Source organism: Rhinopithecus roxellana, chromosome 12 (genome assembly GCF_007565055.1).
Source record: "Rhinopithecus roxellana isolate Shanxi Qingling chromosome 12, ASM756505v1, whole genome shotgun sequence".
NCBI lineage: Eukaryota > Metazoa > Chordata > Mammalia > Primates > Cercopithecidae > Rhinopithecus > Rhinopithecus roxellana.
In genome coordinates, this window is record NC_044560.1 from 38,156,382 (window position 1) to 38,228,470 (window position 72,089).

Here is a 72,089-nt window from a genome sequence, read left to right on the forward strand (position 1 = left end):
CTAGAAGTAAGCTGAGTTTTTATTTTCCTCTGACGCCTTTCAAGATTTTTTTTCTTTTTCTTTGATTTTGTGCAGTTTGAGTTTACGCCTTGGTGTAGATGTTTTTGGTATTTATCCTGCTTGGTGTTCTCTGAGCTTTCTGGATTTGTGATTAGGTGTCTGTCATCAATTTTGGAAAATTCTTGGTCATTATTGCTTAAATATTTTTTTCTTCTGTTCCCATTATATGTATGTTACACATTTGGTAATTGTTCCACATTCTTGAATATTCTTTTCTGCCTTTCATTATATTTTTTCTTTGCATTTCAGTTTTGGAAGTTGTTAAGATGATTTCAATGTGTTTCCCAAATTAAGTGTTGGAAACTTAATCCCCAAATTCACATGTTGATTGGAAGTGGGGCCTTTGTGGGGGTAATTAGGCTTAGATAGTCATCAGGGTGGAATTTCCATGATGGGACTGGTGGTTTCATAAGAAAAGGAGGAAAGATCTCAGCTGACATGCACTCTCTTACCATCTCACCATGTGATATCTTCCACCATGCTATGATTCAGTATGAACACTCTCACCTTATTCTGCTGCCGTGACCTTGGACTTCTCAATTCCAGAATGTAAAAAAAAAATTTATTTTCTTTATAAATCAAGCAGTCTGTGCTATATTCTGTTATAGCAACAGAAAACAAAGACAGTTGCTACTGAAATTTCCTCAAGTTCAGTGATTCTTTCATTGCCTGTGTTCAGTCTATTGATGAGCCCATCAAAGATGTTCCTCAGTTTTCTTATAATGTTTTTAATTTCTAGCATTACCTTTTGATTCTTCCTTAGCATTTCCATCTCTCTGCTTAGATAATTTATCTGTTCATGTATGTTGTACACTTTTTTAATTAGAGTCCCTAGCATGTTAATCATTGTTTTAATGATTTTATATGTTTATCACAGCCATATATGAGTCTGGTTCTGATGCTTGCTCTGTCTCCTCAAACTACATTATTTGTTCTTTAGTATGCTGTGTGATTTTTTTTGTTGTTGTTGAAAGCTGGCCATAATGTACTGGGTAAAAGATATTGACATAAATAGTTCTTTAATGCGAGGTTTTATGTTTACCTGGCTGCAAGTTAGGCTTTGTTTACTGTTTGCTGTGACTACTGGTGTCAAAGGCTAAAATTTTCTCTAATGTCCTTATTTTTATCTCCCCTGTTATGTGTAGGGTCTTCCAGAGACTTGTTAAATAAGATCTGAGATGTGCAGTTTTTTCAATTGTATTCGCATGTTATTATACCAGAGCCCTATTGATATGACAGTAGGTATGGAGTGAGGGGAAGGATGCTCTAGTTTTATCACTAAATCTCAATCTTTTCATGAGCCTATGCCCTTAGGTAGTGACCTTCACAAGTGCTGCTCAGTACCCCCGACTCAGGTGAGACAAGAAGGCTAGAGGTGACTATAGTTGAATGTTTCCTTTCCCCCATGTGGAAGGCTATGAAGGGTTAGTTATGGCTTAAATTGTGTCCCACTGAAATTCATATATTAAAATCCTAGCCCCCATACTTTGGAACATGACCTTATTTAGAGATTTTATCTTTAGAGAAGTAATCAAGTTAAAATGAGGTCATTAGGATGGTCCCTAATCCAGTATGATTAGTGTTCTAACAAAAAGGGGGAAATTGAACAGAGAGATATGTGTTGAGGGAAGATGATGAAGACACATGGTGGGAGATGGTCATCTATAAGCCAAGGAGAGAGACCTGAAACCAATTCTTTCCTTAAGGACCTTAGAAGAAACCAACCCTGCTGATGCCTTAATTTTGAACATCTAGCCCCTAGCGCTATGAAACAATAAATTTCCATTGGTTAAGCCACTAAGTCTGTGGTACTTTGTTGCAGCAACCCCAGCAAATGAATATAGGGCTACAGTTGAGCATTTCCCTTATTCCTCTTGGAATGCTAGAGAAGGCTACAGTTGGAAGAGTGCCCTTTCCCTAGGGGATTTAGACAACGCAGCCCTAAATTCCCTAGGTTGGTCAGGCTCTGGTAAAACCTCAGTCAGTTAGGTTTCGATGAAATATTTGCTTTTGAGGGCCGTCCTTGTTAAAAAGAACAGAATATTCTGGGCACATTTCAAAATGGCTACCTTTCTCCTCTCCTTGAAGGAAGCACAAGAGGATTTCCCTCTAATCACTGTGAGAATTTGGTAGAGCTCCTAGAAGCAAAACTCACAAAAATGTGAAAGCCCCTTTAAGACCGGGCTCTTGCGAATTTTTAACTGTCCACACTAAAACAGTTCATCAGTTACAGTTTAGGCTTTCCTACTTTTACTGTTTCCCATGGGGGGTTCTGTTCATGAGCTTTTGTTCCAGTAATTTGTGATTCTCTGAATCTGCTAGACTGTCTCTCCAATTTTGGAAACAGCAGTATGCCCTGCAACTTCCATTCTCTGATGGATCTAAGAAGAGTTTTGATTTCCAGCTTGTTCAGCTTTTTTTGTGTAGATGGGAGCAATATTTCTAAGCCCCTTACATGCTGGACTGGAAACTGAAAGTCCCCTTCCAGACAACTGTATTCTATATTCCAGTCAGGAAGAAGTATAGACAAAGGAACTGTGTGCCATCCAAGCACCTGTTTCTTTTTAATCAGTGAAACAATAATTTTCCCAGGAGCTACATAGACTTTCACTTACATCTTTTTGGCAGAACTAGGTCACATCACTACCCTTGTTGCAAAGGAGGCTTAAAACATATGTATTTTCTAACTAAGCATGGGATAACTCCATAAAAATTAGGGGACTGGTAGTAAGAAAAGTGAAGGGAATGGATACATAGCAGACTATAGTGTTTTCCTCAGTTTAATATTTTGGCTGTCCAACATCCATGCATACATGGCCCATCACAGCAAATGCTTATCCTCTCTCCTATGGAACAACTTCAAAGTCTCATCATCTTCTTGCACCCAGTAGAAGTGAAGGAATTGCTTGGAGATATTCAATGATCTCTGTCAAATATAATGACTAATAAACTAACAGATGAGTCAAAAAAGGAATAACCAAAGTCAAAACACTCTAAAGAAGGGAAAACAGGAAACATATAGCAGTCACTTATCCATAGGAAATATTAAATCATTCTGAGCAGGAATAGCAAGGACTCCATGTTCTGCAATAGGGTAAAATTTTGAATATTCAATCTGCCAGTTCCACATCTAGTTATGCTGTAAGTCAGCACCATCCAAGAAAAATACAGCATGAGCCACAAAGGCCAGCCTCATATGTAACTTCAAATTTCCTAGAATTCTCATCTAAAAAATAAGTTGGTATATTAACTTTAACAGTGTATGTATCTAACCTAGGATATCAAAAATCTTAATTTATAATCAACATGATCAAAGTATTAATTATATTTTTTTATACCAAGTATTTGAAAGCTAGTGTATTTTTTTATACCAAGTATTTGAAAGCTAGTGTATTTTTTACATTTACAGCACATCTCAATTTGGAATAGTCACATTTCAAGTGTGCAATAGCCACATATAGCTAGTGACTACAACAACTATATAGACAATGCATCTCTAAATCCTCTCTCTGTCCACTGCCCTCCATGAATCTTAATTCTACTCCCAAAGAGATTCTCTTCATCTCTTGCCTTTCCAGGCTCTACATGAAGTATACATTATGGAAAATGCCTTAACTGGAGCTGCACGATTTTCACAGCACACCTGCACGTGGTATATGTTTGGCAGGCCCACAGACTGCCCCAGGGATTGAATAATCAGACTGTAATTTGCCATGTTTGTATATTGTTGGCAGTGGAATTCCCTCAAAAATCAAGCATTACTTCTGTTCAATGACTTGTAATCACAACCAAAGATTATGTGTAGATGTCACCTTAAAATGTCTCCAGAGAGGCTTGGGGCACCAGTATAATCTCTTGCAAAGAGTGCAGCTTTACTTGCATTGACTTTGGTGATGGATACAGAAACAGTGGCATTTTTGTCTTTGAAAAGCTCTCAGTCAACATAGATTGCAGGCCTGAACAAATGCAGATTTCAGGCCTGGACAAAGAGTGTCTCCTTTATTGAAATTCTAATTCCTTCTACCCCTACTAGCAATAAACTGACAAATGATCTCATTTGCCCAAGACTAAGATGGTTCCCAGGATGTAGAGCTTTCAATTTTAAGACTGGAAAAATACTCCCAGGAAAAATGGATGAGTTTGCCACTCTAGAATACAGATAGGCCAAATCCAGACTTGGTCTCTCTCTCTCAGAATTTTGCTTTCCAAAGCTCCATTTTCTCTACATTTTAGGATCTGTTATTTGCAGCAATCCACTTCCAGATTTCGGCTTCTTTATTAGTTATGTATTGCATTTGGTTGCATACATCAGAAACCTGACTAGAAGCTTAACCAAATAGAGAAATATTTTTCTCAAGCAATAGAAGCATGAAAGTGGGTAAACTATCTGACATAGTAACTCCATAAAGTGTAAAGGACTCAAGTTCCATCTAGCTTTCTTCTTTCTCAACTTTAGCATGTGACTTTTGTCCTTATAATCAAAAAATGATTCATCCATCTTCAGAAGCTGCATATTCATTTTATGCAAGATTAAGATTAAGGGTAAAGTATAAGAAAAGAAGCACACTAACTGAGGCTGAGTTTAATAACAACCAAAAACAATATGGCTTTCTCAGAAGCCTTCCATCCAGTAGAATTCCACATACATCTCATTATTTTGGTTGTGTGGCTACGCCTAACTTCAAGGGACTCTGAGAGATGAGTATTTTTCATTGATTTATTGATGCCTCAAAAGAATAAGGCTGCTGATAGTGAAGAAGAAGAAAGAAAGGTAAATTGGTGAATGCCCAATAATATAGATGAAATATATATTTTATTGAATTTGAGAGAAAATACATAAACTTCTTAAAGATAGGTAATAATAAAAGAGCCTACTTTACACATAATTCTTCACAAATAAATTTTGTTTGGTGATTCAATTAAGTTCATGGCTTACACATTAAAACTTCAAGGGTGGCCATCGTGGCTCATGCCTGTAATCCCAATACTTTGGGAGGCCAAGGTGGGCGGATCACCTGAGGTCAGGAGTTTGAGACCAGACTAACATGTGAGACTCCGTCTCTACCAAAAATACAAAAATTAGCTGGGCGTGGTGGTGGGTGCCTGTAACCCCAGCTACTCAGGAGGCTGAGGAAGGAGAATCACTTGAACCCGGGAGCAGAGATTGCAGTGAGCCCAGATTGCACCACTGCACTCCAGCCTGGGCAACAAGAGGGAAACTCCATCTCAAAAAAAAAAAAAAAAAAAAAAAAAAAAAAAAAAAAAAAAAACAATTTCAAAGAGATATGAATGACCCTTATGGAATTAGACTGAGTCAAAGAGAACATGGGTAACTCCAGCCCTTGTTCCTGTTTGTTAGTTCTTGCAAGTCTGAATTTTTTTAGGCTTGCTCTAAAGCCAAAATCACGAACTCCATCACCATGGAGGTAACATAAATCAGTGAAAAACATTGGTATAATGAATACTTTTCTTTTTTTTTTTTTTTTAGTGAGACAGGGTCTTGCTTTGTCACCCAAGCTGGAGTGCAGAGGTGCCATCTTGGTTCACTGCTGACTGGACCTCCTGGGATAAAGCAATCCTCTCATCTCAGCCCCCAGAGTAACTGAGACTACAGGTGTGCACCACCACACCTGGCTAATTTTTTTTTTTTAATTTTAAAACTATAATTTATTACTAGGGACAACAGTAATTCTGAGTGAATCAGGAATAGAGCACAGGGACAGAGAGTGAAGAGAGCAGGATCCAACAACTACTGTATTTTTGTATTTTTTTTTTTTTGAGGCAGAGTTTCACCATGTTGCCCAGGCTGGTCTCAAACTCATGGGCTTAAGCGATCCACCCGTCTCAGCCTCCCAAAGTGCTGGAATTACAGACATAAGCCACTTCATCCAAAGGCACACATTTTGATTGCATTTTAAAGATTGCTGAATATTCTTTATATCTAAAGACAAATATGCTTTCTTCCATTTTTTTGGAAGCACATACACCTTTGGGTCTATATTTCATTTTCCTTCTTTTAAAACATAATACAGAGAAAGAGTTCTCTACAATGAGAAACTAACAGTGTATGCACAATATGAATGATAACTAGCATTTGACCTGGAATTGGAAAGTCAATTGTGAGTGATATGTCTACAGCAGATGAAAAAGCACTCACCCTATCTAAAGGGGCACCTACTAAGTAGAGCTAGGCCATTATTATAATAGCATGCAAAAGTTTAGACCCGGTGCTGCCAGATTATGATTAGGATCCAGATATTTAATATGAAATTTCCTGGGTTTGAACTGTTGGCTCAAAAAAAAAAAAAAAACTTACAAATAATATACAAAGTAACCATATCAGGTCTGTAATTTATTATAGATTTTGATAATGGACCATCGGATGGATACTTTTGCTCTAGGAAACCACCCAGAACATTTCCATAATGTCAAGTCACTGAAAGCAGTACAAGAGCATAAGATGTATGGACATGGGGCAGAGAGAAAATAAAACTGGTAAACCAGATTTTGGGGTGAAGAAAAACAGAGATTATGTATGATATGCCCTGATGTCATGAACGTGTATTAGGTGCTTTAATTATATTGTGCAAGGATTCTTTGTATAGACTTCAGACTCATTTTAAATACTTTTCAAGTAATAGTAGCTATCAATACACATCAGTAAAAATAGGGCCATCTAGAGTAGTTGGCACCAATAAATACTAATGAGGATCAATAAGTGTTTTGCAGGTCAAAATGCCAAGTCATAACTTTTGATCTGCAAGATCTCCAAGGCTATGAATTAATTAGAAGCAAAAATATTGTGGGAGCAGAAGGAAGGGTGAACTACAGTTAGACTAATATGATTTTAAACCTTATAGAGGATGGCTAAGAAGATAGGCTTTGAGGCCAGGCACAGAGGCTCATGCCTGTAATCCCAACAATTTGTGAGGCCAAAGTGGGAGGATTGCTTGAGGCCGAGAGTCTGAGACCAGTGTGAGCAACGCAGCTAGATCCCTGTCTCTGCAAACAATTTGAAACATATGTATAGCCAGGCATGGTGGAGGGTGCCTGTAAAGTTTAGGCGGGAGGATCGCTCGAGCCCAGGGGCTCAGGGCTGCAATGAGCCGATATCACAACACTAGGTTCCTAGGCAACAGAACGGGCCCTATTTCTGAAAAGAAGTAAAAGAAGATAAGTTTTGTAATTAGGCATATCTGATATAAAAGTCAATACTAGTCACTTAATAGTTCTATGAAATTGAATACGTTTATTTCTTTAAGCATGAATTTTTTCATCTGCAAAATCTCACTGATGATAGTTCCTATTTCACAGGTTGCTGTAATGTTTAAATAAACGCATAGATTAAACAGCACCATACACGTGAAGCACTGAGCAAATTCGCTGGTACAAAATAAGATCTTTAACACCTGATATATACAAGACTTCTATGAAGACATACGTACCTTTTGTGTATATATATTTTATATACAATATACAGGAAAGCTACCATGTGCAAGGAAATGCCACCAGTTTTATTTTAATCACACCTAAAAAATATATAGTGTTATAATAATGCATGAACTCAGTTCAAATTATTTTTTCTTGGTGAAATATTTGTAGTATATTCATTCTGTAGAGCTTAGTTTTAACAGCAGTGTATTGATTTAATATAAGTTTTCCCTAGTTAGTTACACCAGAATTTTTTTCACTTTAGAGGAAGAATGGCACAAGTTTACTGTGTTTTAACCACAATCCCATTTTTGCACTGATTTAATAAACCAATGGTGTTTTATTCAAGTGTAGGATGAGAACCTGAATGGGAGCATTTGACAAATGTTGAATCAAATGCCCCTTCAGGCCTGGAAATCAATCACTCATGTTTCTCTCACTGAGCAAACACAGACAAGGCAGAACATGCCTGTAATCACAGGTCTTCCCTTCAGATTCTCCTGAGCATAGAAGAGTACATTAGTCGTCAAAACTTTTTTGACATCTCAGAAATTGCTTCTAGTAGGAGACACTGTTCCCTCTAGAACTCTTTTCTATGTTTTTTTGCAACATGATATAGGCAGGGACTATCTCTGTGCTGTTCACAACTATATCCCATCATTGATGAGTGCTCACCAAGCACTTGTTGTGTGAATTAACCAAAGTTCAGTTTTCCAAGTTGATAATTCTCCTGGATGTCCAAAATAGCATTTAGAGTTAGCACCATCAATTTGAACAATTTATTACTTGTCAGTTTTGAGTAAAATATGCAAAAACATTTCTTATGGTTCTTTTTCCCTCACAACAATGAGCACATATTACATATTCAATAAATACTGACTCAACCAAACTTAATTTCTAATCCTTTCCATTTTCTTTTGGTAATAATTAGCAAAGCCAATTTTATTCAAATATAATCTAAAGGGTGCATAGCTTGTTCCTGAAAATAAAGTGGCAACGTAATGAATTCATGAGACTGGAAATCTTCAGGTCATGACAGCAGAGCTAATTCTAATAAAAGAGGCAGAATACAAGTTTTCAGTTGAGAAGGAATAAAACATTCTTCTAGATTAATACCATTTTCCTTAACTGTGAAGCAGATTGAAAAGAAAAGATAATGAGCCCATTTAGTTTAATGTCCAAAGTGATTGCATTACATAAGGGTACCAGAATATTCTATGACTGCAAAACTCATTTTGTTACCTATTTTACAGCCTTCAGTGGCAACCTATTTTGAGCAATTTGAACAAGGGAATTAAGGTTCTATAGAGGAGAAAATGACAGCAATTCCAGTTACATAAATGTAACTAACTCAATAAAACAGTCTTTCCCCTAGAATTCATCAGCAGATCGGCACATAGATGAAATAAATCCACACAAAGACAGTTCCCATTAGTAACCTTGCTATTTATAAAATAGATGGCAGTATTCTTCATAATGTCAAAGACTTGATTATTTGAAAAAAGAAAAAAAAGCCAATGATACCTCAAAACAATAAGGTACAACTAAACAAAACCTGAACCCTGAAATTTAAGAAAAATGCTTTTTATTAAGTACATTCCACCAATTCTTGTATGTATGTCTGAAACATACCATATGTGGTTCAATTCACACTAAGTAGGAATTTGGTTTCTGCCATATACTTTCTACTCTATTTCTCTATGAGCAATGTATTATTTTGAATTAAATATACATATGTACATTTATATTTAATTTAGCCTTCAGTATTTTGTTTTGACTTTGTAGTAGGATGAGCATGCTTAAGAAAATGCAGTAGGAAATCTATTTACTACATAAACCATGTGAATCTCAAATGTGACAATACTTTCTTATTTCTCAGAATGCAAGCTAATAGTGGAAAGCAAAGAAAGGAATACATCTACATGATTAGACAACATGATAACAGAGACTAAAGGTATGTGGAAAAATTCTGGAACCCATGTCTTCAAATGCACCTCTCTACATTCTTTCCATCTATGACAGCACGCTCATAAGACAATATTTTATGTATACAAAATGTTATAAATACAGTCTAAATCTTAATAAAGAATAAGCTTTTGCTTTTATTGGTTCTCTCTGGTTCCTAGTTCATTCATTTATCTTCTTATTTTTTTCTTTCCTTTTGTCAATTTTCTGTAGTTTTTTGTGTTAATGCTTAAACCAATTATTTTCAAATTAAGCTGTAAATGAACCTCTACATAACTTTTTTTGGCAACTTTGATGAGTAAAACTTTCACCATCATTCAACTCTAAATAGGTTGCTATATCATTGTCATTTCTTCCTTAACTCTCATGTAGCAGTACTTTTTTAGTTTACAATACAGGGAATCTTTCTAAATGGTTTTCTATTCTTGATTTCGAATTTAATGTACTGTGTTCAGAGAGCACACTCTGACCTTCACAGGGACTTCTTTTGAGACCTAACACCTGACCAATGTTTATAACTTTTTCATGTATCCTTAAAAAAGAATGCATACTTTCTATTTTGAGGTCCAGGTCAAGCCATTAGTTTTGTTCAAAATCGTTACACTATTATTCGGTCTACTAACTTCTGATAAAGGTTTATTAAGAATATCCTATTATGATTATGAATTTGTCAAATTTATCTTGTAATTATGTGGAATAAGATAATAATTATAAGATAAATTTGACAAATTCATAATCATGATGGTTGGTTATATATAAATATATATTTATATTTATATTTAATAAATATGTAAATCTATATTTATATTTAAATAAATATGTAAATATATATTTATATTTATGTGGATATGTAAATACACATATTTATATTTATATACATTTGTAAATACTTATATTTATATAAATGTATGTATTTATATATTTTATATAAATATATATTTATAAAATATATATTATATAAATATAAATATATTATTTATAAAATATATATTACATAAATATATATTATATAAATATATATTTATACTTTTTTTTTGGAGACTGAGTCTTCCTCTGTTGTCCAGGCTGGAGTGCAGTGGCACGAGCTCAGCTCACTACAACCTCTGCCTCCCGGGTTCAAGCAATTCTCCTGCCTCAGCCTCCCGAGTAGCTAGAATTAAAGGCACCTGCCACCGCACTCGGCTAATTTTTGTATTTTTAGTAGAGATTAGGTTTCACCATGTTGGCCAGGCTGGTGTCGAACTCCTGACCTCAAGTGATTCACCCACCTCAGCCTCCCAAAGTGCTGGGATTACAGGCATAAGCCATCATGCCAGGTCAGTTTTATTTATGTTGAGACAATATTGGGTACATAGAAATTTATAATTTTTATATCAAAAATTATTTTTATTATTATGTAGTGGCCTTTATGTCTACTAATGTTTTTTGCCATATTTTCTGCTTTGTCTTGTTTCACTTTGCCAGTTCTCATTTGGTTGTAATTTTCTTGGTATATAGTTTAGTTATTCTTTTGTTTGTTATCTTTCTTAGTGGTTTAATTTCATATTTGGCTCTTGGATATATCATATAGCTGAATTTTGTAATATTTGCCCAATCGAATTATCTTTTAATAGCAATAATCTATACACATTTATTGAATATTCATGTGTAACAAAATGATCATATTTCCACCATTTTTGTTTTTGTTTTCATTTTCCTCCTTGGCTGCATTCTGTAGGACTGATAGTTTTAGATAATAATAATTAACATTGATTGAGCATTGAGCAGGGCTACATATTTTAATGGCTTTACACGTATGATTTTATTTAACCTTCACAACAACTCTGTGAAGGGAGAAACTATGAATGTCTCCACTGTACATTTGAGGAATCTTAGGCACTAAGAGCCTAAATAACTTGATCCAGGTTATATGACTAGTAAGAGGTAGAGCCAGAATTGAAATGGGCAGCAAAATTCTAGAAATTATGCTCTTAACCAACATATTGTACTCTTCTTAAAGTACTTTCTACAATGATTTTAAATGACTTTTTGTTTTTGAAAAAAATATATACTTACATCCATAAGTGTTTCCAAAACTTTAGAATCTGACATCAACAATGGAAAATAAGCAAAAACTTTCTGAAAACTTGCTATATTATTATTTTTCTATTTATTGCCTAAAACTGAAAAGAAATTACTTGAGGAAAAAATCAACACAAATAATGTTCTAAGACTTCTAGCCTAGCCATTGAGAAGGTCTAGCATCTTCTGCTTTCCTGCTCTTTGGACCCTAAGATGGCATGTAAGAAAGCCAACTTACTAATCCTGTTAGAGAGAGAGGCCATATGGAGTGGCCATGGAGGGATGGGACGCAGCATGGAGCAAAGGTCAGATGAAGAAGGAGCACCAGGTGCCAGAGATGTGAGTGAAGAAGCCATCCTGAGTATTCCAGCCCCTAGTCACTGTAGGCATCCCAGCTAAGGCCCCAGACAACATGAAGCTGAAATAAATCACCCCTACTCCACCCTCTTGAAACGTTTTACAGAGTCATGAAAAATATTTGACTGTGTTCCTTTAAACCACTAAGTTTTGAGGTGGTTTGATATGTAGCAATAGATAACCAAAATAAGAGGAATACTTGGAATTGGATGAGAGATTAAACTTTTGGTTTAGATCTGATTAAGACCTTTAATATCTGAAGATGAATATTTCCTTTTAGATCAAAGTAACTAGAAAAGTTACGAACCCAACCTAAAATGTCATCAAGGGGAGGAGAAAGGATTGTCAATTTCATGTCCTAAAGGCAGGGATAAGAAAGTAATAACATTTCTTTCAGATTGTACACTACTGAGTACCATTCATCGGCAATTCAATTACGAAATATAAGTATCTGTATAATAACCATATCAAGCTGTTTTACACCTGTAGACAATCACAGGTTACAGATAGAAAGTAGCTTACAAGAATTATAATGATTTATAAATGTTTATTTCTTAATCTTTTAAAAATGTAGTTTAGGCTTTCTGCAATGTATAATACATATACCATCAATTCTAAACCTATTACTAGGCACAAAGATGTTTATAAAATTTTATGGGTTTCTTAACATTTATTTCCTCAAAGAATTTTTATTCCTTGAGTGTTCATTTACTTGGTCAAAACGTTAAGTGTTTTCAGAAGTTTTGAAAAATCTTGTGGAAGAAATCTGAGACTCAATAGAAGAAATGCAAGCAATATATTAGAGAAAAAAAATAAATTTTCATATGAAATAAAACTTTACCAGATGAAAATAGAGCACTGAAGAAAACAAGAATGATTAGATAGAAGAGGGTAAAACAAGGCAGACTAATCCAATAAAAATGTCAGACACAGAATGGCTATTATTAAGAAGTCAAAAAATAGCAAATGCTGGTGAGGCTATGGAGAAAAGGGAATGCTTAGACACTGCAGGTAGGAATGTAAATTAGTTCAGACCCTGTGGGAAGCAGTTTAGAGATTTCTCAAAGAACCAAAAATAGAAGTACCATTCAACCCAGCAATCCCATACTGAGTATATATCCAAAAGAAAATAAATTATTCTGCCAAAAAGACACCTGCACTCTCATGTTTATTGCAGCACTATTCACAATAGCAAAGCCATAGAATCAACCTAGGTACCTGTCAATGGTGGATTGGATTGAGACAGTGTACGTAACTCTCATGGGATACTATGCAGCCATAAAGAAGAAAATCGTGTCCTTTGTAGCAATACAGATGCAGTTGGAGGCCATTTTCTTAAGCAAATTAACACAGGAATAGAAAACCAAATACTGCATGTTCTCACTCATAAGTGAGAGATAGACATTAGGTATATATGGACATAAAGATGAGAACAGTAGACACTGGGAACACCAAAGGGGGAAGTAAGGAGGGAGAATGGATTGAAAAACTATTATTGGGCATATATTCACTATTTGGGTGACAGTTTCAATTGAAGCCCAAACCTCAGCATCACACAATATATCTATGGAACAAACCTACACATATACCCCACAAATCTAAAATAAATATAAATAAATATGTATGCCCAAATTTGGAATAGATCATATTCAAAATTCTGAGAAAAAAATTAGACACAAAAATAATACACTGCATAAGCATCCTGTATTAATCCATGTTTTTAACTGAATCCCCCCAATTATGCAGAAATTTGTTTTATTAAAAGACTGAATTTTGGAAGGCCTGGAAAACCAGAATGAGATTAATCTTCCAGGAAGAATGTCCAAAACAGCACAACCAAATTGGCAAATTTTATCGATTAAATCCCCACTACTGCTGCTAATCCAACAAGTACCAAAGAAAGTCACTCTTGGAACTAATGAAAAATTGCTGCTGTTTCTGCTTTGGTCACCAAAGAGAGCCAAACACTAATACTGCCAGAAAAATAACAGAAATGTCAAGTAAAACCTCCTCCTCCTCTCTCACTTCCACATCAAATTCTCACTCTCATACATATAAGTAGCGAAGCCTATGTCACATGCCTCCATGGTAGCTGCAAGAGTGTCCGGGAATCTGCATCCTGCCTCCTCCATTAGAGGGTCAGACACAGCATGGAATTGTCTCCAATATGTGCAAAGATAATACCCCTCCCCGCCCAGAATAAAACAGATGAACACTACACCTACCAAAAAGCCATGATATGGAAAATGTGTGTGATGAACAGTGGACAGTGCAATAAATTTAGATGCTTCTTGAGAAGAGGGACTTTATCTTCCTAGTTCACCTAGAATAGAATCTGGCAAATGCACAAAAGGGATTAAATGAATGACTCAATTATGGAATGCTGGCCACATTTTACATATCCATCATTCCAATATATATTAATATGCTTTGTAAATTAAGAAGAGTTTCCTATGTATTTTTTCTTTTTGATGACTCTAATGGGGTGGGGATGAGGAAAGTAGTAAAAGCTTCCAGACACTACTGATTAAGTGCATGAAATGAAAATGAACATAGAATAACTAATATAGCCTAATTAAATTATTAAATTTCAAGGACGAAGAAATAATACTTCAGGAATCTAAGGGAAGAAAATAAACCACTACAAAGAAAAAACAATATCAAGCTGACCTCAGACATCTGCATGGTATTCAAGTCTAGAAAGCAATGGAGCAAGTGTCTGAAAGAAAGAAATTCAGTGTCTACAACGTCTAGAGAGAATGTAACCCAAGTTCATATGCTGTTAAGTTGTTCTTAAAATGTAAAAGTAACAGATATCCTCACATGTGCAAGACCTCAGGAACACAGTATCTGTGAATTTTTCTGGACAGAAAAAAACCTACTTGACACTGAAACCTAACCAAGAGACCAATCAAAATAAAAATATTCTCAGAAAACATGGAGAAACAACAAATGACAAGACTTATGGTTCCAGAACAGAATCGAAATGTCATTTGCTTAAAAACATGAAAGCAGTAACTCACCTAAAAAAGACTGGCTGGAGAAAAAAGGGAGAGGTGGTAAATGTAATAGTACAAATATTCGCATTTTCTTAATAGCTAAATAATATATAATGCTTCTAAATGACACACATCACCAAAAAAAAAAGACTCCAAAATCTTTCTTTTCATAATCTTTTATTGTTAACCCTGGAAGGATCTTTACAAAATCGTATGTCTTTTAGTGGAGAACCACTCGTTTAAAGTTAGCAGTTACTTTGGGTTTACCTATTTATTTTTCTTTCTTTAAAATTATGTGAGCATAAATTTAAAACTTTTAATTTAAGAAGTAGTGGATATAATCTCATTATAAAAATTATTTCTCTCTATCTCCTATATCTAAGTGTGCATAAAAAATTTCGGGAGTAAGCTGCTGTTGTTTGTGAGGGAAGGAAAGTGTCCTCTAAAAACATCATATTCCACCCGAATTTTTTCCACTTCAAAAAAAAGCAGTGAACATTCTCAAGCATGAAAGAATCCAAGAAATTTAACAAACTCAAGATTTTGCTGGGGGAAAAATATGCTTTCATTTATGCCAGTAAAATTAAACCAATAAACAAATTACTAGAAAATATGTATGATTCAAATCATTTTTATTCAAAAAAGTGAGAGCCAAAATCATCACTCACACAACTTACTGTCTACATTTATTTACATGACTTCATTGTCCCCTAAAAACATCATATTCCACCAAAATGTTTTTCTCATTAAGAAAAAGCAACCAATGGCCAGGCACAGTGGCTCATGACTGTAATCCCGCACTTTGGGAGGCCGAGGCAGGCGGATCATGAGGTCAAGAGATCAAGACCATCCTGGCCAAAATGGTGAAACCCGTCTCTATTAAAAATACAAAAGTTAGCTGTGGGAACTACTCGGGAGGCTGAGGCAGGAGAATTGCTTGAACTGGGACCCAGGAGACAGAGGTTGCAGTGAGCTGAGATCGTGCCACTGCACTCCAGCCTGAGCTACAGAGCGAGACTCCACCTCAAAGAAAAAAAGCAAGAAAGCAAGAAAAGAAAGAGAGAGAAAGAAGAAGGAAGGAAGGAGAAGGAAGGAAGGAGGAAGGAAGGAAGGAAGGAAGGAAGGAATGGAAGGAGGGAGGGAGGGGGGAGGGAGGAGGAAGGAGGAAGGGAGGGAGGGAGGAGGAAAGAAAGAAAAAAAAGAAGAAGAGAGAGAGAGAGAGAGAGAGAAAGAAAGAAAAGAAAGAAGAAAGAAAGAAAGAAGAAAGAAAGAAAGAAGAAAGAAAAGAAGAAGAAAGAAAGAAGAGAAAGAAAGAGAAGAAAGAAAAGGAAGGAAGGAAGGAAGGAAGGAAGGAAGGAAGGAAGGAAGGAAGGAAGGAAGGAAGGAAGGAAGGAAGGAAGGAAGGAAGGGAGGAGAAAGAAAGAAGGAAGGAAAGGAAGGAGAAAGAGAAAGAAGAAAGAAAAGAAAGAAAGAAAGAAAGAAAGAAAGAAAGAAAGAAAGAAAGAAAGAAAGAAAGAAAGAAAGAAAGAAGGAAAGAAAGCCTCGAACCCTCTCAGTGCCCGTCTCAGCTCTCTCTCCCTTCTTCCTTCCCCTCCCTCTTCCCTCCTCCCCCCCTCCCTCCCCCCCTCCCCCCTCCTCCCTCCTCCCCCCTCCCCCTCCCCCACCCCTCCCCCCCTCCCCCCCTCCTCCCCTCCCCCTTCCCCTCCCTCCCTCCCTGCCCTCCCTCCCTCCTCCCTCCCGCCCTCCCTCCCCCCTCCCTCGACCTCCCCTCCCCTCCCTCCCCTCCCTCCCCTGCTCCCTCTCTTCCGCATCCTCTTCTCTCTTTAATAACATTCTCAAGCATGAAACAATCTAAGAAACAGTACAAACCCGAGACTTTGCTGGGGGAAAAATATGCTTTAAATTATGCCAGTAAAATCAAACCAATAAAGAAATTAATGGAAAATATGGATGACTCAGATCATTTTTATTCAAAAAAGTGAGGGCCAAAATCATGTTCACTCACACAACTTACTGTCTATATTTATTTACATGACTTCATTGTTTCACTGTTGTCATCGATATAACTCTACTCTTCCAGGAAACTCTTGCTCAGAAAGTCAAAAGTTGAAAATCACTTTTTTGTTAATTCCAGGAATTTCATGAAAGACACAGCAACTCTTCAATTAAAAGCATAAACAAGAGTTTACATCTCCAGACTCTCTAAACTCCTCATCTCAAAATCTACCAGTGTTAAACTGTTTTACCATGTCCTTACCGAATTCTAAGCAAGTCCCCACCTTAAAAGCCCAGTCTTAACCTAGACTTTAAATCGCTCATAACTATAACCTGACTTTGGCCCGTTTCCTTTGTGATGCTACGACACCATCAATACAGTGCTCTTCTTACCATGGTAAGAATAAATTCAGCTTTGTCTTATCATTGCTTTGGTAACATTTCTAGTGAAGTTAGCATTCAATAGAAGTCAAAACTGGAAAGTAAAAAAGCAACATAAATCAAGATAAGAAAATACACGAAAACCCAAGCATACCTCAAAAGATCAGAATAGGGAGGAGGAGTATGGTGGATAACAGCACAAGGCAAATAAGACTATGAAGACCAGTCGGGTGCAGTGGCTCACGCCTGTAATCCCACCACTTTGGGAGGACAGGGCAGACAGATCACAAAGTCAGGAGATCAAGACCATCCTGGCTAACACAGTGAAACCCCATCTGTACCGAAAATACAAAAAATTAGCCAGGAGTGGTGGCACACACCTGTAGTCCCAGCTACTCTGGAGGCTGAGGCAGGAGAATCACTTGAACCCAGGAGGCAGAGGTTGCAGTGAGCCGAGATCACCCACTGCACTCCAGCTTGGGTGACAGAGCAAGACTCCATCTCCCGTCCCCCCCAAAAAAAGACTATGAAGACAAAGATCCTGGTCTGGTCAATGTCTGAGATGGACCTGGCTCCCTTAAGCATATGGTCCTGCCAGATCTGGTGGCTCACACTTGTAATCCCAGCACTTTGAGAGGCCAAGGCAGGAGGATTACTTAAGCCCAGGAGTTCAAAACCAGCCTGGGCAATATAGTGAGACCCCATCTCTATGAAAAGTAAACAAAGTTGCCAGGCGTAGTGGCATACACCTGTAGTCCCAGCTACCCAGAAGGCTGAGGTGGGAGGATCACCTGAGGTAGGAGATCAAGGTTGCAGTGAGCTGTGATCATGCCACTGCACTCCAGCCTGGGCAACAGAGCAAGACTCTGTCTCAAAAATTAAAAAAATAATAATAATATGGTCCTAAGACATAGCTATTGCATTCCTACTTGAGGGACTAAGGAACAAAGACCGGTATTATACCTTTGCCTTCTATTTTGAGGAGTTATTTATCATAAGTGTAGATCAAGGACTGTCTACTTCAGAAGCATATTCTATCCTGGGCCCTATCCTTAATCAGAATCTGTGGGAAGAGGTATGGAAATAGCATATTTAATAAGTCATGCCCTTTAATAAACTCTTACACCAATGTCAGAGAATCACTGAGCAAAATGTCCAATCATCATATTAAATTACCCTTTTCAACACTGGGCATCTAATTAAAACAGCTGAGTGCTTCTGGATGGAATAGATAGTGGTAAGGTAATTCAGTAAATCAAATGCTAAAACTTTTTCTCCCTGAATCCAACCCCTCTTCTCAAGTTCATGGACTGCATTCCCCATCCACCCTCCCCTTACTGTATAAGTTGACTGATTAGATAGGAATATTACTAGTAAGGCACAGCAACCTGACTTCTTCTTTGCAGCATTTATCACAACTGTAATGTCTTTTGTTGTTCCATTATTGGCTTAAACTCTATTTTCTCTGCAGGATAGTAATCTCTATTAGCAGAGGGAACAAGTCTGTCTTATACACAGTCATAGCTCCAAATCCTACCACAGTTCTAAGACATGATAGATCTTCAATAAATAGCTGTTCAATTAATTAACAAACTCGTGGAAAATATCAGTCAAATACAATGATTTCAGTTCTACTGAAATCAATGGTGAGACATTCTCTCTCTAATAGTAATCAGTCAACAAGTTGTATTGTTTCCTAGGATCACTCCACGAAAATAAAATAAAGCCATCAGCATGAAAGAGAAAGTCTGGGTAGGAATTAGAACAATGGAAAGAGTAAATGGTTTGGAACCTTATGGGAACATTTTAAAATCCAAGATAATACATTTGTGTAACCTCAGGCTCTCTGTGAAACCTCAGGCAAGCTGATCCTTCTGAGATCCCAGTTGTCAGTAAATTGGACGTTATATTAGCTACTTCACTGACTTGTGGGCTAGATGGATTGACAGACTATGTATGACCCATGGGCCAAATCTGGCCTATAACCTGTTCCTGTACAACCTGGGAGCTAAGAATGGTTTTTACACTTTTTTTCAAAAGAATTAAGCTATTTTATTTGACATGTAGTGGATAGTCATAAAGCAGGTCCATATATTTAGTTTTCCGATATCCTAATGTATTTCCACAAACCTTTTAAGTCTACAATTTTATACAGTTTTCCATCAGGGAAGCAAGATACATATAATTTTTTTATATTTAACTAATTAACAGTTTTAAGAGGGTTTAGTCTCTAAATCAGTAACAATTTAGTCATAACAACATACAAACACATTTAAATATTCAGGAAAGAGATTTTTAAGATTATTGCTTAGTCTTATAAAATGGTGAATTTTAACCAAATTGATATCTCTGTATTCTTATTTATGTTTCCTGTACTCTTACATCACACTGCTTGGCAAGTAATGTAAGTTTTGATGTAATTTAAAAATTCAAGTAGGTATAAACAAATTCTAATTTATTAAACAATTCATATATTCCCCTTTAGTTACTACACTACCTCAGGATTAATTCTCCTTAAAAAAGTAATCATCCCATGTAGAAAAAACTGCAGAGCTTCATCTCTTCCTTAAATATTTTCGAGTACTGTAAGAACACAAATCCATAAAAACCTGATTAAAATTTGACATTTCATCTTGCTTTACTGATTATGGAATAATAGAAAGATGTAAAAACATGTTCCTTAATATTTATCTTCTTAACAGAGAAACGTAAAGAAATACTGCAATTATGGTTATGGGCTATGTTCCAGCCTCTTCAAGTACAGGACACAACTATGGTTCCTACCAGTAAGGAGAAATGAACAATCAATCTTACAAACCACAAAAGAAAGATGAGAGGCACAAAAAGACAAACTGACTTTGGCTTTTAAGAACCTAATGTTAACCCTGAAATGCCAGATTCAGTAACACCACAACAAAACAAAAGATTTCAACAGCAAGTCACCACTTCACATAGTATTAAGAATTCTGAAATACGTAATAGCCTTCCTCCCACCTCCCACTCAATCTACTGGGTCATCTTTTTGCTTTTCCTGCTTTTTCACTGCAAATAGTTCAAGGCTTGCCCACTGCATCGGTTCAGCTTTTCTCATAGTAATCTCAATCTTTATTGCAGTCGTAGTTACATAACTTCACTTTATATCAGTCACACCCCATATTTTCACATTTTGATCAAATTCCTTCTCTCCTTCAAATACAATGTGCACATTTAACAATGTGCTATGGGCTTCTATTCAACTAACTTCTGGAAGTGAATCTTTAGCATATACTGAAATGGTAACTTCACCTCCAGTCTGATGCCAGTTATGTCTACATGGAACAACTCTTGTCCCAGCATCCTTTTTAGTCCACATGTGTTTCCCTGTTGTAGAGCCCTCTTGGGCTAAGAGTGTATTAAAATCAGAAGTTTTTCTTCTACAACAGCTTAGGTATTTCATCCCCTCATGGAAAATAGGTACTCCAGATTGACATACACAGACTTCTTCTAGACTTTCTAGACACCAATATGTCTTTGAACACCCTCCATTCTTACATGAGGTCACAACCTTAATTTCATCATTGTCTTCTTCTTTCTTATCTTCGTCATTCCCTGATGACAGTTTGTCAAGTGCTTGTTTTAGAAAGGCAGATATTTTTAATTCCAAATTTGTCATTGGTTCATCTGGGCTTGGCGTTTTTATTGCTTCTACTAACTTAGGAGCTTGAATGATGTGTTCTGAAATTTGGGTTTCAATTCAGATAGTTCCTTCTTCTCAGTAGTCTTGACTTCAGGTTTGACTGGCTCAGGTGGCTTCTCACTATTATGTCTACCTTTTGTATAGCCTACAATGCTTAAAAATCAGAAAAATCCATTGTTCTTCTCTTACAGCAAGACCAACCCTTTAATGCATCGTGAAAGACTGGGACACCTGGGTGGTACGTGCAAGCATCATCAGAATTGATCTCAGGATCGAAGCACTGACCGTAGCCCCAGTTGTAGCACAGCAAGGCCATTTTCTTTTCCCACCATCACAGGCAAGGCCCAAACACTGGGAATGGCAAGAGGATGTGTTAGCCACTCCCGTGTCGCTAGCACCAGTCTGACGACTGAAGAGACTGCCAGCTTCTGAACTACAAAATTTTTTTTTTAATAGAGACGAGGTTTCACCATGTTGGCCAGGCTGGTCTTGAACTCCTGACCTCAGGTGTTCTGCCGGCCTCAGCCTCCCAAAGTGCTGGGATTACAGGCGTGAGTCACCATGCCCGGCTAGTTTTCACACTTTTAAAGCATTCAGAAGAAGAAGGAAAAGGAGGAGGACATAAAGGCGGAGGAGGAAAATGAGGTAAAGTTTATGAGGCCTGCAGAGTCTAAAATTCTATTATCTTGTCCTTTACGGAAACAGTTTATTGATCTAATGATGATAAAAGGCTAGAGAGCGGATATAGGTAGTTGGTGTAGGATAGTGAAGGTGCTAACTCAAAGCAAATTGGTTTTGATGGTCTTTATTAACAAGTATAAAGAAAAAATATTCACTAGGTCAATAAATGCATACCAAGTGCCAGAGAAGGTGTTTTCTCCAATAACAAAATCTACTCCAGAAAAGTAGCTGTAAATGGAGTCACCAACAGGTTAAGTTTACAGTGATCCAGTGTTATTCTCCAAGCTCTGGCTGTCTTCTCAACAGGCCAAAGATACAAATTAAGAGGGGACATGGTATGAATCATCGTCCCTGATTCTGCCAAGTCCTCGAAGACTCTGATTTGTCTAATCAAGCCAATGGTGTCATAAAACAATTCAGTGAATATAAGTTAGGTGACCAACTCATCCCAGTTTACCTAGGACTTACTCAGTTTTAGCATCTGAAGAACCCCCTCAGTCCTAGACAAATAAGGGTGGTTACTCACCCTAATATTCCGAGTATAAAGGAATGACTTAACTGCTTCCAGATGAGCTGGAGAACTTCAGGGAAAAAAATTGTAAGCTCAGGATTTTACATTCCCCACCTAAAGGGAAAGGACCTGAAGTTGTCTATGACTGCTCAAAATGAAAGTTTTGCCTTATATGGGCATTGGATTACAGGTGTCTGCAGATGATAAGTAACTGCTTTGCCATTATATGCTGTAAACAAGTGTCCTCCTTACCAATGCAAACACAGTTATTACTGCCTATCAATTTAATCTCATCCAAGGACCAATTCCAGATAATCCAGAACCAATTCACAATAACCATCCTTAAGATTTTGTTCTCATAGAACCATTACAAACCTCAACTTCTAGAACCATTACAAACCTCAACTTCTAGAACCATCAGGGTTCAATTAGAGAATCAGAACCTCCATGAGTGACATAAAATGGGGAATTTATTAAGGAATTAGACATTGCACAATTCTAGGAGTTGGTGGTGCCGCAGGATACATTCAAAAGCAGAAAACAAAATTGTACTGCTTTAAGAGTAAACTCAATCATTCCAGGTTAAACGCAGCAATTTAGTTTGTCACATTCTGCCTTTCTCCCAGAGATGGCAGAGAAGCTCCCAAAGGAGGGTCATGGCAAGGAGTAGTGGTGAGAAATATGGAGTTGGGGGTAAAGGGGAGATAACTGATTGTCCCTTCATATCCTGGACCCTACACTCTGCTGCCATCTAGTGAGATTATGATCGCACTCGGTGCTCAGAAGACAGTCCACACAAGCATTCACTGAGTTCCTTCCCTTCCCACACATCTCTGGTCTTACGGTCCACACCTTTTTCCTCTATGTGTCTCTCATCAAGAATATGAGACTTTTGCAGGCCTACCAAGACTCTCTGTCTCTCTCTCTCCTAAAACTGTGCCCTTCTCAAGGACATGGGAAAATCTGGCAGCTCTTCCATGCCGCCTCTCAGGGCAATCAAAATTACAACAGACCATTTACCCTTTGACACTATGTTTTACGGTCCTTCTTTCTTAGTGGCATCAGATCTTCATGATATCATGAAACACCTCCTTGTGTTTAACACAGGCAGAAATTGATTACAGGACAGATACTCATACTTCCTGGGATTCTATCCCCCTCCTTCAGAGAGCACACAGGGTTCCTCCTCAGAAACTTCACACATGTTCAACTCTATCTCTACCTCACCAACCCCTCTCCCTTTTCCAGACCACACAAGGTTTATGGTTTGTGTTTTGTCTTCTTTCTTGTTTGTTTTTGCTAAATTCATGTTTCACAACTTTGGTGGAATATTCTAGCTCTTCTGTACAGATGGAAAAGACTATCACGTTACTAATGTGTATGAGCAGGCAAGGCTGAAGCGTTCTCTACAAACATGGTCATGGTATCGAGGCAGCTGCTAGAGCTCTGCTGACAGACTGGTGTCGTATCCTTTGACATCAAGCGTATCAGTCAAGAAACAGGCTGCCCCAGTCTAGGGCTTCTGAGACAAAGTCAATAGTGAAACCAAGACATGAGAGTGCTACTGATAGAAACAAGACTTTATAACGCAAAATTGAAAGTTTATACTTTCCATTCCAAGCTTGCCAACACTAGTTGAGAAATCAAAACATTAACAAATCCTGGCAGGGCCCAGTGGCTCACACCTGTAATCCCAGCGCTTTGAGAGGCCGAGTCATGAGGATCACTTGACCCAGTTCGAGACCAGCCCAGGAAACATAGGGGATACCTGTACTTAAAAAAAAAAAAAAAAAAAAATTAAATTAGACGGGCATGGTGATACATACCTGTAGTCCTAGCTACTTGGAAGGTTCAGTGGGAAGGATCACTTGAGCCCAGGAGTTTGAGGCTGCAAGTAAGCTGTAATCGCACCAATGCACTCCAACCTGGGTGATAGAGCAAAACTCTGTCTCTGTAAGAAAAAAAAATTAACAAATTCTGTCTCCTTTGGCTACAGCCTACTAATTTTTAACTGAAAGATTCAGCCTGTAATCATGACAACAACTCCTGGTCTTCAATAGCCATAGACAAAAAGATGCATTTTCTTCCACGCAGGCCCCTAGCAAGGACTAGTAGATATCACTTCCTTCTGGACAGAGTTATCAGACCTTTAGTCACAAACGTCCGTTCAGAAAATTCAGAGATGAGCAACAGCATAAGTCAAGTACCTACAAAGAGCTGAAACACATGTGAAGAGGAACTCTTCTTAAGTTAACAGAGGAGAGCTGGTGGGCCCACTCTCCTCCACCCTACTCCCCCACACACACAAAAAAAAAAAATAGAGAAGAATACGTAGAATGTAAAACCGTAAGGAAAATCTGATGTTTCTCTACTTTGCTTTTCTGAAACAGTGTAAGTGGACATTTGAAGCTGTTTTTACATGAAGCAGATTTTAGTTACTGGAAACAAAATATGTGGATTTCTTCTAAAGAAAGGGAAGATAAATCCTTTTGTGCAAGTGTTAGAAAAGGTACTGGGAGTCTTGGCACCACATTCCCACATTATCTTCCCTATTTGTGTAGTGACCATTTCAACACTACTCTCCCCACCCCACCCCGAGCCCCAATGTGATCTCTGTTCCTCCCTCCCTCAGTGCAGGGTCTGGAAATATCACCAAGATGCTGGGTACCCAAAGCTGTGGAAAGTGCTGTAAGAGCTTTATTATTACTATTACTATTATTATTATTATTATTATTATTATTATTATTCTTTTTTCCTCGAGACGGAGTTTCTTGTTCCCCAGGCTGGAGTGCAATGGTGCACTCTTGGCTCACTGTAACCTCTGCCTCCTGGGTTCAAGCAATTCTCCTGCCTCAGCCTCTCAAGTAGCTGGGATTACAGGCATGTGACACCAAGCCCAGCTAATTTTTGTATTTTTAGTAGAGACGGGGTTTCACCATGTTAGTCAGGCTGGTCTCGAACTCCTGACCTCAGGTGACCCACCCGCCTCGGCCTCCCGAAGTGCTGGGATTACAGGTGTGAGCCACCGCGCCGGGCCTTTATTCTTATTTCTGATGTCATTTAAATTACAAATTAAGCAAAACTTTAAATGGAAAAAAAACAAAAATAATTCACTTGAAAACAAGTTGTTGGTAAACACTGTCAATAAAATTTTCTGCAGTAAGGACTAAATTGCCAGGCCTACAGTCCTGACATATCCATTGTAATGTTTTCAAGCCCAGCAGAGAAGTCCTTGTTTCTCCTGCTGTATATGTTTAGCAGGCCAAATTGCTTCTTGCTAGAAATGTGTGAAAAGAAAAAAGTCTCACTTTATAATAAATTAAGCTCCCTCTTCTTATACACCTGCCATATTTCATTATGGGTATTTGCTATCCGAACAATGGGAAAAATTAGATGGTCAAATTTTGTTAGAGAAAGAAATACGCGAAAAGCACAACTGAAGCATTTCAATTTAACTAGCATAGAAAACTCTACTGCCTTAAAATTTATTTATCAGATATATCATAGTTTAAACCTCCTATGGGAATTACTTCTCAGGTTAAACACAATGCAAATTTCTATCACAAACACAGAAGAAATCCCCATGAAGAAAGATTTCAGCAGAAACAGGCAGATGATGGTACTGTTACTTAACTAGGAGAAAGGACAAGCTGCCAGGTTGAGAGCTAAATAATGTTTGAGGCATCCGATGTTTAAAGCTAATATCAACTTTCTTCTTTGTCTACCAGAGTTAACTATTCCCTTCACTCCCAAAGACTCTTCAGGTGGGTCAGACTCAACATACATGCCTCAGCAACATCCTTCAGGGGGAGATCAAAGGAAACAAAACCAAATACTAAACTTTGATTATTATTTTCAGGGAAAAAACATTTAGGAAGATTCTCCACCCAGTTTTTTCATTTTTTGTTGTTAGATCTTGTTTTAGGAGGTGGAAAATGCAATCTCACCTTTGAGATCTAGGTTTCCTCAAGTGCAGAGAAATGTATTTTGTGTTCTGAATCTTTGAAGTCCTGGTAGAAAGATTAAGAATTAAGGAGAGTCATATGAAATATTCTCTGCTTTGTGTCCTCTTAGATTTTTGTATTCCTTGGTTATTTCTACTTTGTATATTTATTTTTAAAAAGTAATAAAATTTATAATTTTATGAAACTAACATTAAAGACAATCAATGACAGAATATCATAAAATTAACTTCCTCTGAAGTGAATCTTTAATTTTTACACCAATTGGTTAAAAAGCAGTGCTGAAATACCTATGACAAATGAGACTCAGATCAGCCTAAAACAGCTCTTCAAGGACCAGGAACTCGGAACAAGGTGGTAACTCTAAATGAGCAAAAATGAACAATACATTTCACTTTCATGCTGTTCCTGAGTCTCCGTGCTATTTTAGTCACCTAATTCCCCAGCAACATAGTTAATGAAATTTAACTCATTAAAATTCCTGAGCATAAGAACCTGAAAAGCATGTGTTCTTTTTTAAATATTTAATTAATACATATTTCATCATTTTGGTATTCTTATGACCAAATAAGGATCTTTATCTTGCAACAATTCTGTTTGGTCTACTCTTTTCTTTCTTCAAGAGCACAGGAGTATAGTTTACTTTAACAAAAAAAAAAGAAAGAAAAACTGGTGGAGGAAGAGGATCATCACAGAGTGAAAACACTATAACAAAGAAATACTTTGGGAGGATGGTATAATGGAAGAAAAATTATCTAAGTAGATAGTTTCAATTTGCCATTTTTGTCCTCTTATTTCATAGAAAAGATCCTCAATCTCCCAAGAGATTGTGTATCAAGCAGATAAACAAAAGAATCCAAAATGTATTATATAAGAATAATAGCAATAAATTAAAATGTCGTCGTGTGTGTTCCCTGTGGCATTTTTTTTTTTTTTTTTTTTTTTTTTTTTTTTTTTTTTTTTTTTTTATCTAGCAGTTGGCTCCTCTGTCTCTGCTGTCTCAAAAACAAAACTTAATCTACATAGTCCTCTTACAAATTATAATATATTTCTGGGAACATAGGAAAATTCTTAGCTATGCTGCAATTGGTGTCACAGTATATATAGTAAGAAAATTATTATACTTTTGTTAACTTCCTGGTAACTGTTGGAATTAAGTCAGGCTTATTTAGAAATCACCCAAAGAAATCAAATTATTAAATTACCAGTTGAATAACCATAAATTCTAATTTTCTCTAACAGTCTGCTAATTTTTTTAAAGAATAAATACCATATTGCTGGGCATTAGTGGAAGCACTTTGTAGTGCTTAGGAAAGCACCTGATAGACAGCTGACATTCAATAAACTTTTTTTTAGTATTATTATTTTTTTTAATACAGACCTAGTCTTGTTCTGTCACTCTGCCTGGAGAGCAGTGGCACAATCATAGCTCACCATAGCCCAGAAGTCCTGGGCTCAAGCAATCTTCCCACCTCAGCCTCCCTAGTAGCTGGAACTACAAGTGTGCAACACTTTACTCAGCAAATTTTTTAATTTTTTGTAGAGAAAGAGATCTGGCTTTATTGCCCAGGCTGGTGACAAACTCCTGACCTCAAGCAGTCCTCCTGCCTTGGCCTCCCAAACCACTGAAATTACAGCCATGAGCCACTGTGATTGGCCAATAAATATTTTTACATAAATGAATAATGAAAAAGATATTCCGGGGCAGTCCAAGATGGCTGAATAGGAACAGCTCCAGTCTACAGCTCCCAGAGTGAGCAACACAGAAGACGAGTGATTTATGCATTTCCAACTGAGGTACCAGGTTCATCTCACTGGAGCTTGTCAGACAGTAGGTGCAGCCCACAGAGTAGGGAGGGGCATCACCTCACCCAGGAAGTGCAAGAGATCAGGGAATTCCTTTTCCTAGCCAAGGAAAGCCATGATAGACAGTACCTAGAAAATCAGAACACTCCCACCCTAATACTGTGCTTTTCCAACAGTCTTAGCCAACGGCACACCAGGAGATTATATCCCACACCTGGCTTGGAGGGTCCCACGCCCATGGAGCCTTGCTCACTGCTAGCACAACAGTCTGAGATCGAACTGCAAGGTGGCAGCGAGGCTGGGGGAGGGGCATCCACAATTGCTGAGGCTTGAGTAGGTAAACAAAGCAGCCAAGAATCTCAAACTGGTTGGAGCCCACCACAGCTCAAGGAGGTCTGCCTGCCTCTGTAGACTCCACCTCTGGGGGCAGGGCATAGCTGAACAAAAGGCAGCAGAAACTTCTGCAGACTTAAAATGTCCCTGTCTGACAGCTTTGAAGAGAGTAGTGCTAGGAGTAGCACGGAGTTTGAGATCTGAGAACGGACAGACTGCCTCCTCAAGTGGGTCCCTGACCCCCAAGTAGCCTAACTGGGAGACACCTCCCAGTAGGTGCCGACTGACACCTCATACAGCCAGGTGCCCCTCTGACACAAAGCTTGCAGAGGAAGGATCAGGCAGCAATATTTGCTATTCTGCAATATTTGCTGCTCTGCAGCATCTGCTGGTGATATCCACACAAACAGGATCTGGAGTGGACTTCCAGCAAACTCCAACAGACCTGCAGCTGAGGGTCCTGACTGTTAGAAGGAAAACTAACAAACAGAAAGGACATCCACACCAAAACCCCATCTGTACATCACCATCATCAAAGACCAAAGATGGATAAAACCACAAAGTGGAGAGAAACCAGAGAAGAAAAGCTAAAAATTCTAAAAATCAGAGCACCTCTTCTCCTCCAAAGGAATGCAGTTCCTCGCCAACAACGGAACAAAGCTGGATGGAGAATGACTTTGTCGAGTTGAGAGAAGAAGGCTTCAGACAATCGGTAATAACAAATGTCTCTGAGCTAAAGGAGGATATTCAAACCCATCACGAAGAAGCTAAAAACCTTGAAAAAAATTAGACAAATGGCTAACTAGAATAAACAACATAGAGAAGACCTTAAATGACCTGATGGAGCTGAAAAGCATTGCACGAGAACTACATGATGCATGCACAAGCTTCAGTATCTGATTTGATCAAGTGGAAGAAAGGGTATCAGTGATTGAAGATCAAATGAATGAAATGACGAGAGAAGATAAGTTTAGAGAAAAAAGAGTAAAAAGAAATGAACAAACCCTCCAAGAAATATGGGACTATGTGAAAAGACCAAATCTACGTTTGATTGGCATACCTGAAAGTGACAGGGAGAATGGAACCAAGTTGGAAAACACTCTTCACAATATTATCCAGGAGAACTTCCCCAACTAGCAAGGCAGGCCAACATTCAAATTCAGGAAATACAGAGAATGCCACAAAGACACTCCTTGAGAAGAGCAACTCCAAGACACATAATTGTCAGATTCACCAAAGTTGAAATGAAGGAAAAAATGTTAAGGGCAGACAGAGAGAAAGGTTGGGTTACCCAAAAAGGGAAACCCATCAGATTAACAGCAGATCTCTAGGCAGAAACTCTACAAGCCAGAAGAGAGTGGGAGCCGATATTCAACATTCTTAAAGAAAAGAATTTTCAACCCAAAATTTCATATCCAGTCAATCTAAGCTTCATAAGTGAAGGAGAGATAAAATCCTTTACAGACAAGCAAATGCTGAGAGATTTTGCCACCAGCAGGCTTGCCTTACAAGAGCTCTTGAAGGAAGCACTAAACATGGAAAGGAACAACCGGTACCAGCCACTGTAAAAACATGCCAAATTGTAAAGACCATCGATACTAGGAAGAAACTGCATCAACTAACGAGCAAAATAACCAGCTAACATCATACTGACAGGATGACAGGATCAAATTCACACTTAACAATATTAGCCTTAAATGTAAATGGGCTAAATGCTCCAGTTAAAAGACACAGAGTGGCAAATTGGATAAAGAGATAAGGCCCATCGTTGTGCTGTATTCAGGAGACCCATCTCACGTGCAGAGACACACATAGGCTCAAAATAAAGGGATGGAGGCAGATCTACCAAGCAAATGGAAAACAAAAAAAAAGCAGGGGTTGCAATCCTAGTCTCTGATAAAACATACTTTAAACCAGCAAAGATCAAAAGAGACAAAGAAGGCCATTACGTAATGGTAAAGTGGTCAATTCAACAAGAAGAGCTAATTATCCTAAATATATATGCACCCAATACAGGAGCACCCAGATTCATAAAGCAAGTCCTTAGAGACCTACAAGAAGACTTAGACTCCTACACAATAATAATGGGAGACTTTAACACCCCACTGTCAACATTAGACAGATCAATGAGACAGAAAGTTAACAAGGATATCCAGGAATTGAACTCATCTCTGCACCAAGCAAACCTAATAGACATCTACAGAACTCTCCACCCCAAATCAACAGAATATACATTCTTCTCAGCACCACATCACACTTATTCCAAAATTGACCACATAATTGGAAGTAAAGCACTCCTCAGCAAATGTGAAAGAACAGAAATTATAACAAACTGTCTCTCAGACCACAGTGCAATCAAACTGGAACCTAGGATTAAGAAACTCACTCAAAACTGCTCAACTACATGGAAACTGAACAATCTGCTCCTGAATGACTACTAGGTATATAACAAAATAAAGGCAGAAATAAAATGTTCTTTGAAACCAATGAGAGCAAAGACACAACATACCAGAATCTCTGGGACACATTTAAAGCAGTGTGTAGAGGGAAATTTATAGCACTAAATGCCCACAAGAGAAAGCTGGAAAGATCTAAAATTGACACCCTAACATCACAATTAAAAGAACTAGAGAAGCAAGAGCAAACACATTAAAAAGCTAGCAGAAGGCAAGAAATAACTAAGATCAGGGCAGAACTGAAGGAGATAGAGACACAAAAAACCCTTCAAAAAAGCAATGAATCCAGGAGCTGGTTTTTTGAAAAGATCAACAAAATTGATAGACTGCTGGCAAGACTAATAAAGAAGAAAAGAGAGAGGAATCAAATAGATGCAATAAAAAATGATAAAGGGGATCACCACCGACCCCACAGAAATACAAACTACCATGAGAGAATACTATAAAATCCTCTATGCAAACAAACTAGAAAATCTAGAAGAAATGGATAAATTCCTGGACACATACACCCTCCCAAGACTAAACCAGGAAGAAGCTGAATCCCTGAATATACCAATAACAGGCTCTGAAATTGAAGTAATAATTAATAGCCTACCAACCGAAGAAAGTCCAGGACCAGACGGATTCACAGCCGAATTCTACCAGAGGTACAAAAAGGAGCTGGTACCATTCTTTCTGAAACTATTTCAATCAATAGAAAAAGAAGGAATCCTCACTAACTCATTTTATGAGGCCAGCAGCATCCTGATACCAAAGCCTGGCAGAGACACAAAAAAAGAGAATTTTAGACCAATATACCTGATGAACATTGATGCAGAAATCCTCAATAAAATATGGGCAAACCGAATTCAGTAGCACATCAAAAAGCTTATCCACCAAAATCAAGTTGGCTTCATCCCTGGGATACAAGGCTGGTTTAACATATGCAAATCAATAAACGTAATCCATCATATAAACAGAACCAAAGACAAAAATCACATGATTATCTCAATAGATGCAGAAAAGCCTTCAACAAAATTCAACAGCCCTTCATGCTAAAAATGCTCAATAAACTAGGTATTGATGGGATGTATCTCAAAATATTAAGAGCTATTTATGTCAAACCAATAGCCAATATCATACTGAAGGGGCAAAAATTGGAAACATTACCTTTGAAAACTGGTACAAGACAGGGATGCCCTCTCTCACCACTCCTATTCAACATAGTGTTGGAAGTTCTGGCCAGGGCAATCAGGCAGGAGAAAGAAATAAAGGGTATTCAATTACGAAAAGAGGAAGTCAAATTGTCCCTGTTTGCAAATAACATGATTGTACATTTAGAAAACCCCGTCATCTCAGCACAAAGTCTTCTTAAGCTGATAAGCAACTTCAACAAAGTCTCAGGATACAAAATCAATGTGCAAAAATCACAAGCATTCCTATACACCAATAACAGACAAACAGAAAGCCAAATCATGAGTGAACTCCCATTCACAATGGCTAAAAAGAAAATAAAATATCTAGGAATCCAACTTACAAGGGATGTGAAAGACCTCTTCAAGGAGAATTACAAACCACTGCTCAATGAAATAAAAGCGGACACAAACAAATGGAAGAACGTTCCATGCTCATGGATAGGAAGAATCAATATCGTGAAAATGGTCATACTGCCCAAGGTAATTTATAGATTCAATGCCATCCCCATCAAGCTACCAATGAGTTTCTTCACAGAAACGGAAAAAACTAGTTTAAAGTTCATATAGAACCAAAAAAGAGCCCACATTGCCAAGACAATCCTAAGCCAAAAGAATAAAGTTGGAGGCATCATGCTACCTGACCTCAAACTATACCACAAGGCTACAGTAACCAAGACAACACGGTACTGGTACCAAAACAGAGACATAGACTAATGGAACAAAACAGAGCCCTCAAAAATAATACCACACATCTACAACCATCTGATCTTTGACAAACCTGACAAAAACAAGAAATGGGGAAAGAATTCCCTATTTAATAAATGGTGCTGGGAAAACTGGCTAGCCATATGTAGAAAGCTGAAACTGGATCCCTTCCTTACACGATATACAAAAGTTAATTCAATATGGATTAAAGACTTAAATGTTAGACCTAAAACCATAAAAACCCTAGAAGAAAACCTAGACAATACCATTCAGGACATAGGCATGGGCAAGGACTTCATGTCTAAAACACCAAAAGCAATGGCAACAAAAGTCAAAATTGACAAATGGGATCTAATTAAACTAAAGCGTTTCTGCACAGCAAAAGAAACTACCATCAGAGTCAACAGGCAGCCTACAGAATGGGAGAAAATTTTTGCAATCTACCCATCTGACAAAGGGCTAATATCCAGAAACTACAAAGAACTCAAACAAATTCATAAGAAAAAAACAAGCCCATCAAAAAGTGGGCAAAGGATAGGAGCAGACATTTCTCAAGAAAAGACATTTATGCAGCCAACAGACACATGAAAAAATGCTCATCATCCCTGGCCATCAGAGAAATGCAAATCAAAACCACAATGAGATACCATCTCACACTAGTTAGAATGGCGATCATTAAAAAGTCAGGAAACAACAGGTGCTGGAGAGGATATGGAGAAATAGGAACACTTTTACACTGTTGGTGGGACAGTAAAGTAGTTCAACCATTGTGGAAGACAGTGTGGCGATTCCTTAAGGATCTAAACTAGAAATACCATCTGACCTGGCCATCCCATTACTGGGTACATACCCAAAGGATTATAAATCATGCTGCTATAAAGACACATGTACACGTATGTTTATTGTGGCACTATTCACAATAGCAAAGACTTAGAACCAACCCAAATGTCCATCAGTGATAGCCTGGATTAAGAAAATGTGGCACATATACACCATGGAATACTGTGCAGCCATAAAAACGGATGAGTTCATGTCCTTTGTAAGGACATGGATAAAGCTGGAAACCATCATTCTGAGCAAACTATTGCAATGACAGAAAACCAAACACCTCATGTTCTCACTCATAGGTGGGAACTGAACAATGAGAACACTTGGACACAGAGTGGGGAATATCACACACTGGGGTCTGTCGTGGGGTGGGGAGAGGGGGCAAGGATAGCATTAGGAGATATATCTAATGTCAATGATGAGTTAATGAGTGCAGCACACCAACATGGCACACATATGCACATGTAACAAACCTGCACGTTGTGTACATATACCCTAGAACTTAAAGTATAATAATTTAAAAAAAGATATTTCTGACTTTTCTTTGTCATCTACTTTTATGTCAAAGTTGCATTTTCCCCTGTTCAGGTATAATAGAATCCTTGAAATTTTAAAATATTCTACCTGATTTGAACCATTGACCCTACCCACAAATAATTTGAATCTTTAAATATAGCTACTGTGATTTGTCCAGATCTGCCACACATTTATTGAATATTGATCATGCAGAATACAATACAGGGATGTAATAGTCAGCCCCTGCCCCCAAAGAGCTTACAAAATAGAAAAGACAAGTACATTCATAGTTATAAGGGAAGGTATAAACATCAGAAGACAAGGAAATATACAATTATTAACTGAAAGACAAATTTTAAAGAGAGACATCAGCCGGGCATGGTGGCTCACACCTGTAATCCCAACACTTTGGGAGGCCAAGGTGGGTGATCACTTGAGGTCAGGAGTTTGAGACCAACCTGGCCAACATGGTGAAACTCCGTCCCTACTAAAAACACAAAAATCAGCCAGGCATGCTGGCACATACCTATAGACCCAGCTTCTTGGGAGGCTGCAGCAAGAGAATTGCTTGAACTCAGGAGGTGGAGGTTGCAGTGAGCCAAGATTATGCCACTGCACTCCAGCCTGGGTGACAGAACAAGATCCTGTCTCAAAAAAAATTAAAAATAAAAATAAAGACATCATATTCAACTGGGAGCTTAGCAAAAGTGTCATGAAAGAGGAGACACTTGAGATAAACATAAAAAAAGATAACAAGGTTTTGACAAATAACATTAGAGAAATAGGGAACTCCAAGCAAAGAGAACACAATATACTCTTTTAGTCTATTCGGGGGACTGCAATTAACCCAATCTCACTGGAGCAAACAGTCAATGTAAGAATGAAATAAATGAGGAGCTTGAAACTTGGTGTTCAACTTGAGCTTGGGAGTCTATACTTATTAGGTAATTAAAAGACATTTAAGGTTTATTCCAGTCGGGGTTTGAAGAAAGTAGTATATTCAAATGGGATTGATGAGTGGCATTTAATGTGTCCACAAAGGTGTGGACAGAGTAAGTGACACCAACAAGGGACAATGAAAACCTTCTGCCAGCAACAGCAGGAAGAGTTACCATCACTGGAGCAAGAAGGAGAAGCTGGAAAGAGGAAGGAAACATTACTGGAAGCCACAGAGAGAAGCTAGAACTGTAAGAAAGTGGCCCTGCACATGAGGGAAGACCTTCTGTGGAGGAGCACAGCTAACCTATGGCCAAGTAAGGAGACAGCCAGAGGAATAAATATTCACCTTAATTCCTGGCTTGCTCCCACCAGTGCCCTGCTAGAGCTCACTATTGGTTGAACGCAACTGGAAGCCAGAAGGCAATGAAGCCAAGGAAGGATGCAATTTATCTAGGTTCTCCTCCCAGGGGACAAAGCAGGGCAGAGAAAGGTAGGGGAGTAGACCTGGAGGGGGAAAAAGAATAAATATTCAGCACAAGAGTTGTAAGCAAACAAGAGACGTGCCTCTCCTTAGAAAATTGTGACCAACAATAATGGAGAGAATCAAGAGAAGGGTAGATGACAAAACCAATTAACAACATAATGAAGATGACTGGTGACGGTCAGAAATAGGATAATGGCAGAGGAAAGTGAAGTGATCATCTGTCTGTGAGAAACATTACAGAGATAGATTCAGGGATTTCTAAAGGATTAGATGTAGGAGAAAAAGAACATTAAAGTCCAAAATTTTGAATCTGATTTCTGGAAGAACAAGGCCATGATTAAAATCATAAACAGAGCCAGGCTTGGTTACTCATGCCTGTAATCCCAGAGACTCTGCAGGCTGAGGCAGAAGGATGGGTTGAGGACAGGAGTTTGAGATCAGCCTGGGCAACTTTTTTACAGATTAGTGTATCCAAAATACAAAAATGTCATCCAAAATGGAATGCAAAAAGGTCAGTCATGCAGGGGGACAAGTGATAAGTATCAAACCCATTCTAACACAGAGTGAAAACCAAATGACTGTAGTAATTGTAGCTACAAAACAGACTGCATAGTTGTGATTCTTGAAAGAAATGCTGCATAAAGCAAAAAACAAAAAACAAAACAAAAAAAAAACCAAAGTGATTTTGCTAAATAAGTAGAAATCAAAGTACATACTAACCAAACCATGGGGTCAGGGAGGGTGAAGGGAAGAAGTGTCAGTGTCCACAAATATGACAGCTCAGTCATGCTATAGAACTAAACAGACAGATGAAGAGAAAACATCCTGAACAGGTATGTGACCATACAGAAATTAGTTTATAATAAAGATGCCTTTAAGATTAGGGGGAGAGTCTAGGGGAGGCCTCTCACACCTGTAATCCCAGTGCTTTGGGAGACCTAGGTAGGCAGATTACCTGAGGTCAGGAGTTCAAGGCCAGCCTGGCCAACAAGGCAAAATCCCGTCTCTACCAAAAATACAAAAATTAGTCAGATGTGGTGGCACACGCTTGTAATCCCAGCTACTCAGGAGGCTGAGGCAGAAGAATCGCTTGAACCTGGGAGGCAGAGGTTGCAGTGATCTGAGTTCACACTACTACACTCCAACCTGGGTGACAGAGGAGACTCTGTCTCAAAATAAATAAATAAATAAATAATATATATATTATTTATTTATATATAATATATAATAATATAATATTATATATATGGGGAGATCATGGATTACTCAATAAATTGGGAACAATAACTCATCTTTTGGAACATATTAACATGAAATTTGTTAGCGCTATTGACTGAATGTCCCCTCCCAAATTTCATATGTTGAAACCCTAATCCTCAAAGTGAAGGTATTTAGAGATGGGGTCTTTGGAAAGTAATAAGGTCAGGAGGGTGGAGACCTTATGGTGGAATTGGGGGAGAGAATGGATTACTCAATGAATTGGGAACAATTAACTAATCTCTGGAAAATATTAGCATGAGATTTGATATCATTGCCCTTATAAGAAGAGAAACAAGAGAGCATTCTCTCCCTCTGCCCTCTGCCATATGAGGATGCAAAACAAGAAGAGGACCCTCACCAGACACCATATCTGCCAGCATCTTGATGTTGAACTGTGTAGAATAAATGTTCCTTGTTTAAGTCGCTCATTTTACAGTAATTTGTTGTAGCAGTGCAAACTGACCAAGAGAGTTAAGAATATCTTCATTTGCGGCCGGGCGCGGTGGCTCAAGCCTGTAATCCCAGCACTTTGGGAGGCCGAGACGGGCGGATCACAAGGTCAGGAGATAGAGACCATCCTGGCTAACACGGTGAAACCCCGTCTCTACTAAAAAATATAAAAAACTAGCCGGGCGAGGTGGCGGGCGCTTGTAGTCCCAGCTACTTGGGAGGCTGAGGCAGGAGAATGGCGTAAACCCGGGAGGCGGAGCTTGCAGTGAGCTGAGATCCGGCCACTGCACTCCAGCCTGGGTGACAGAGCGAGACTCCGTCTCAAAAAAAAAAAAAAAAAAAAAAAAAAAGAATATCTTCATTTGCTAGTAGTAGAAACTTCAGCTAGCAGTTGCTTAAATAAATAAAGACTTCATACAAGAAGTCTAGAGACAGGCAGTTCAGGACTAACAATGGCTCAATGACATCCTCCAAGACCCAGATTGTTTGTCTTCCCACTCCACTGTCAGTACCGTGATGGTTTTTGTCCTCATGCCTGTCACCTCAGGATCTAGATGCCTGCTGCATCGTGACCTCGTGACATCAGACCTGTGTCCTAGGCAAGAAGTAAAGGGAAAGAAAAAGGGCAAAATGGACATTTCAATCACACATACACCAAAATCTTAACAGTGGTGGTACCTAGTGACTGGATTATTTTTATCTTTAGTTTTTTGTGTCATCTAAAATTTTTACAATGATTGTGCGTTGAATTTTAAGTCAGAAATAAATTGTGAAACTATTTTTTCTGTCCAGAAAGATTAATTGATCAAGGAAATCATGAATTCCCTCCTAAATCAGTGGGCCTCTATTGCTCTGTGATTTCCAGTATTTTGAATCATCTTAAATTTTATTTTTAGACAGACAACTTACTAGATTTCTTCTTGTATTAATAGAAAATGATCTGTAGAGAAAACTTACTTTTATTTTCAGAACCCCTGGGACACAAAGCTATAAGTTGTCTCAGCAATAGTGCTGAGTCAATAAGAACTTTAATGCATTTAGGTAAGCTGCATATTTTCAAGAATCTAATTGAAACTGTTAAAAATCATTCAGCATTATCTTCCCAGAAAGAAAATGTGGGGGTGAGAAGAGAAAAATCAGCCAACAAGGGACTTTTTAATACTTATCTCTATTTTCAGATATTGCTAAAATATTCTGTTCTACTCCCAAAATCTTTCCATTTTTGCCATACAGACAAACATAATCTTCAAGAATCCAATACTAGAGTCTCAAAATGTTTCTGAATTTTGGTATCAAAAAGACAATGTCTATGCTTGAAATCTTTACTGTTCCCTAAACTAAATAGTTTCTCTGGTTAACTTGTATGATATACCAAGAGTTTTAATCAGGTTAATTACCTTTCAGTGTTTAGACTAATCGTATCAACATTGTGGATGCCAAAGCAATTATTTAATTTTGAGTAACAGATTTTTCTTCATTTCTGGTCTTCAAAGTACTAGGGAAAGCTCATTTCCACATGCCATTTGTTAGCGAGTTAATATGCAACCCTTTCATAAACTCCTCTCAACATCCTCCAAATTCCTAGGACGGAATCACGGAATGGTCACCCAATCAGGGTGCACTCCAGTCCCTAATGTGTCATTCAAAAATCACTCCTTAAAAACAGAAAGAGGTTGAGAACTGCCATTTCTTTTCTCTCTTACTCTCTTCTCCACCTGTGGGATTGTACTCATTCATAAAAGAGCAATTTACTACATTATGAAAAGCTAGTTCTGTTACCATTCTACATTAGTTTGAATCCTGTCTGTCTACTCAGGAGGTGCTTGATCTTTAACAAGTCTTTTAATCTCTTTGACCCACAGTTTCCTCATCAGTAAAACAGATGTCACTATAAAAATTAAGAAAGATTATGCTTCATTAGTGCCTTGCACATAAGAAGTACTCAATATATTTTAGTTGTAATATATCTTACATATTACATTAATTATATTAATTCTGTCCATTTTTCTTTTTTAATCCATTTTCATTTTGTTTTTAACTGACATATAATAATTGTACATATTTATGGGGTAAATAGGTATGTACAATTTTACATATTTATTTTTACATATTACATTTACATATTACATGTATTTTTACATATTACATAAAAAGTGTGATGCTTTGATACATGTTTATGTTATGTAATAATCAAATGTAGGTATTTAGCATATCCATCACCTCATACATTTATCATCTCTTTGTTGTGATGACATTCAAAATCTTCTAAGTGTTTTGAAATATACAATACATTATTGTTAACCATAGCCACCCTGCTACGTAATAGAACACCAGAGCTTTTTCTCCAGTCTAACTGTAATTTTGAAACCATTGCCCAATCTCTCCTTATTCCTCACTATCTGCTGTGCTCCCTGGCCTCTGGTAACTACTATTCTACACTACTTCTATGAGATCAACTTCTGTAGATTCCACATATGAATGAGACCATGTGATATTTGTCTTTCTGTGCCTGGCTTTTTTCACTTAACATAGTGTCCTGCAGGTTCATCCATGTTGCCTCAAATGTCGAGATTTCATACTTTTATAGCTGTATATATAAACATATATATAGCTATATATATTTCACCGTGTTAGCCAGGATGGTCTCGATCTCCTGACCTCGTGATCCGCCTGCCTCGGCCTCCCAAAGTGCTGGGATTACAGGTGTGAGCCACTGCGCCCGGCCAATTTTTGATAAAAATTAAAAAATATGAACATGCATACAAAAATTTGAAAGTTTTCTACCAAAATATCAATAGTATTTACTTCTGCTCAGTGATTAAATATTCTTCCCTTTGTTTATGTGTCTTACATAGCTGTATATATGTATATATATACAGCTATAAAAGTATGAAATGATATATATATCTAGATAGATAGATAGATAGATAGATAGATAGATAGATAGACAGATAGATACTACATTTCTGTATTCTTCCATCCATTGATGGAAACTTAACTTGCTTCCGTATTTTGGCTATTGTGAATAATGCTGTAATAAATACGGAAGTGTAGATATCTCTTTGACATACTGATTGCATTTCTTTGGGGAATATAATCAATAGTGGGATTTCTGGGTCATATGATAGTTCTGGTTTTAATGCTTTTACTAACTTCCATAGTGTTTTCCATAATGGTTATATTAACTTACATTTCCACCCACAGTGTGTAAGTGTTCTCTTTTCTCCACATCCACATCAGCATGTTATTTTTTCTTTTTATAATAGCCATTCTAACTGGAGTGAGTTGATATCTCATTACCTAGATTTTGACTTGAATAGACTTAAAACAGCACCATCAGACAATGTCCAGTTTACATTAATGTTAGTTTCTTTGTAAGAAAAATGACTTCTTCCAGGACCATGAAACAAAAAATAGATTTGCGGTGAAGATTGAAAATGGCCAAAGGTCAGGAAAAAAAATCAGCAAAGTCAGTGATTTAGTCAGATGGGTTTTTTCTTTTTTTTTCGTGGGGGAAATTGATTTCCACTGTGTTTTGTGTAACATATAACTACAAAATAGTACATTTTGTAGCAATTCAAAACCAATTTTGCTAGCATCATTTCACTGTTATGCCGGTTAATCACAGAATCCCATTAAATGTGAGTACACTGAAAACATCAAATATTCCAGCAGGAAAAGAAAAGAACAATGTTCCACCTCTGAGTTTGATCACTGCTACACTGGCTGGACTGGTCCTGGGTTTCAGTCATTGACGGCTGGGCTCCTGGCTTGACTTCTCGGATTCCTAACTCCTGGCATACAATAACTGTTAAATAATTCTTAAATAAATTAATAACTATTAAATAACAGTTATTAAACAGTTATTGCTGTTTAATAAGTTTCTCCAGGATATCGTTTTTCTTCTTGTTTCATAAATAATCATGTTTTTTAGAAGACACATAAACATAGGGAAGAATATTTAATCACTGAGCAGAAGTAAATACTATTGATATTTTGGTAGAAAACCTTCAAATTTTTGTATGCATGTTCATATTTTTTAATTTTTATCAAAAATTGGCCGGGCGCAGTGGCTCACACCTGTAATCCCAGCACTTTGGGAGGCCGAGGCAGGCGGATCACGAGGTCAGGAGGTCGAGACCATCCTGGCTAACACGGTGAAACCCCTTCTCTACTAAAAATACAAGAAAAAATTAGCCAGGCGTGGTGGCAGGCGCCTGTAGTCCCAGCTACTGGGAGGCTGAGGCAGGAGAATGGCGTAAACCCGGGAGGCGGAGCTTGCAGTGAGCTGAGATCGCGCCACTGCTCTCCAGCCTGGGCCACAAAGCAAGACTCCGTCTCAAAAAAAGAAAAAAAAAATTAAGTGCTCCTCTACCCACTACTTGTAACCAGCTTGTTTGATAATACATCATTTTCCTATGTCATTAAATAATTACATTAATTTTTTAAGAAAAGTTTTATTTGCATTACTCTGATAATTAATAATATTGAGCATTTTTTCATTTATCTGCTGGTTGTATATTTTCTTTTGAGAAACATCTATTTAGGCATTTTGCCCATTTTTTTTGTTTTTGTTTTTGTTTTTGAGATGGAGTCTCACTCTGTGGCCCAGGCTGGAGTGCAGTGGTGCGATCTCTGCTCACCTCAAGCTCCGCCTCCCGGGTTCACGCCGTTCTCCTGCCTCAGCCTCCCGAGTAGCTGGGACTACAGGTGCCCGCCACTGCACCCAGCTAATTTTTTGTATTTTTAGTAGAGACGGGGTTTCACCGTGTTAGCCAGGATGGCCTTGATCTCCTGACCTGGTGATCCGCCTGCCTCGGCCTCCCAAAGTGCAGGGATTACAGGCGTGAGCCACCACGCCTAGCCTATGCCCATTTTTTTAATTGGATTATTTGTGAGGGGTTTTGTTGTTTGTGAGTAGTTTGAGTTCCTTTTAATTCTGGATTTTAATCCCTTGCCAGACGCATAGTTTGCAAATATTTTCTCCTATTCTGTGTGTTGGCTCTTCACTCTGTTGTTTCCTTTGCTGTACAGAAGGTTTTTAGTTTGACATAATCCCATTTGTCTATTTTTGCTTTTGTTGTCTGTGCTTTTGAGGTCTTGTCCAAATATCCTTGCTCAGACCAATGTCATGAAGCATATCTCCTATGTTTTCGTTTAGCAGTATCATAATTTCAGGTCTTATATTTAGTCTGTAATCTATTTTGAGTTGATTTTTGTGATTGGTAAAGACACGGGTCAAGCTTCATTCTACTTCATAGATAACCAGCTTTCCTAGCACCTTTTATTAAAGAGATTGTACTTTCTTCAATGTGTGTTCTTGGCGCCTTTGTTGAAAACCAGTCAGCTATAAGTGCATAGATTTATTTCTAGGTTCTCTATTCTGCTTCATTGGTCTATGTGTCTATTTTCATGCCAGTACTATGCTGTTTTGGTTACTATAACTTCATAGTATATCTTTGAAGTCACATAATGTGATGCAGCCAGCTTTTTTCTTTTTGCTTAAAATTGCTATGGCTATTCAGGGTCTTTTGTGGTTCTGCACAAATTTTAGGATTATTTTTTCTCTTTCTGTGAAAAATGTCATTGGTATCTTGACAAGGATTGCATTAAATCTGCAGATCATATTGGGTAGTGTGGACCTTTTAACAAGATCTATCAGAGGAATCACTATCTATGACATCTATAGCCTTACAAAATTATTTCTTAAAGAATAAGACTTGAAAGTCAAAATTACTTCCTGATCCATAGGCTATAGAGTGGATGTTGTGTTCGCAGTCATGAAAACAACATTAATCTCTTTATACATCTCCAGCAGAGCTCTTGAATGACTAGGCACATTGTCAATGAACAGTAATATTTTGAGATGAGTCTTTTTTTCTGAGCAGTAGTTCTTAACAGTGGACTTAAAATACTCAGTAAACCATGTTGTAAACAGATGTGCTGTCATCCAGGTTTTGGGGTTCCATTTCTAAAGCACAGGCAGAGTAGATTCAACATAAATCTTTAAGACCCTAGGATTTTAGGATTAGTAAATGAGCATTGCCTTTAATTTTTTTTTTTTTTTTTTTTTTGAGACAAAGTCTCGCTCTGTCACCCAGGCTGGAGAGCAGTGACGCAATCTCGCTTACTGCAAGCTGCACCTCCCAGGTTCACGTCATTCTCCTGCCTCAGCCTCCCAAGTAGCTGGGACTACAGGTGCCCGCCACCACGCCCGGCTAATTTTTTTGTATTTTTAGTAGAGACGGGGTTTCACCGTGTTAGCCAGGATGGTCTTGATCTCCTGACCTCGTGATCCACCCGCCTAGGCCTCCCAAAGTGCTGGAATTACAGGCATGAGCCACCGCGCGCAGGCTGCCTTTAAGTCCCTAGCTGCATTAGCCCTTAACAAGAGAGTCAGCCTGTCCTTTGAAGCTTTGAAGCCAGGCACTGACTTCTCTCTAGCTTTGAAAGTCCTAGATAGCATCTTATTCCAATAGACGGCTGTTTTGTCTGCATTAAAACTCTGTTGTTTAGTGTAGCCACCTTCATCAATGATCGTAAATAGATCTTCTGGATAACTTGGTGTAACTTCTACATCAGCACTTGCTGCCTCACCTTCCACTTTTATGTTACAGTGATGGCCTGTTTATTTAAACTTCATGAACCAACCTCAGCTAGGTTTAAACTTTTCTTTCAGTCTTCATAGAATTAAAAAGAGTTGGGACCTTGCTCTGGATTAGGCTTTGGTTTAAGGGACTGCTGTCACTGCTTTGATCGTCTATCCAGACCACTAAACCTTTCTCCATGTCAGCAATAAGGCTGCTTCACTTTCTTACTATTCACGTGTTCACCAGAAGAGCACTTTTCATTTCCTTCAAGAACTTTTCCTTTGCAGTCACAACTTGGCTAACTGGCACAAAAGGTCTAGCTTTCAGCCTATCTTGGTTTTTTACATACCTTCCTCAGTAAGATTAATCATTTCTGGCTTTTAAAGTGAGCCACCTGTGACTCTTCCTTTCACTTGAACACTTAGAGGCCAGTGTAGTGTTATTAATTACTCTAATACAAATATAGTTGTTTCTCAGGACATAGCAAGGTCTGAGGAGGGGGTGGTGACTGAAGTCTCATGCTCATGTTTCTCTGGGCCTGATAAATTTTGCACACCTCACATTCCGTAGACTGCTCTGAGCCACTTTTCTTTCTCAATCCTATCCACTTTCAAGACTCCTACATTCTCATCTGGATTCTCAATAAGGCCATCATACCCATAATGTAGTCTCAGCAATCTATTCTTGCTGATTCCTTCTTATATAATAAGACACTTTGGCTGGGCGCAGTGGCTCACACCTGTAATCCCAGCACTGGGAGGCCGAGGCGGGCGGATCACGAGGTCAGGAGTTTGAGACCAGCCTGACCAACATGTTGAAACCCTGTCTCTACTAAAAATACAAAAATTAGTCAGGCATGGTGGCGCTCATCTGTAATCCCAGCTACTCGGGAGGCTGAGGCAGAAGAATCAGTTGAACGTGGGAGGCGGAGGTTGCAGTGAACCGAGATCATGCCACTGCACTCCAGCCTGGGTAACAGAGCGAGACTCTGTCTCAGAGAAAAATAAAATAAAAAATGAAAAATAAGACCCATTATCTGTGTTACTTGAAAATTTAATTACATCTTGTCTTATAAGTCACCCTCTAGCTTTCTCAGTCTTCCAGGACAGGACTTTGTTCCTACAGGGTCTAAGGTCCTGCCCTAATTCTGACCAAATCAGGAGAAGAATATACTGCAATCCAATAGTCTCTGTGGTCTTGAATAAGTATCACATTCCTTACTTTGTATACATGGGTGAGACCCATCCAACTTGCTTATCCATTGTGCAATTTTGTGTATCAAGCCTCAGTTTCCTCACATACACACCCAGATATCCAAAGTCTGGTATCCTGCCTTGAACCCAGCCTCTTCCTTAGCTTGGATCTGTCCACTATCTCCTGCCAGTCTTCTCGCCGAAAAACGGATGGAGTTATTTCTGCTTCCTGCCCCCGTCAGACCCCCAGCCCCAAGTAAGGATTATGTTAAAAATGTACTGATCACCTAAGATTAAATCTATATCCTAGCAAAGCTTATTTAAGCTTTTCTTGGTTTCTAAATTCTTTTGTCACACCCCATCCTCCCAATTGGTTCTCCCTTAATCAGATAACTTATAATGTCATCCTCATGACCTCTTGTCACAGCCTGACAAGAGGCTGTGATGGAGAATTGAGATTATACAGGTCCTTGAGGACAAGTAACAAAGCTTATACTTTATCATAATGAGAAGCCCCTGAGAGTTATAAAAAGGGAAGGGACAGGATCAGGTTTGCCATTTAGAAGACTGCCCTGAGTACAGTGTGAAGACATCTGGATAATATCTTTTTATTATAAACATCAAACCACTTAGGAAAGGAAGGAAAAACCTTAGGGCAGGAAGCCCTCAAGAGGCTGAGATAAAAAGGCTTGATGTAGGAAAGTAATTGTACAGGTGGAGAGAAATGGAAGGAAAATGTTTCAGAGGTAGAATCAATAGAATTTGTTGGTTATTTTAATATGTTGTGGGATAAGGAAAATGAGAACAGTTTAAATAAGTCACTCAAGGTCAAACATTATTTGTATGTTTCTCACTTCATCAACTTGTTTATACATTTCTTAATGGCAGAAACTGTCTCAAATGTTTTCATGTACACTTTGGTGCACAGTAAACAGATGCACAATTAATCACATAAATCTGCCATGTGATTTGTCATAAGCCTGCCTACAAAAAAATATTTTATGGAAATCTAGAACCTAAGTTGTCAGGCAAGTTTCACCATTTTTTCCAGGTGCACATATAAAGCAACACTAACAAAAATTGCACAAATGCCTGAAAACTAGAATACGAATTCACTCGTAGTTTTAGAAGCTAATAATGCTGACCTGATTTTTTGTTATTAATAATCATTAGAATTACTTTAGATAAGTACTAACTAATCTTATCTAATTTAATCCAAACTTAAATTAATCCAAACTTAAGATTTTAGCGGTAGTTCTTAAACTTTAGTGCACGTCAAAATCACTTGGAGGGTTTTTTTAAGTTATTGATTGGCAGACCCAGAGGTTTTTATTTAGTTGGTTTGAATGGGGCCCAAGAAATCACTCTGAGGACCACTGCCTTAGAACAATGTTCCCAAAACATTGGATGATTATAAAAACCACTATAATGATTATTAAAAATATAGATTCCGGGCCCCACCTCTGATCCACTGTTCAAGGGAGGTTCTTAGGAGTCTTTGTTGTTGTTGTTGTTGTTGTTGTTGAGACAGAGTCTCACTCTGTCACTCAGATTGGAATGCAGTGGCACCGATCTTGGCTCACTGCAAGCTCTGCCTCCTGGGTTCAAGTGATCCTCCTGCCTCAGCCTCCCGAGTAGCTGGGACTACAGGCGTGTGCCACCACACCCAACTAATTTTTTGTATTTTTAGTAGAGATGGGGTTTCACCATGTTAACCAGGCTGGTCTCTATCTCCTGACCTTGTGAGCCGCCTGCCTCGGCCTCCCAAAGTGCTGGGATTACAGGCATCAGCCACCGCACCCAGCCTGTAATTTTTTTTTAAGTGCCTCATGTGGTTCTTATAATTCAGCCAAGTTTGGTAAGCACTTCCTTGAAGCAATCCTATGCAGTAGATACTATTATTACTCTTATTTTGCAAAGGGAAAAACAAAGGCTTAGGCAGCTTCAGTGCTGTTAAATGTATTTAACTCCCCCCCCCCACCCCAACTAGAAGGCTTAAGCCATTGTTCATGCTCAAATATAAAATGTTTCTTAAATGAGTATAATTACTAAGAGCGTTGTGATAGTAGGGACTTGTTCATCTTAGTGTCTCTAGAAACTGACAAGATGCATACTGAACCCAGGCCTGCAAAATAATACTTTGCCTACAAAAAATTTAAGACATAAAGCACCAACAAGAAATAGACAGACAATGCAATCAGTTCAAACAACTAGTGAAATGGAGGAAGTCAAAGCAAAATCATTTAAATGAATTGACTCAATAATTAAATCAAAATTCTCAACTCAAGTAACTGTTGGTAAGTAGAAGAAAAAAAAATAGTTGCTAACTTAGATACCAGAAAAGGTATTTTACTATTTATCTTATAACTGGTTTAATATTTATAATAAAAAGATATTATCCAGATGTTTAAAACTTTAAAAACCTCTTGTAAATTATTTTACTAGATATTCAGTAAATGAAACATTGCTATTTGCAACAGAGGTATTACAAATGCAAACTGTCTTTAAAATTGTTTCCTCTGAAATGTCTCACAGTTAGAGTAAATGACCTTTCAAGTATACAGTATTTTTTTTTGTTGTAAACTTATGTAAATTATAATGGCTACCATTTATTAAGTGCTACATCAATTAACACATTTAATCCACACAACAAACATTAGAGGTAGTTACTCTTATTTTCACTATTTACAGAGAAGGAAACTTAGACCCAGAGAGATATTAGCTGCCCACTGTTCACATAGCTAGCAAGGGGAAGAGACAGTTAATAAAATCAAGCAATTTCTTTAGAGTTCACATGCTTACCCATAATGTTATGGCTGAAGCGGTGGCCTGCCCCTCCACACTTGTGGGTGTTTCTCATTAGGTGGAACGAGAAACTTGAGAAAAGAAATAAGACACAGAAACAAAGTACAGAGAAAGAAAAGCAGGGCCCAGGGGACCAGCGCTCAGCTTACAGAGGACCCACGCCGGCACCGGTCTCTGAGTTCCCTTAGTATTTATTGATAATTATCTTTACCATCTTAAACATAAGGGAGTGGCTGGACAATAGGATCATTATAGGGAGGAAATCAGCAATAAGACATATGAACAAAAATCCCTGTAACATGAATAAGTTTAAAGGAAAATGCTGTGCCTTGAGATGCATATGCAAACATCTCCATAAACCTTTTAGCAGCATTGCTCCAGCAAGTCCCACCTTATTCCTAAAGGCGGTTTTCTCCTTGCTCAGTAAGCAAAGCACACAACGGGTTTTACACCGAGATGTTCCATTGCCCAGGGATGGGCAGGATTTTTAACCAGCAAGCTGCCTTCAGGTACTTGTTTAACAAAGACACATCCTGCACAGCCCAATATCCATTAAGCCTTGAGTCACCACAGCACATGTCTCTTGCAAGGACAAGGTTGGGCGTAGGGTCACAGATTAACGGCATCTCAAATACAGAACCAAATGGAGTCTCTTAAGTCTACTTCCTTCTATACAGACATAGTAACAGGCTGATCTCTTTCTTTTCCCCACAATGGCCATCCCCTATATATCAAATATAAAATAGATATCCTCATTTCATTTGCTTATTTGAATTTGCATTTGCAGTTATTATCTGCAATAATAAAAGCAGGTACTAGATGAAATGGGTACAACAAGGAAGAAATAATAATTACCTCTCAGAAGGTGCTTAATTTGGGCCATGTCTAAGCAAAGAAGGGACAGGTGGCTGTTACAGTTATAGGGGACAGAAAACTGACTGCCAACTATTTCTCAAAGAGCAGTTCTACAGGGAATAGCAAATTCTGCCAAACTATTTCAAAAATTTTCGCAATACAAGGCTTGCTATGATGCTTTCCTTAAGAACCTATTCAAATGATCCTGTTACCAACAGATACTGATCTTCAGTGTTCAGTCTCGCATTCATTTGCCCTTTGAGTTGCAGGATCACAGTGGAAGTTGAAGCCACTGCCTCTCAGAATTAGAATGGAAAATTTCAGTAAATGTAGATGAATCAAAGAGTCTTAAATTACCAAGCCCACTGTGCTTCCCTTGCCATCAAAAGCAGCCTTTCCATCTACAAAAACCACTTTCTCTTACTTGAAGACCCTGAAATGTCCCCCATCCAGAGGATACCACTTCTTGGTTTCTAATTTCCTCACTGAAAACACTCTGACATAGGTAGAATAATATTTTAATAATAATAATACATTTCATTAGCTTCACAATGCCAGGTATTCAACACAGTCACAGTACATATTTGTTGAATAGACTTAGACAAAACCTTAGATGAGCCCACATAGTATCACATTCCAGACGATGGCAAGGCATTTTATAGCAAGATTCTATTAGTCCTCAGTATGTTTTTCTAAGCTTACTTTTCTAAGTCCAATCTGACTGAAGAGACGATAATCACAATAAATTTATAAATGTCAAATCTTCTTTCTGAACAAAAGTGCTTTCTAATTTCAGTTCATAAAGAAAAGAATAAGACAGATTTTCCTAATACAAGAAAATTCCTAAAGTAAAATGTAGTAATTCAACCTACCGCTGCTATTTTTTTAATTTTATTTTATTATTTTATTTTATTTGAGACAGAATCTGGCTCTGTCACCCAGGCTGGAGTGCAGTGCCATAATCTCAGCTCACTGCAGCCTCCGCCTCCTGGTTTCAAGTGATTCTCCTGCCTCAGTCTCCCGAGTAGCTGGGATTACAAGGATGCACTACCATGCCCGGCTAATTTTTGTATTTTTAGTAGAGACGGGGTTTCGCCATGTTGGCCAGGCTGGTCTCGAACTCCTGACCTCAAGTAATCCACCTGTCTTGGCCTCCCACAGTGCTAGGATTACAGCCTTGAGCCACCACACCCATGCCTTTTTATTTTATTTTCATCAAAGTAATACATGAATATAGTTTAAAAATGAGATCAAAGGCTCATAAAGAAAAGCAATACTCTCCTATGAAATCTCTCCTCACTCATCTAACTCATTTTCTAAAGGGAAACACTTGTTAATTCCTTTAACTATTTATTTTGGTTGTTTACATAAATTCTCAAAATACTTTAGGCTGCTTTTTTTAATCTCGCCATTTATTTTTACTATGATATATGAAGAATTTAGATCTCTTCTACCATCTTCCATCTACTCTCCATCTTCCTCCCAACACAGTTACAATAAAATTTTTGTTACAGTTGTTAACCTCCGTTTACAGTTTTAGGAATTTATGAAGCTAAGAAGTTTACAATTATATTTCCTTTCCTGTACAGATTTCCTGGAGTTTCTCCTTGTTGTTCTTTTCTTTATACAATGTATTTCTCATAATACGTTGAATAATAATAATCCTCCTTTTTCTAAGGTTTATGGGATCTGATTGTCTATAAAATCTTCATTTTTTCAGAGACCTCCCTTGTGGAGGCATCTGTCTTCCTGTCGCAAGCCAGGCTTCTTGTCAGGCTTCTTGCATGATTATCATGCTAAGGACTTTCTCAGACTGCCTTTCTGAATCCCATCCTTTTTCCCTGTTTGTTTACCTCTTCATTGTTCTGGAGTATATTTTCATGAAACTTCATTGAAAAAAATAAGTCATTCAGGGCAGATACACTCTTACATACCTAAAAATGCACTTGATCTACCACTCTACTTAAATTACAGTTTGCTTAGTTGAAAGTCATTTTCCCTCAAACTTTGAAGACTATTGCTACTATCTTCCTTGTATCTCCTAGAACAATTCCTTACACATATTTGCACTCAATAAATATTTGTTTAATGTATGAATGAATTTGATATGTTTTCAAACCTCTTTTTAATTCCCTTTGGTTTCCTGTCATATCTCTGGCTTTTACTTTTATTTTATTTTATTTTTTCTCTTTTATTGCTGAAGTCCCCTCCTGATCCTGCCCCACCAAATATATAGTTATTCTTTTGGCCTTTTCGGTTTATGAAAGAAGGTTTTAAAATTTTGTGGTCCTCAAAATATGCTTACCCCCACCAGAAGCATCAGCATCATCTGGTAATTTGTTAGAAATGCAAATTACCTGGCTCACCAGGCTTAGTGAATCAGAAATTCTGAGGATAGAATGGAGAAACCTGGTTTAATAAACCCTTCAGGTGATCCTAATGCACATGAAAGTTTGAGAACCCCACAGACTGAGCCATGATTTGCAGACTTTACTTTGGAGTTACCTGGAGAGGAGTGAACATTCACACAGAGAGATCTTTTCTATGGGACTGTTGGATTTCTCCAGAGAAGAAATCTTGGGTCTCTTGCCCAGAGGGTAGGTATTTTACTGCTAGTGTTTTGCTGGAACATTGAGAGTGGGACACAGTGACCCACATCTCTGATAGGAAGACAAGATAAATAAAGTGACTTTTAGATCATTAGAACTGCTATAGTTTTGAACAGGAAGCCCTTGTTTCAATTCTCTAAAAGGCCTTGTTATATGGCCACTAATTCAATTTCCCGCATTTCCTTTCTTAGGCATTCTTTTCGTGAACTCTCATCACCTGAGGTCACCTGAGTGTGTCTCTGTTCTTGCCACCTGCAAGAACCTGACAAATACAGTTCGAAATTACAAACACTTTATCATGATATGCATAATATGAATTACTTGCAACTCAAAAAAAAACAAGCAAATGGCCGTGCGCGGTGGCTCACACTTGTAATCCCAGCACTTTGGGAGGCCGAGGTGGGTGGATCAGTGGAGCTCAGGAGTTCAGACCAGCGTGTCCAACATAGTGAAACCCCGTCTCTACTAAAAAATACAAAAATTAGCCGGGCGTGGTGGCACAAGCCTGTAATCCCAGCTACTTAGGAGACTGAGGCAGGAAAATCGCTTGAACCTGAGAGGTGGAGGTTGCAGTGAGCCAAGATCACGCCATTGCACTCCAGCCTGGGCGACAGAGCAAGACTCTGTCTTAAACAAACAAACAAAAAACTAAGCAAATGTGGCATAAAAGGTTAGAAAATAACAAAGTAATTTCAACTCTGCTTTACGAAGTACATTTTATATATTTCCCTCAATGACCACTAGATGGCACTTTCTGCTCTGCTTATAATCACTATTGACTCTGGAACAAACCATTAATGAAGTTCCTTTGGCTTCTTGCAGAACCTTCTCAAGGTCTTGCTAGAGAATGATTGTATTTTGGTGACTCAGTCACATAGTTTTGCTGTATTAATAGAGAATTGCATAATGTCTTGTAATTGTTCACCACTCTGTTATCAGTTGCATCTGTTTTTACTTTGCCCAGTAGGAAATCTGAACACTAAATTCCAAATTCAAAGAACACAGCACAGTTGTCTTAGTGTAAGGTTTCAGTAAAAAGTAAAGTAACCCTATGGTTCTAAGGATAATTTCCCCCTTGCCGTAGGGTTCAATAAAATGAAGTCCAAATTAAAGATGGTTCCTGCAATGAATACTAGAAGTCCCCTACAGAGTAGTAACAATGATTCTTTGAGATTTATAGAAATTTAGTTCTTGAAAGTTTAAATAATATGCAAATAAATATTTCAAAGACCAACGGAGACATTTTTTTCTTATTTGAGAGGATTTCCTCAAAATTTGTCTTCAAAATTCTCCTCTGTCTAAATTTTACTGCTCCTAGAATCAGTTTATTGTCCAGTCTCACTGGCTTAAACCTATATATAATTCCAGCACTTAGGGAGGCTGAGGCAGGAGGATCATTTGAGCCCAAGAGTTTGAAACTAGCCTGGGCAACATGGTGAGATTCTGTCCCTACAAAAAAAAAAAAAAGATAAACAAAATGTAGCCAGGCTTTATAGTGCACTCCTGTAGTCCCAGATACTCAGGAGGCTGAGGAGGAAGAATCACTTGAGCCCAGGAGGTAAAGGCTGCAATGAGCTGTGATTGCACCACTACATTCTAGCCCATCTGGCCAATCTTTATCCAACCTCCATCTTAAACTGAATTAGGAACAGAAAAGTATTCACAAAGAAAGCCTCAGAACCAGATGGCTTCACTGTTGAATTTTCCCAAATATTTAAAGAGAACCCAACCCTACTCCTTCACAAACTCTTCCAAAAAATAGAAGAGAACATTTCTCAACTCATTTTATGAGGCCATTTTTAAATTAATACAAAAATCAAACACTTCAGAACAAAATATGAATGCAAAAGTTCTCACAATTTCTGACAAAATACTAGAAAACAAATCCAGCCATATGTAAAAAAGAGTTATACATCATGATCAAGTGAGATTTATTCCATGAATACAATGTTGGTTGAACATACAAAAGAATCAATAACATGTAATTATATTGATACATTATATTGATACAATAAAGGACAAAATGCACAGGATCATCTCAAAAGATGCGTAGAAGCATTTGAGAATACTCAATATCCTAAAATAAATAAATACATAAACTGAATTGGGGACCTCTCCTCAGTGGTCTGCATACCTCTCTCATGGCATTTATCACACACTGTTTTAGCATTATCTTTCAGTGAGTAATGTTCTGCCTTCTTTAGAGAGAGAGGCTGTGTCATAATTATTTCTATACCTTATTTCTACAGTGGACATTTTTATAGCGTGGAGTGGAAAGTGTGGCACAGAATAGGTGTGCAAAAAATATTTGCTGAATGAAAGAGTGAAGTTTTTCATTACCATTTTAAGCAAGGAGAAGCCAAGGCATAAAAAAATTGAAGGAACTTTCTTTATTCCAAATTCTGGATGCCACGATTTCAAATTGCCCAACTAAAGCTATCCCAAGAAACTGCAATTCCTCTTCATGGATTGAGGAAAAGAATGTACTTGTTCTTTTCAAGCTACTATAGAAGAGCAATCCTGGCTAGCAGATTAGGGTCCAACATCTCTCAACAAAGATATGTTAGGATACCACCAACTCTAGGAGTTTTGTTTTGATTTTTGTTTGTTTTGTTTGTTTGTTTGTTTGTTTGTTTGAGACAGGATCTTGTTCTGTCACCCAGGCTGGAGTGCAGTGGTGCATTCTCAGCTCACTGCAGCCTCGACCTCCTAGGGTCAACTGTTTCTCCCATCTCAGCCTCACAAGTAGCTGGGACTATAGATACAAGCAACCATGCCCACCTGGTGTTTTGTTTTGTTTTGTTTTGTTGGTAGAGACAGGGTTTCATCCTGTTGCCCAGGCTGGCCTCAAACTCCTAGACTCAAGCAATCCACCTGCCTTGGCTTCTTAAAGTACTAGGATTACAGCCGTGAGCCACCAAACCCAGTCACTCACTGTTTACCTAATTTCAACCTGGCATTATGCTAATGTTGGTTGGTATATAAAGATGAATACATATACTAAACCAATTTGGCTAGAAGAACTGACTACTCACTCGTTATTCATTTGATCATCATTTTTTGTATACCAATATAAATAGTCATCTATCTCATAAATAAAGATATCCCACTTGATTCCCGTAGCTTGATAGGGATAGTGGGGTGGACTGGCCTGTCATGAGAATTCCTCAAATCAGGTTATCAACGAAAAGGGTCTCCTATCGACAATCATGAGTATTTGGATCCAAGGGGCAGTGTGAAACTGTGACTTGGATAGACCATATACATTTAAAGAGCCATAGGTGGAAATACTACATCACAAATTCAAATACCCTTCCTTACCGAGACAAAGTTTTTCTGAGTTTGAATTGTTGAAGCCCTAACATAGTCTGGTATAATCATAATGTAAGATGAGTTTCTGTTACTATTCTATCATCACAGATGGTTCCTTTTGGACAGCGCTGCTCTAGAGTTTGAATTTCTGGTCTTTGACCTTGAGCAGTTTTCTGTTTTGTGAAATATGGATAATAATAGTGGCTTTATTTCTACAAGGTTGCTGTGAGGATCAATTAAAACCATTGATGCAAAGTGCTTAGCATAGTGCTTACATAGTAGAAATTTTTCAATACATGTTAGCTATGATTGTTATAATTCCCATAGAGTCAGGCATTGTGATTGGCATTTCTGGGGGTTCAGTGCCATTTCCACATCAAATTATATTTCTTGCATTAGCTATTGGGGCAGATATTGAGGTAGGGATAGAAGGCTGCCCTGTGAGAGATTGGGACCATGGACATGAACAGAACAATTAAAGCCAGAATATCTTTGCGTTGATAAATCCATTGTATTGAATGCTCCCAAAAAAATGATTCTCGGCATATGACCAAGGCCACTAGTTCATAAAACAGTTCCGGAAAAGAGATAGTATCTCTTGCTTGTATATCCTCAGCTCCTCAGGGCAGTCAACAAAGAAAGTGTCAGAATGCTGGAGAGTAGCCTCGGTCTAAAATGCCAGGAAGGAACTAACCATGAGAAAATCTGGGAGAAGAGGTTCTGGGAAGGGAGAAGAAAAGACAAACTCCCCAAGGCAGAAATAAGATTGGCGTGTATGATGAAGAAAGCAATCCCAGCTTGGCTAGAGTACATTTTAAAGGAGTATGGAGTGGGATAGATGGAGTTGGAAAAATCGTCAAGGGACAAATCATTAGGGCCACGTAGGCCAAAGTGAAAAGTTTGGATTTTATGCTTAAGCACCATGTGAAAACTGCAGAGCTTTGGAGTGAAATATCTGATTGTTTTAAACCCTACTGACTGTTATGTGAAGAAAGGATTCATGTGGAAGTAGTAACGATAGAGAGATGTGAGTAGATCTGAAGGTTTTTGCTGATGAATTGGCTATGCGCGTGAGGAAAAAAGGAAGCCATCTGAAACACAAAGGGCCCTGTCAAACTGCATCCATTTATTTCCTACCTTATCTACCATAACTGCTTTGACCATTTCCTAGACTATACTTACATTACATTTCCATCCAAACTTGCACCTGCTGCTGCCATTTGTTATCTGACTACATCTTCACCAAAGTAACCTCTTTCTATAACCTTGCCTCACAGATTCCCCAGGTTCGCCTTGTCTATTGCTCTGGCTCTAACTTCTGCGCAAAGACGATTCTCTAGCCTGCCAACCCCGTATTCTACTTCTCTAATCATACTCATCCTGAGTCCAATCCTTACCAAGATTCCAGCTAGAGTATGGCTTACTGGCTTTTCTCTAAGTTTGAATTTTTATGCCTGACCCAAGAAAGGGTAATATGAATTAGCTCAGTCTCTAGTCTGTAGTCTGTACTCTGGGTTTTTAGAAATCTAAAGCTAATTAGATTTAATTTGAAAAGCGGTGCAGGTCTTTAATAATTTCATCAGAATTCCTTCATGTCTTAATGATCCTTTTTTTTTTTTTTTTGAGACGGAGTTTTGCTCTTGTTGTCCAGGCTGGAGTGCACTGGCGCTATCTCAGCTCACAGCAACCTCCGCCTCCCGGGTTCAAGTGATTCTCCTGCCTCAGTCTCCCTAGTAGCTGGGATTACAGGCATGTGCCACCACACTTGGCTAATTTTGTATTTTTAGTAGAGACAGGATTTCTCCATATTGGTCAGGCTGGTCTCAAACTCCTTACCTCAGGTGATCCGCCCACCTCGGCCTCCCAAAGTGCTGGGATTACAAGCATGAGCCACCACGCCCGGCCGAGACAGGGTCTTGCTCTGTCACCCAGGCTGGAGTATAGCAGCATGATGACAGCTCACTGCAGCCTCAACCTCCCAGGCTCAAACAATCATCCTCCAACCTCAGCTCCCAAGTAGCTAGGACTACAGGCACATGCCACCATGCCCAGCTAATTTTTTGCATTTTTTTTTAGAGACAGAATTTTACCATGTTGCCCAGGCTGATCTTGAACTCCTGGGCTCAAGCAGTCCACTCATCTTGGCTTCCCAAAGTGCTGGCATCAGGCATGAGCCACCACATCCAACCCATTCTTTTTCTTGAAAAGGCAACAGCCTACTTAATTTTAAAAGTATATTACAAAGCAATACTAGTTAATAGAGGGTGGAAGTGGGCAAGAACAAACAAGCTTACTGGAATGCTAGAGATGGCCAGAAACAGACTCGGATCTTGCATAAGTGACAAGTTATCCGGTTGCTTTATATCTCTAAAATGTGATGAGAGACTCTTTTTAAGACAGATGTAAGTCCCAGTCTCTTTGGTTATTGTTCTTAAAATCCTCACTTTATGTCACTCATTTGTAACTTACTTAAATGACATAACATGAAGTATTGTAATACACTCATAAAATTGCCACAGTTTTCTAAAAATTCAATGGCATTGAAAGGTCAGATATATAAATTACCACCCACTGGCTGCTTCATAAAGTAAAATGTAAATGCACTTCTTGTGAACTTCAGCTAGCTATCTGTTATTGGATTGGAGGATCCTAGCTATTTTTAGGGAAATGTATAGAGACATTCAAAGCAGAGATAATGAGACCTGGTCTCAATATAAAAGAAAATTTTTACAATGAATTATGTTTTAACATATCAGAAGATTTACTGTTAAAAAAAAAAAAAAACCTAACCAAATGACTAAGTAAGAAGAGAAAATATTATTGATTACTCCATCTATGTCATATCCAGTGAAAAATGCTGAGCCTGTCTGAAGAGATGCTAAAGGAAGACAAGACAGTAACCAGTCTCCTTTTTTGGCCAGAAAAATCCCTGATTTCAGTTTACAAAAATGTGTGAAAGTGACCCAGAAAAGACCCTTGCACTGGAACATCGCCCAGCTTTCCACCTCTTATGCTGCTTCCAGGCAGCCTGACAGCAACACTCGATGAGAACCAGAACTGAGCTGGGGAGAAGAAAGAATGAAGAATGTGAGTGATCAGAACTTTACTTCTGTTTATATAAAATGTCCTTTTCTCAAATTCTTCTCAACAATATATCTAGTATGAACTTACACGGAGTAAAACTAAGTAAAAATAAATAAACTCCTTATTTGGTATCAATCACATCTTCTCTAAGAGGCTTAAATAGGCAGATTTAAATATCATTTAATTTCATTTCCCTGAATTGTGCCATTTGGAGGGGAGCCAAGGATCTGTATAATCCCCATTCTGCAATGGACTTTGATCTCCTGAGTGACAGCAAAAGCCATCTCTTTTAGTGAGTCTTTTTATGAGTCACACAGCCCACACATCATGGGTTCCAGTCCTGGTGTTGACATGACTTAAGATTTGAGCAAGTCATTCTGTAAGTTTAGATATCTCTAAAATGGGGATGATGAGAATAACTACTTCACAGAACTGCTGTAGGTGTCAGAAAAAATAATACTAAAAACAGCCAAAATTTATAGTCTAAATAAATCTCTAAAGAGCCAAGTGGTCAAGGTAGCTCACGCCTGTAGCCCCAGGACTTTGAGAGGCCAATAGGGAGAATTGCTTGAGGCCAGGAGTTCAAGGGCAGCCTGGGCAGCATGGCAAGGCCTCGTCTCTCAAAATAAAATAAAAAGGCAGGGCACAGTGGCTCATGCCTGTAATCCCAGCACTTTGGGAGGCCGAGGTGGGCAGATCACCTGAGGCTGGGAGTTCAAGACCAGCCTGGCCAACATAGTGAAACCCCATCTCCTACTAAAAATACAAAAATTAGCCAGGTATGGTGGCACGTGCCTGTAATCCCAGCTACTTGGGAGGCTGAGGCAGGAGAATTACTTGAACTTGGGAGTTGGAGGTTGCAGTGAACTGAGATCGCACCATTGCACTCCAGCCTGGGTGACAGAGTGAGACTTTGCCTCAAAAAAAGCCGGGCGGGGAGTGATAATTATTCTTTGACATTTGGCATTATAGACTGCTCTAATTGATTTAGTCAAGGAGTTCCTTTGACAACAACTTTTCCTTTTTGTAGAACAGGAAAAAAGATGAAAGAAGAAAAAAGCTTGATGGGATTTGGTTATCCACATAACTAACATACCCAAAACAGGCATAGGCATAACCTGGAAACAAAAGTCATAGTAAGTCAGTGTTTTAATAGGGAAGAATAGGATAAACTACAGATGTGGGCTTTCTATTCAAAATGTATGCCACTGGATGTGCATTGCTGAAACCTGATCTATAAATTTATTCAAAAAGTCTTAAACCCCACCCTCTACTCACATCAACCGCTCAGAGAAATTAGTCCTTTGTGTCAAAGGACTAAGGTGTCAAAACTAGAACATCCAGCTCTCCAGAGGCTTTATCCATCCAGAGATGACCAAGATTTCCAAAAGAAAACTGAGACCTTACTTAAGAGTGCTAGTATCCTATGGTGTATGAATGTTTACCTGAAGAGATGGACAGCAGAAGATGCTGGTTTTTGAGATCCTTTACTTGAGTGGTTTATACCTGAGTGAACTTGGATGAACTAGCATCTTCTATTTCACTTCTTAACTTATTCCTCCCATTTCCAACAAAGTAAGCAGACAGGAAAAACTTGGAACCTTCTTAATCCTTCTTGTTGTCCAAGGTAAAATAACCTGGAGTAAATATCAAACTAAACCAAGCATCCCCTACCAGCCCAACATACATTCTCTCTATTTCTTGGTCATCTGTACTATTTCAGGGCCAGGTTGAGCTGGAAATCAGAATCAGTCACAAGCGGGGACATTTTTTGTCTGAATAGTAAGTTCCATTTGAGAGTTCTTTAATGTCAGCTGTTGCTAATCTCTTCATATAAATTATCACATTTTAATTTTTACAGCCCTACATGGCAAATGCTATGATAATCCCATATTACAGATTTTAAAGATCTGAAGCACAGATTTTTAAATGTTAGATGTTACTTGCCTCAAACCTCACAGCTCTTAAGTGGGAAGGCTAAGATTTGTGCTAGGTCTGTCTCTGCAAAACTTGTACCTTCAGATAGCAATGTGCTAATAATTGTTTTGTAAGAGTGTTGAAAGCCATTTTGTTATTTGTCACATTATTATTTGCTAACTGTAATGATATTTTATTTTGGGAATATATGTATATAGAATTTCTTACGTACTCTCATTTTGATGATAGCAAAAACCATCCCAGCTGTGCCCTCTCTGTTGTGGAACTGAGCCAACGAAGCAGAGAGATGAGCAAATTCATTTTCCCTCTCAAAACCATCTAATATTCTGATGTAAATGATCAGATGACACTTCAACAGTCAGCTTTCATGCGACCAATACCATCAATTCAAATAATGCGTTTTATTGATTTGAAAATCTGAGAATTAAAGGGTTAAACTCTGAAAACTGCCTCCTGTCTATTCAGTTTACTTAATCTCTTGCAATCAGTAGAAGTGATTCTAATCCTAGCGTCACCTACAGGTGACAGGATTCTGTCCTACAGGTGGACAGGAATCCAGTCACCTAACGACTGGATTCAGAGTAGGGCAAAGGACCTCTGAGACTTGGGCAGTTTCTCTCCTTGGTATGACCTGAGGATGCAACACTGTCTATCTGAAATATATCAGTAATAACCCCCATCAATTTCAAACCTTCCAGGTTTGTACTTGCATACAAAGAGCAATTTAAAAGTAAAACGACAGTCATCCCTTTGTAGAAGGCTTTCTGCAGACATAATTCAATTTATTCCTGATAGACTTGAAGGAAATAGAATTGTCACCAGGAGCCTCTTTTTTTATCACTTATTTTCATCATTGATGAAAGGTGAGGCATAAAGTGAACACTGTTGATTAAAAAACAGCCTGAGTCACACAGAACAGTACATCACATATTCAGTAAAAATATATTCTTTAATAGGCTGTATTGATGAAATGGTTCAAGTTACCAACTGCAATCCTGACAAGGCTTCAGAATATAGAACTTACTACAATAGAGTGGTATCATAGAAAGCTATTTGGTCTCTGTCTCTGGTTCCTAGCACAGAGTCTCTAAAACGCTTGGAGCTTCATAAGTAATAAGGGTAATAGGAGCATCTTTTGTGCTAATGAGGCAACTCTTGGTGAGCCCCTAGATGGCTTCAAAATGGTGGCTGATTACCAGGAAAACCAAGCCTTGTTTAGAAGCTTGGAAATTTCAGTCCCACCTCCCAGCCTTCAGGGTTGTAAATGAAAGAGATTTAGTTAATTACCAGAAGCCAATGATTTGATCAATCACTCCTACATAACAAAACCTCCATAAAAACCCCTAAATGGGGTTCAGAGAACTTCCAGATTGGTGAAAACATCAAGGTTCTGGGAGACTGGCACATCCAGAAAGAATATGGAAGCTAAGCTCTATGCCCCTAATTTCCCCAGCCCCTCTTCCCCACATACCTTGTCCTATGCATGTCTTCCATTTGGCTGTTCCTGAGTTATAGCCTCTCCTTCCTTCCTTCCTTCCTTCCTTCCTTCCTTCCTTCCTTCCTTCCTTCCTTCCTTCCTTCCTTCCTTCCTTCCTTCCTTCCTTCCTTCCTTCCTTCCTTCCTTCCTTCCTTCCTTCCTTCCTTCCTTCCTTCCTTTCTTTCTTTCCTTCCTTCCTTCTTTCTTTCTCTCTCTCTCTCTCTCTCTTTCTTTCTTTCCTTCTTTCTTTCTTTTTTTTTTGACAGAGTCTTGCTGTGTTGCCCAGGCTGGAGTGTGGTAGTGCTATCTCAGCTCACTACATCTTCCACCTTTTGGGCTCAAGCAATCCTCCCACCTCAGCCTCCTGAGTAGCTGGGACTGCAAGCCACCACACCTGGCTAATTTCTGTGTTTTGGGTAGAGATGATGCTTTGCCGTGTTGCCCAGGCTGGTCTCAATCTCCTGAGCTCAAGTGAGCTACCTGCCTCAGACTCCTGAGCTCTAGCAATCCGCCTAGCACTTTGGAAGACTGTAGGACTGAGGACTACAGCCTCCCAAAGTGCTGAGATTATAGGCATGAGCCCCAGCACCCAGCCGTGAGTTATATCCTTTCTAATAAACCAGTAATGGTAAGTAAAATGCCCTCTTGAATTCTGTGAGCCATTCCGGCAGATTATCAAACCTAAAGAGAGGACTATGGGAAGCCCCAATTAATAGCTGGTCAGTCAGATGTACAGTGGCCCGGGACTTGTGATTGGCATCTGAAGTAGGGGCAGTCTTGTGAGACTGAGCCCTTAAACTTGCAGAGTCTGAGGCTAATTTCAGATGGTGTCAGAACTGAATTGAATTGTTTGACACCCAGTTGGTGTCTGGAGAGTTGGAGAATGGTTAGTGCGAGGGAAAAAAACATACACATATTTGGTGTAGTAAGTGTTGTAAGTAAAAACAGCTAGCTTGGTGAGAAAATTTTTAAGGAAAATAATGTTTAATATTTTGGAGCTTAAAAATAAGATTTGAGTGGAAACTTTATGTGCACATAGAAACCTTTACATGAATGTTCATAATAGCTTTATTTGTAAGAGGAAATACTGGAAATCCAAATGTCTTTCAATGGGTGAATAATTGAACAATGGAATATTACCCAACAATAAAAAAGAATAAACTGTTGTTACATGTAACAACCTAGAAGGTTTTAGAGGGTAGTATGCTGAGTGAAAAAAAAAAGTCAGTTTCAAAAGGTTGCATTCTGGACAACTCCATTTATAAACAAAATGACAATGGAGAACAAATTAGTGGTTGCCAGGGATCAGAGAGTGTAAACATAAAAAATAGCACGATGGAGTTCTTAGGCTGATGGGACAGGTCTGTATTTGATTGTGGTGATAATTACATGAATCTATACATGGGATTTTAAGTTGCACCAAACTAGACACACACTCACACACACACACACACACAAGCACAGGCACACACACACACAAGCACAGTCATATGTCACTTAACAACAGGGATACATTCTGAAAAATGTGAACATCATAGAGTGTACTTATACAAACCTAGATGGTATAGTCTACTACACACCTAGGATATATGGGATAGCCTATTGCTCCTAGGCTACAAATCTCTATAGCATCTTACTGTACTGAGTCCTATAGGCAATTATAACACAATGATAAATGTGTATCTAAACCTATCTAAACAGAAAGGTACAGTAAAAATATGGTATACAAAATGTAAATGGTATTCCTGTAGAGGGCACTTACCATGAATGGAGCTGGCAGGGCTGGAAGTTACCCTGGGTGACTTAGTGAGTGAGTAGTGAGTGAATATGAAAGCTTAGGACATTGCCGTACACTGCTGCAAACTTTATAAACCTTGTACACTTAGGCTACACTGCATTTATTTACATTTTTTCTTTCTTCAGTAATAAATTAACCTTAGCTTACTGCAACTTTCTAACTCTACAAACTTTTTTAATTTTTTAAGTTTTTGACTCCTCTGTAATAACTTAGTACAGTATAATAGAGTAAAAATATGTTTAAATCCTTATTCTATACTCTTTTTCATTTTTAAAATTTTTTATCTTTTACTTTTTAAACTTTTTAATTAAAAACGAAGACACAAATGCACACATTAGCCTAGGCCTACAGGGATCAGAATCATCAATATCGCTTTCTTCCTGCTCCACATTTTGTCTCACTGGAAGGTCTTCAGGGGCAAAAATATGCATTAAGCTATGATTTCCTATGATAATAATGCCTTATTCTGGAATACTTCCTGAAGATCTGCCTGAGTCTGTCTTACAGTTAACTTTGTTTTCATAAGTATGAGGAGTATACTCTAAAATAGTGATAAAAATAGATTAAAGTAAATACTAGGCAATAGGAATCTTTCTACTCCATTGTAATCTTATGGGACCAACATCATATATGTAGTCTGTTGTTGACCAAAACATTGTTATACAGCACCTGAGTATAAATGCAGGTTAAACATTGGTGATAGCTAAATAAGGTCATGGTCTAGTTAGCAGTAATGTATCAATGCCAGTTTCCTGGTTTTGCTATTTTATTGCAGCAATACAAGATGTCACCATATATCTTCCTCTGTTTGTGCTGCTATAACAAAATGTCACAAACTGGGTAATTTATAAATTATAGAAATTTATTTTTCACAATTCCATAGGCTGAGAGATCCAGGATCAAGGCACCAGCACGTTTGGTATCTGGCTAGGGCTGCTCTCTTTGCTTCCAAAATGGCATCTATTGCCACGTCCTGTGTCCTCACATGGTGAAAGGCAGAACAAGAGACCACTGTCTTCAACCTCAAGCCTTTTAATAAAGGCACCTAATCCCAATCATGAGGGTTCCAGCCTCATGACTCTGTCACCTCCTAAAGGACATACTTCTTGATACTATTGTATTAGGTATTAAGTTTCAACATGAATTTTGGAGAAGACAAAAACACTAAAGCACTACAGCACTAGAGCAGCTGAGTGAAGGGTACAGGAGATGACTATTTTGCAACTTCTCATGAGTCTATGATTATTTCCAAATACAAAATGAGTGTTTAAATAATAGTTAAAATAATATTTATATCAACAGAAATTTTCATTTTTATCTTTCGTTTGTTAACATTTGCTTTTAATTTAATTCCAAAGAAAATAAGGATTTTTTTCACATGTTACACAAATATGGCTGTCTTTCTATAAACTCTCTGATTTCACCGTGTTCTGACCTAAAAGTAGGATATGGCATTTCATTGACTTTCTCATGCATTTTTAAAAATTCAATTTCATGAGACATTGGTGAATAATACAAATTTTACTAAAATATTCATATGGGAAACATTGCATAGTACACAGGAGTTTTACTAATCTCACACACACACACTCACACACACACACACAGGCACATGCTCCTTCTCAAGTCAGCATTCCCTGCGGTCCTTACTTGCTCATGTCCCAACTTGTACCCAGGCACCATGCATCCCTGACTGTGGCCCATTTCCCAGTACAAGTCAGTGGATTTAGATTTTTTCCCCCACAAGTAGTCCAATCACACTTGTAAATTGTGTAATTTTTGTACTGTTTGAAAGTTTGTAATTTTATTAAAAATTGAGTTGTTAGACGGATAATTTTATATGCCATATAGTCTTTAGCCAACTCACTAGTTCTGCCCCCTCGTACTTCACTTGCCTTTCCAAAGCCGTGTTCCTCACACATGTCCTTTCCTTTACGTTGCAACAAACAGCCTGAGAAATGTCATCTCTCTTGAACTCATTCTGATTATTTTTCTTTTGGGAAACAGCTCTGCCATGTTATGTGCCACTCCAATCACTCCTAGAATTTTAAAAAAAAAACACACACATTTTTCTCCATCTTATTTCACATGTAATTCAGGTCTCACAAGTTAATTTATCAGTTTAATTCAATGGGAAATATCGAAGTCACAATTTTCACATGTGGCATTAAATCTCTAAGTAACTTTGGAGTTAACATGTCTATTCAGTAAGCTAAAGCAATATTGTGTCATATATTATGCTACTACCTTAAGTTTTAAAAATGAGTAGAAACACATGATATGAAGGGGACATTACAGTATTTATTATACCATGTAACCTGTGCTAGACACATTGATTTCTTTGCCCAAAGTATCCTGCTTTCATAAGAAATGATCTGTCATCCACATGGTTACTACGGAAGCAGCCATTATCAGAGCTGCCTCATATTATCTTACAAAAATTGATTGTTAGCACCTCTTCCAACTCCACATTCAGTGATATCATATTGGTCTCTTGAAATCAGCCATGGTGAGAATATTTACACTTCAAATTAGCAAATTGGTGCACCTCCCCTCTCCTCACCCCAAGAGCCAACTGTTATACATTGTCACCACATCACTGCATTAACATGCTGTGACTGTCCCTTAGGTTATAATTACTTACACAGAGATAGACAACAGACTCCAGCTGAACCAATCAGACCTTTTCATGTAATTTGTGAAACTGGAGCTGAGAATAAAAGCCAATTTCTCTCCAATGGCAGATACAGTAATAAGTACATTTTAGGAGATGTTGGAGAGGAAAAGGGGAATTTTTTTGTCTTTAGATCAGAGAACTAAAAACAAAAAGAGAACAAAATAAGTGTACAGAGGTAAGCAGAGATGAGAGATGATGAAGTAACTTTGGGATATTTAAGTCCCTTCTTCTATTTATTCCAGAGTAGCACTTGCATTTCTACCCATGGGTTCCACTTCATTTTCATTAAGACAAATTCCTCTGTGCTAATCAAATTTAGTTACAATTTCAGAATTGTTATCTGAAAGAGTCCTAACTAATATTTGAGTTCTCAAATATATACTACTTTAATCTGAACATCTCTCAAAGCCTTTCATATAGTGGTAGCTGAAAAAAGTTTCTCTTTGCTTTGGCAGCAATGGTGGCTATCGAATGGGAATTTGATTGCAGGGTTGTTTCTGTGAATCAGATGGAATTAATCCTACCTCTTTGTAATTTGGTCTCTTATTCTTTTTACAAAATAACAAATTAATTTTCTCTTACTTAGAAATGTTCTTTTGTTGAAAGTATTTTTAATTTTCTAAAATGTGAATAATCTTTTTCTATGCTTGAAGTGTTACTCTTTCATATCATAAACACACCATCTGGATTGCTAAAAGAAAGAATACTTTTAAAACCCTTTTGCTCAGCTCAAAATTGCTGTTTACATAAAGTCATACTTACCCCAAGCCAAGACTATAAGGTACCAGTGTGCAGGATGTGCCCTGTACAAAGGCGTCTAGCCCATGGTGAGTAAAGGCCTGCCATGGGGAAAGGTGCTCGAGCTCTCCAACTGTGGCATGGGCCTAGCCACCTGCCTGATACTACCCAGAGTGAAATTACTCTGCTATGAATTCTTGTGACTCATTTACCATCCTTTATAGCACATTCATTTTGTTAACTTTCTTATCTCCTTTATTACATAGTAAAATCTTTTGAGGGTGGGAAACTGAATTATACTATCCTTCCAAGTGCCCAGAATGAAAATATTTGATTTGGCCAGTGAACACCTGATCAATGAGATCATGTGTTTATAAGTGAGCCATTACATGCCAAAGTTGCACAAATCTTAAAGTGTTTCTTATTTTATTTAATGTGTAACTTCACTTTCACTACAACTGAAGAACTCTATATTACAGCAATATCTATCAGCCAAACTCTGAGCTAAATAGGCCATGAAAAATGGTATAAGGAAATATCCAACTTACAAAAGAGTAACGCAGGCACAAGTTAACCCCAAACTGAGACCAAAATATAATTAGTTATTTATTGAAACATAAAGTACTTTGCCTCTTGACACATAAGTGAGCCAGGTAAGGGAAATGAGCATTCGAATCAAACAACAATGCAAGATTAGAGCAAATCAAAAGAAAGAACAATCATTTGTGAATGGAGACAAATTAATTCCATTAAGTATGCCACAGAAATCTAGCATTAAAAAATTCAAAAATTCTAGCTTTGTGAACTTAAAAGACATTTAGAATCATTTTTCTAAGTATCATGAAGCAGAAGCAGGCTCTAATTCATGGCCTACATTAAAACCAGGATGTGTTGATTTAACTCCAAAGATTAGACTACCGGGAGCCACATAATCAATAACCTCCAGGGATTATATTTCAATATCTCTGCCAATTTAATTAATGTACTTAGGTGCCAGCTTCCTTGAAATATATATATATATATAATCAAAGTCCCTAAAGTTATACCACATCAATTTCATTATACAGTTGACTCTTGAACAACACAGATTTGGACTGTGCATGTCCACTTATACCAAGACTTTTTAAACAAACGGACCCAATGTGGGACTTGAGTATGGAAGGATTTTGGTATAGATGGGGGCCTGGAACCAATCCCCTGCATATATCAAGGGACAACTGTACTTAAAAGCAAATAAACATATAAAACAAATAATTTTCTAAGTACAAATGAAAATTTTCCTGCAAGGGTCACAGCCGGACCCTAAACTCTATTCCTGGATATGTGCCAGTCTGACACAAGAAGTAATCAATAGCCCATGGAGTCCTGTCCTACTTATCAAAGAAGTGAGTGAAGTTTCTCTATTATTCCTTCCTTCTTTCTACAGTCTTCTCTCACTGCTCACCCCTTTTTAGAGATCCTTCTTTTCCCAAATGCCTGGATTTTGATGCCCAGGACATGGAGCAAATCAATACATAAATGAATTCACATTAAGCGGGTAATGACTAGCTCTTTTTACCAAAGTTGCTAGTCTTGTGTCAGCTTGGCTACTATAGAAGGAGCTCCCAGCCCTCTGAAGGCACCTGTATGTAGTCTGGAGTCTCTGGAGGTATCTTACATCTGACTTATCCGTAAGTGGCTCGTTCTGCTCTGCTCCAGTGGAGTCTCAGCAGTGTGAGAACTGTCGGGTACAAAGTTAGAGGCAAACTGAGTGAGAGGAGATTCCCAGGACCCTGAAGCACCCATCTCAGCATGAATAACACTCTGTAGTTTTTCTCTCTGTAATCTTTGTCATCTTAAAGGCTCAATTCCTGTGAACTAATTTTTTTTGAAACTCTACCCCTAACCTTCCTACCCCTACCCCTACTCCCATAAAGGCAAAGTACCTCTCCTTACAATATATTAAGAATGCTTTTTTTTTTTTTTTTTTTTTTTTTGAGATGGAGTCTCACTGTCACCCAGGCTGGTGGTATGCAGTGGCGTGATTTCAACTCACTGCAGCATGCGTCTCCCAGGTTCAAGCAATTCTCCTGCCTCAGCCTCCTGAGTAGCTGGGACTACAGGTGCATGCTGCCACACCTGGCTAATTTTTGTTATTTTTAGTAGAGACCGGGTTTCACCATGTTGGGCAGGATGGTCTTGATCTCCTGACCTCATGATCCACCCGTCTCAGCCTCCCAAAGTGCTGGGATTACAGGCGTGAGCCACTGTGCCCAGCCTAAGAATATGTATTTTAGAAACCTCTTTCCTCCTAGGGAACTATGATCCTCAAGGAAAAGAACCAAGTTTTATTTTTTTCTTAATACCCCATTTTCTGACATAGTACCTGTGATAATTATGTGGATAATAAATGTTTTCTGGCTGGGCACAGTGGCTGATGCCTATAATCTCAGCATTGGGAGAGGCCAAGGCAGGAGGACCACTTGAGCCCAGGAGTTTGGGACCAGCCTGGTCAACACAGCAAGACTCTGTCTCTACTAAAAAATAATAATAGTAATAATAATAATGTTTTCTGAAATTTTGAAATCTGAAATTTGAACTATTTGCATATTGAGAGGGCAATATTTAAAGTCTTTTTAACCCTTAATGCTTAATTATTAATCAAGATTTAGTTCAAACAGTTTCTATGAAACTTTCTCTGGCTCTCTACAATACTTTATTCACACCTTCATTATAGCAATGCAATCTTTCTTACAAGTTGTTAGACATCTTTTTGCCTGACTAGGCACTGGGCTCCTTAGGAAAGTGAACTGTGTGTACTTTATTACAATACAAAGAGCTCTCCAACTCTGACATTGCTGGATCAGAAAAGGCATTCAATAAATATTTATAAAAGAAAAAATGAATACAGGGAAAGAGGGAGAGACAGAGGGAGGAAAAAGAAAGGGGAAGGGAGAAAGGAAGGGATGAGGAAGTGAAGGAGAAAGGAATTAAGAGGTTGTAATATTGGTTCTTTCAGATAGCATTTGACATGGGAGGTGTTTAGGAAAAGGCAGCTTTTTCAAGGCTTTAGAAATCAAGTCATATTGCTAACTACTTATTACGTATAAAAATAACTTCAGTCTGGAAGTTAATTGCTCATTTAACTTAATAGAAAAATATATGTATTTCTTTTTTTTTTTTTTTTTTTAGGAGCAAAACTGCAAGTTTATTTTGGTCACCTAAGGTGTGGGGAAGAGGTCTGTCAGCCTCCGGCAAAGAAGGCCGACAGAGCCCCCCGGTGGGGCTCTCCGACGGAGTTCCCGCAGTCCTGACATCCCGACAGGAGTGGAGGACTAAGGAAGGCCGCGCGTGGCGTGCCTCCGGAGCGGCTTTTCTAGGAGTGGGAGGGCAATAGGCGGGGCACGGGCGTGTCAGGGGGCGTTCCACAGGTGCGGCCAGGTAAATCTTGGTCTCTTCGGATTGACGTCACCTGGCGCATGCCTAGTTGGTCTGCACCTTCCCGGGCACCGGCTGCATTTCCGGCTGCATTTTCGTGCGCGCGGGAAAAGTTGGGGGGGCGGGATGAAGAACCCGGAAGTGCACCATCTTGCCTCCATTCATCCAAACAGTCCAACATTTTATTGATAATAGTGATAAAGGGGTGCCGTGGTCTGTCTGGCTACTTCCTGCTGTTAAGGGGCGCTGTTAAGTTCGGGGCCCATGGTTGGCATTTGGACGTACGGATGAAGAATAAAATAAGGCACAGTATTAGTATAGGAATGAGGAATGGAAGCATTTGTTGGAATAGGGGCAAAACCCAGAAGGAAGGTCCCAGCAAGGTTGAGGAGTATGAGATAGTTAAGAAAATTTAGTAAGTTTGAGGCGAGTGGGGGAAAGCCAAACTGATTTCCACTGATTGCTTTTGGTAGGGGCCCTTTTTAGCTGGGAATGAGGAACGAGTGTGCTGAGTAGTTGTTGGCCAGGCAGCAATTAAGGAGTGGAGTTTTTGTGGAGTGGATGGCTTTCCACTTACTCCTACTACAGAGATATTGGATGGAAGGCTAGGTCCAGAGAAGGACGGCAAAACAGAATAGGTAGCCTCGCTGTTGATTAAAAAATTGTCTTACCCGCTACCAGGAGAGTTACCCGCGGCTCGGCGAGGGTGATGGGGGGCCCCGAGTCTCGGCACCTTCAGTTGTCGTCGTCGTCCAGATGTAGGAGCTGGAAGGAGCGCCCAGGATCCTGGGAAAGGGGGTCACGTGGAGACGCAGCACCTGTTCTCAGGGTGGGGCAATCAGACTTCCAGTGTCCTCCCTGCTGGCAAGCAGGGCAGGGGGTTGCTGGTGGACGAGGGTTAGGACATTCACTGGCCCAATGTCCTGATGCCTTGCACTTATAGCAAGGCTGCGTTGGGGCTCGGGGACCTTGACGACACCTGTTGGCATAGTGTCCCGCCTTGCCGCACTTATAGCAGGCTCCTTTCGTAGCCTTGGAGTCTGCGGAGTGTGTACTCTCTGGCCTGGGGTTACGACTGGGCTGTAAAGCCGCTGCTAGGAGCTGTAACTTCTGTTTGAGGCGAGCCTGCCGTCTCCTCTCTGGAGTTATAGACCTTAAAGGCTAATTTAACCAGGTCTTGTATTGGTGTCTGAGGACCATCCTCTACCTTTTGAAGTTTTTTACGAATGTCAGGAGCTGATTGAGAAATGAAATAAGACGTCAAAATGGTGGCCTCTGTGGGGGAGGCCGGATCTAACCGGGTATACTGGGTTAGAACCTCAGTCAGTTTAGGGTAGGGGTTAGGATAACCTGGAGGTTATGCCAAGTTAAGTCATAGGCCTGACTAAGGTATCTAAATTCCTTTATGTATATGGTAGGATTAGCTGAGAAATCACCTAAACGCTTCTCAATTTTGGAAAGATCGGCCAATGAAAAAGGGACATGTACTCTGACTACCCCCTCCGCCCCAGCCACCTCTCGCAAAGGCGCTAACACTGTAGGAGGGTGTGGGCAGAGATAGGGGACTCAAGACAGCCAGTTGGGGGCCCGGAAGGAGGCACGGGACCGAGTGGATTACTAGTAGATAAGGAGGAGGAAGGAGGAGTCTGGGCAGGAAGGGAGGGGGTGGAGAGAGCGGGAAGGGAAGGAGGAGTATAGGGACGAGAGCTTAAGGCCCAAAAGCCTTGTACGTAATTAATTTCAGACCACTTGCCTAGCCGCTGGCAGAAATTGCTGAGGTCGATCACGCCACAGTGGAAAGGAAAATTAACCGCTTCCTCCTAAGGTCTTGTTCAAGCTGTCAGGTTTTTAAATTGGCTAGGAGGCACCCTAAGGGGGTGCTCTTTGGAAATTTGGACTGGGGGGTTTCCCGTTTGTTTCCTCTTTACTTACACAATGGACACAATGGAAATGGAAATGGATCCCTGCCTGGCTTCAAAGCGTCCTTTGGAACCAGCAGAGACAGACTGGAGGCTCATGGAGCCAAAGTGGAGATTACCGTCAGGCGGACGTCTCCGTCCTGAACGGGTCTCCCGAGCCACGTGGTGGCTCCAAATGGACCTCGGACCTGCGCAGGATTTTTGGCCGAGGGAGGTAAAGAGGAGACAAGGGCACTTACCCCAGAGAGGCCGGTGCTCTTTGGAAATTTGGACTGGGGGTTTCCCGTTTGTTTCCTCTTTACTTATACAATGGACACAATGGAAATGGAAATGGATCCCTGCCTGGCTTCAAAGCGTCCTTTGGAACCAGCAGAGACAGACTGGAGGCTCATGGAGCCAAAGTGGAGATTACCGTCAGGCGGACGTCTCCGTCCTGAACGGGTCTCCCGAGCCACTTGGTGGCTCAAAATGGACCTTGGACCTGCACAGGATTTCTGGCCGAGGGAGGTAAAGAGGAGACAAGGGCACTTACCCCAGAGAGGCCGTGAGAGTGAGGGAAGCGGGTCTCAGGTCCTGGTCCGTCTGCCGCGTGGGAGCAGGAGGAGGTTCCTCAACCCTTAGAGGCCTGAGGAGGGGTCTCCTCCCG

General features: G+C 38.7%; 1 pseudogene; it reads right to left on the minus strand.

The window, feature by feature from the left end:
- Window positions 1–20,250: 20,250 nt before the first annotated feature.
- On the minus strand, window positions 20,251–21,241 carry LOC104658602 (annotated as a pseudogene).
- Window positions 21,242–72,089: the final 50,848 nt, after the last annotated feature.